Source organism: Cucumis melo, chromosome 8 (assembly GCF_025177605.1).
Source record: "Cucumis melo cultivar AY chromosome 8, USDA_Cmelo_AY_1.0, whole genome shotgun sequence".
NCBI lineage: Eukaryota > Viridiplantae > Streptophyta > Magnoliopsida > Cucurbitales > Cucurbitaceae > Cucumis > Cucumis melo.
Genome location: NC_066864.1, coordinates 19,429,123 through 19,501,211, shown reverse-complemented (window position 1 = coordinate 19,501,211; position 72,089 = coordinate 19,429,123). Strand labels below are relative to the sequence as shown.

At 33.2% G+C, this 72,089-nt stretch overlaps 1 protein-coding gene across 1 annotated transcript; it reads left to right on the top strand.

The window, feature by feature from the left end:
• The first annotated feature begins 49,417 nt into the window (after nucleotides 1-49,417).
• LOC103486139 (serine/threonine-protein kinase AGC1-7-like) lies at nucleotides 49,418-52,660 on the top strand. The gene is made up of 4 exons (XM_008444001.3): nucleotides 49,418-49,558; nucleotides 50,062-50,109; nucleotides 50,214-50,914; nucleotides 51,478-52,660. The coding sequence occupies exons 3-4, from the start codon at nucleotides 50,214-50,216 to the stop codon at nucleotides 52,418-52,420; spliced, it is 1,644 nt and encodes a 547-aa protein (XP_008442223.2). The 5' UTR covers nucleotides 49,418-49,558; nucleotides 50,062-50,109; the 3' UTR covers nucleotides 52,421-52,660.
• Nucleotides 52,661-72,089: the final 19,429 nt, after the last annotated feature.

Below are 72,089 nucleotides of genomic sequence, written 5' to 3'. Positions count from 1 at the left end.
CCCACAATGCCACAAACACTCAAAGGCTCATATTCCCCTGGCCGGCGCCGACCCACCACCACCAGTTCCATGATCTAAACTCTTCTTTTTATTTTTCCAGTCCCCATCCTCCTCCCCTTCTTATTCCTTTCATTTTCTCTAAATATCCCAAACATTTCTTCCATATTCAAAAGTTTGGGATAAAATAGTGGACCTTCGCAAAAACATTAAAATAGTAAAAAAAATTATAATAATACAATCCATATTACTACATTTTTTAAATTACCAAAATAATAAAATTAGAAGATATAACTCTTGATAGCCCTTTGATATTGTTGAATAAGAAATTTTGGAACCAATTACAAATTCCCACGTCATTTACTAAAATAATTCTATTTGGGATTAACTAAAAATTTACATGTATCCCAAATTAAATTTAAAGACAAGTTGGACAATTCTAATGATGTCACATGTCTTTATTATGACAATTGGATCAAATTAATTATGTTGGTTCAATTAAATATTATTTACTTGAGCTAAAAAAATAAGTTTAATTTAGCCCAAAATTAAATATAACCCAAATCCATGTGATTGACCCATGGTATACTAGGCGCAAGTCCATAAAAGCCCACCAGGGAACTCTATAAATAGAGAAGTTCTCTTCATTTGTGGGTTGGAAATTTTTGACTTTAGAACGTCTAGAGAGAATTCTCCCAATAGATAAAAGACTCCTCAACTTCTGAAGTCGACCACCCTCGAAGATTGAAACTCTTTTGAAGATACAAGCTTTCTTCCAAGACTCCAACTTCAAGAACACCCTCGAAGATTGAAGCTCCTTTGAAGATACAAGCTTTCTTCCAAGACTCCAACTTCAAGAACACTTTCGAAGATTGAAGCTCCTTTGAAGATACAAGCTTTCTTCCAAAACTTCAACTTCAAGAATATCACGTGCTTCGCTTCCTCAAATCAAGTATAGGCATCCAACCAAGAGAGAATCAGAGGATCAAATTCTAGAGATCGAACCACATCGCATCAAATCAACGTAAATACAACATCAACACAAGTTCAACTCCACGAACCAAATTTCTCTGGAAATCTCGTGTGAACAGATATATCTAATTACTTGTTATATTTGTCATGTTTACAATATATAAAAAAGAATAGATGCTATTGACTGTTTTTTTCTAACTTTTTTTATTATCTGATACAATTTTCCTAAAATATAATTATTTAAACAATTAAATTACTTTTGAACTACCACTCTCGTTTCAAAAATATCTCTTTAAAATCAAAATTTTATAAAAATACTCCTAGTCTTTTAAATTTTTTAAAAAATATTCATACCATCAGTAAACCACAAAAAATGTTTGATATGGATCAGAACAACGCAAATATTGATGGTCTAAGATGTAAGAAGTTAGGAAAATAATATATTTTGGTTTCAAATCACTTTTAGTTTTAAATTTAGGATTTGATTTCAATTTAATTCAAATATTTCAAAATGTTACAATTTTTCCTTTGAGATTTTAAGGATTGTTTCAATTTGGTTCTTTTGTATTTTATTATTTACATTTTTAACCTTACACTACAAGAAGAAAGGGGTCTGCCGACATAGAGATGCGTTGGCAGAAGTCAAGAATGCGTCGGGAGAGGCTACGCCGATGCAGAAACGGACATCAACAAGAACGTCATGGGAAAGGCATCGTGAGAGACGCTCCCAACGCGCTAACAAGCCGGCGTCGACAAAGGGTTACTGTCACGAGTGTTTCCCGCCATGGTCGACACGTCGACATTAGGTAACTGTCGATATCTGGTAGTGGTGCCATAAACAGGTTACTATCGACGTCGTCAAGTATGTCGGTGTACATGAACCACCGACACGGTGTCGTTAGAACGACCATTTGCGACGCATAATGTGCGTCGCGAAATTCTTATTATAATATTTTTTTAATTTTCTTTCTTTATTTATTTTTGTAAATTGAAATCGAATTCAATTTAAATTCATTCAAATACTAAAAACAATAAATGTAAATATAATGGAATACCAAATGAAATTTATATTAAAAATAAACCCTAAACCCTAAACCCTAAACGTCGGTGTCCCATGAAAGTTTCCCATGTCTTCGAACCTACAATGAAAAGAAATTAAGTTTAAATACATATCACCAATAATATGAAATTAAAGAACGTAAAAGTTGAAAATTATGTACCTCAATGAAATCAAGGTCCTCTTGAAGCCCGAGAGAGGTCTTCAATCATCTTCCTCATTTCTTCCATCTACCGAGCTTGTTTTTTCATATGGCGAGCTCGTGTGCTTCTATCAGGTGAGTACTTTCTTCATGCTTCCTATTACTCTCTTCTTCTACTACCTCAAGACGAGTTTTTTGCTCATCGTTAACCTTCCTGACGTGGGCCAGCTCTCGCTCGATAGATATAGATGAAGAATTGCCAGCAGCGTGTTAGGACTTTGGCTTGGGGTCTCAACCAAGATCTTTTGAGTAGCTTGGTCATCTACCTAAAATGGTCTTACATATCTCGTTCTCAGAGAGTGGTTGAGAACCCTCTGGGGTAGGTTGGGACTAGAGTTCCAACATTGGATTCTGCAAATAAAATTTTTGTTAATTAAGTAAAATGTGTAAATCAAATGTTGTGTGAAACAAGACAAATGACAGCTTATAAACTTACATGCGCATCAACAGCCGCCTACGAAACGAACTAGCTACCCCGAGTGTGTGTTTTCCTGAATAACTCCACATGGTCGATTGAATGACCCTACTGTTCAGCAAGCTCGTGTTGTCATTGTAGAAATGACTTGGTGCTGCTGCTGTGGTTGTAGGGCTGCTTCGCTCTAGCAGCCATGTTCATTGACGATTGCTTTTACATGAAAACAATCAAAATGTTACATAAAAAAATAAATAAAGTACCATATGAGAATATAAAAGTACTAAATCACCTGAAATTTTTGATTGAGGTAGTGATCGCAGAGGAAGTGTCAATCTTGCACCCGATTGCTCAATCTAAGGGTGGGTTGGCACAAGCCTGTTCAAGATCATGGAACTTTTTGAAATGGCAGTGGTTCTGTCCTCTGAACTCCTTCCACACGGTAAGCATTTGATGCTCAACAATTCGAGTAAGAGTTGGATTAGTGAAATCCAACACGAACCATTACTGTAAAAGAAAAGTACACACGGATTACGATTGAGTCTATGTATATTCGTATAAGTAACATATATCTACGGGTAATTTAAAAACTTACCTGTAAATCACCTTTAATGACCTCAATGTACTCCAGTGTCACATTAGCCCACCGAAGAAAGTGGACTGGAAAAGTGTCTCATGTTAACATGCTGATGGTATTGCTAAAGCGAACGGCGTGTGGTAAGATAGGCTTGTCCTAGCCTTGAGCGATAGATATAGGGATCTTCCCATTTTTGTGTAACATATCTCTCTAACTCCATGTTCCTAGAGTGTTGTCATCTCCTTAAAGTAGGAGCAGCAAGTTGGGAGGCATCTAAGAAAACAGAATCATTTCATAAACATAACAAAAAAACTTATGCATAAATAATTGTTTATGTAATGATGAGTAACTAGATGTGATAAGCCCCCAATATGCTTTAAGTTTACAAAGCTAAAGGTCCTTCTAGGATCCTTGTAAACGGACACAAATGAGTCTAACTTACCGAAGGGTTCCAACCAAGAGTTTAGTTAGAGGATGAATCACTCTTAGATCAAACTTAGAATCTATGATGGTATCTCCTAGATCCTAAGACGACTCACTCCAGAATTAGATTGATCAAAACTAATCCAATGAATCGATTGAACATCAAACCTAAGACAAGATTTGATAGAAAAGACAACACCAAAGGGGTTGAATAAGCAAAAGCTTTTTTAGTATTCATTATATATCATTTCATAAGCATTACAAGCCTTTTTATAGGCCAAATGGTCATGGATAGACCAAGGAACTCAAAAGTCATTCAAATACACTTAATTGCAAATTGTAGAAAATAAGACCTAGGAACTTAAAACTTGATTACACATCAAACGAGCAACCATTTCTCAAAATTAAAAGATAGAATTGTTTTGAAATTGTCTTAAATATGTGCTATGTAATCCGCCCCTCATAATGGTAATGTTTGACAACCTTGACATCACGGAATTCCAAGAGATGCAAGTTGGATAGCCACCTCTTCACAAATTCTGCACACTTTTTTCGTTCCCCGTGTCATCTTCCAAATTACACAACTTTTCCCGTGTCATCTTGACTCCATGCTCTTCTTGACTTGCTGAACTAACATTATACAAGAATTTGAGTTCAAAATTCTTGGTTTCTCGTTGTGCATTTGTCAGTTTTTGAACATGCAGTGTGAAAGCCTCTTGTATCTTCTTTGCCTTGCGCTTTGTGATTGGTCCTTCAGGTACATGCAATAAATTATTGAATGAATCCACATCAAGATGTGTACCCGATCGATGACGTGCCTAGAATGGTATTGAACTCCTCGACATTAAAATCCAGTAGACCATCGCTCTCATCGAAATCGACAGGGAATTGAGACATAGTACTTGTGGGCATATAAACCAAAATTAATTAAACATATGAGAGTACGTGAAACTGAATATGTAAACAATAAAAAGAAAAAACTATGAATACATGATTCGTCAGTTATTGTTCTTCGTCATCGCTTTATCCGGTTTAAATGGATAATTATTTATCATCATCATTTATAAAGTCGTCAACGACATGACGCACAATCGCTCTTTCCACTACTATAGGATTAACGTCGACTGTGCACAGGGTGTCGTCCTCAACATGATCATCTACACGATGACCGAAATAATTTCAGGTATATTTAGGTTTTGATCCTCAACATCATCCACTTCGAGTACGTCCTATATATGTTTATTTTGAACCACCTGAACAACTTTACAATTAGCACCATTTTTTGGATCGTCGATATAAAAAACTTGATGTGCTTAGATTGCAAGAATGACTGGTTCTTCAGAAAACCAAAAACGGAATGTGTTGATAGATTTGTACCCCAATTCATGTGTGTTCTATGCTTTTTATTCTTGTCCGTATCAAACCATTTACATTTCAATAGCTAAATACGGTGGCTCATTGGATATGCCACGGGAAAAACCTCTTCTAATACACCGTAAAAATTATTGTCATTGCTTCCACTCGCACTGCTATCACCAACTATCATGACTCCACTATTTTATGTTGTGCGTCGAGAATCGCAATTTATTGTGTGAAATCATACCCCACCCACGATGCATCTAGTGTAAGATTGAACGTCAAGTGAAAGTCTATTGGCAAGTGAGAAGAAATCATTCGAAAGGTTGTCCTTCTCACGTCTTTCTATGACCTGAAATTATTTTATGAACAATTATATACGTATGTGAAATAAGTCTAGAAAAATTCCAAATAGATTTATGTACTCCACATATATACCTGATCTCTAAACCAATCAGAAAATGCTCGTTGATGTCTTGTGAACAAGTGTTTCCAAAAGTTCATTGTTCTGAGTTTGTGACAATTATAACTTAAGAAAACATAAAGTGCTAGTGAAATATTTAGTGTTGGAAGTATGAACTTGTGGTACTTAGCAATTTTATCTACATTGTTCAAGATGTACCAATGGATCTGGTGCTTCTCTTCTTGTGATAGAGATCTTGAACTTGTCGCGCCTAATGGTCATACCTTCTGCATAAACACTTCAAACTCACCAACTATCTAGTCCTCCAGACTACTATCATCATTTCGTTCATCCCAAGAAAACCGAGTTTCAATCTCACTTAAATATCTCGAACAGAAGGTACTTGATTCATTCATGACATATGCTTCGGCGATGGATCCTTTGAGACGTGCTTTGTTCAGACTATTAATTCAGTGTTCGTAGGCTTCTCTCAATGAGATACATTCAACTATAATTAACCGAACCAGTGACCTTTGCTTGTATGGTAAGTGAACAGCAAGATGTACCATTACGCTGAAAAAAAGCAAGTGTAAATATTCTTTCTAGTTTGTAAAGTATGACAATGATATCTGCTTGCAACCAGTCCAAATCACTTACTCTTATCATCCTCGCGCACAAGTCATGAAAAAAACTTCAAAGCTCAATAACAGTAGTGCACACATTTTTCGATAAGTGTGTTCGAATACCAATAGGTAGAAGTCGATGAAGCAAAATGTGACAGTCGTGAGTCTTAAGACCTGATATTTTTCCATCTCTCTCATTCACACATCGTGAAATATTAGAAACAAACCCATCGGGAAACTTAACTGATAGGAAGTTACAAAACACAACTCGTTCGCTGCTAGTTAATGTGTAACTTGCATAGGGCTTCACCAATCTATTGCCGACTTCTAGCAGATGTAAATCTTTTCTTATAATCCTAAATGTCCAACTGAGCATTCGAAGTATCCTTTGTTTTCCCTTCAATGTTCAACAATGTACCTACCAAGTTATCACAAATGTTTTTTTTAATATGAATTACATCCAACTTATAACGTATTAGTAGACTTGGTCAGTAAGGAAAATTGAAGAAGATACTTCTTTTCATCCAGTTCAGAGGTCTCTTTCTTTTTTTATCTTTCAGTAATGGATGTTCACTCATCACTTGAAACTCAAGGAAATCTACTTGTTCTAAGATATCATGCCCATTCAGAACAACCGGAGGAGGCCTACGCTCTACACTTCCATCATGTAACTTACTTCTACGCCAAACATGATTATTAGGAAGATAATGCTGGTGTCCCATGAAAGCAATTTTTCCTATTATCCTGAACGTGCCTGATACCCTTTCGTACTCCATTCGGATAAGTCACTATACGTCGAAAAGTCATTAATAGTCTATAACAAAGCAACGTACAACTGAAAAATTGATCGGTAAGAGAATCGTACGTACGTACGGACACCATAACTGTTTTAGTTCCTTAATCAATGGTTGGAGGTAAACATCAATTTCCCTACTGGGAGATCTTGGACCAGATATTAGTAATGACATGAAGAAGTTGGACTCCTTCATGCGTATCCAAGGTGACAAATTGTAAGAAATTAACACTACAGACTACATACTGTAGGCGGTGCTATATGCCCAAAAGGATTGAACCCACCAAAAGCTAATCCTAAACTAATGTTCCGTGGATCCGAAGCGAACTCATGAAATTCATAATCAAAATGTTTCCATCCCTCTGCATCAGTTGGATGTCTTAACACGTCATCTGTTTTGACTTGTTTATCCTGATGTCATCTCATTTCAGACGAGTCCTTTTGCGATATAAATAATCTCTATAATTTCGGTATCAATGAAAAGTGTCATAATACTTTATGCAAGAATTTTTTTTCCTCTGATAGGACTAGTCTTGTATCGTGACTCACCACAAGTTGGACAATGTGCCAAATCGACGAACTCCTTCCAATACAACACATAATCATACTTACATGCATGAATATAGTATCGTATCCCAAGTCCAAGTCACGTAGCTTTTATTTCACTTCGTAGAAAGAACTAGAGATAATAGTATTACACATTGGAAATGCACATTTTAACAGTTGTAATAACATGTCGAATGACGTGTTACTATAGCCGTTAAGAACCTTGACATGCATCAATGTAACCAAAAAGTTGAGGGATGAAAATTTCGAACTGCTAGGGTATAACTCACGACGAGCTTGGTTTAATCTCTTGAAATATATTTTTTGTCTCTTCTTCTACTCCACTATTGAACGACATGTCATTCTCCAAACCTGCTTCCTCCGCTGTTTCTTCTTCGTGTTCGATCGAACCTTGTAAATCATGCAGCATTCTTAACATTTCATTATCTTAAAAAAAAAAAACAGCTTACTACTGGTTCCTTTAATATGGAAGAGGTTCATTGCTACTTTCTTCATGGAAAGGGTCCTTATTAGTTCCTTCATCAAATCTTTCTATACCTCTATACAAGTTTACTAGCTCTCCATGATACACCAATTCTGTGTATGAGGGACATATTCCAATCGTTAATAAATGTCTCTTCAAACCCCCTAATGAGTCCCAATTCGAGGTCATACATCTCTTGCATGGACACCTTATCCGTTAGTACTCCTCAACATGATACTTTGCAATGTCTAAGAATTTGAAAACTCCCTCTCCATACTCAACTGATAACTTATTTCTAATGTTCATCCAACTCTTGTTCATCGTTAAACCCCTAGAACATAAATACATGTAATTATCTTGCACTAAGGGCAACCATAATTCTAACTAAATAAATGCACTATTTACTTCTAACAAACAACTTGTGTTCACAAATAATAAACTACAAGCTATCATAACTGTAGGATAGTCACAACACATCAATCAAAAGTTTCAAATTCTTCAATTTCATCAATATCATAAATTTAAAAATTTCATCAATATCACAATTTCAATCGAGAAATTTGAATAAATATTATAGTTTTGAAAAATAATTATTGATATATTGTAGTTTTGAAAAATATTTAGAAGAATGTGGTAGTTCTATTCTCTCTCTCTAATGTCTTGGGTTGAACCCAAGACATTGCTAATTCTTTTTTTAATTTAAATTTATTGTTTAAATTTATTGTCTCCCTTTGAATTCATTTTAATAGTTTTGTCAAACAAATTTAAATTTTGTTATTGCTCTTCAATATTAAAATTTATATAAATATTTCTAAATAATTAAATAATTAGATGAATCATTTTTAATAATGACGCATAATTAAAAAATTAAATATAAATTAAAATAATTTATAATAACCAAGTTACATTTATTTGATTGATAAAAGAAAATCAATGTGTTCCACAACTTGGACTTCGTCGATTTTGAGCTGGTTGTCGACATTGACTCTGAACTCTATGTTGTTTTCGGTCCTCTTGGTTCTCTGGTTCTTGTTGGTACTCTTGTCGATCTGATACATCTGCAGGTGCTTCATGATACATATATTCGTTATGTTCCCCAAAGCCCGTCCATGTCCATGCATGTAAGAATTAGATGGACCGACATCCATGTATGAAGACAATGGACTGATCCCTGCATCATAATATCCTGTACCGACCTCAGAATCACAATATCCTGCTCCAAATGTTGGCATCATCGTCATCGGACTACCATAACCAGTTTGGCTCTGTGTTTGTGTCGTAGGAGGCACTTCTTCCACATTATGGTAAACTTCATCGAGTTCAGCTTCTTCCACTCGAACACGTCCCCTATGAAGTGGTGGAGGTACAATAGGTAGATCGTACATATTATGTATCTCCTCTATGTACTCTCATTATTATTACATATATCAAGAACTTGTTGTGGATCATCAGCTACATCCCGAAGTCTTGCGTTGTTTTTTATCTTTGTAAATTGTAAAAAAAATTAGAAATATTTAATTGAATAAATAATTTAAGTAATTATACAATATTTAAATATGTACCAGATGGTCCACGGCTGCTCCTAGTCGAGTGATGTAAAGCCTCGTAATATTATTATACCAATGGATGTATTCTTGAGTCACATCCATATCAAATTGCTGAATCGAAACTCCTATTGCCATAAATCTTCTACGAGATTGCCATCGCACTACTAAATGTGCAACCCTGTCGGACCAATCTGTAACTCTCAAGTCAATGTTATGTAGAAGTGGCTCAGTATTGCATACTGATAGGATATTTTGTTTAAGGCCGAACTGTCTAAGCACCCTATTAGGATGATGTCACTCACAAATATGGAAACATATAAGAGGACTGATGGTTCGCCATATATCTTGACTGTTCTTACAAAAATTTGGCAAATTATCAATCACATCTTTGTAAGGCTCCCATATAATCTGAAACATCACACATTACATTATAAATAAATAAATATATGTTTACTAATGAATAAAGAAATTAAAATTTCAGTATTGACATACCTGATCACGTTGAAGAAGGTCGAACATGTACCTATACTGACTAACTACATGAGTAGCCAATCTAGTTACACAAAATTGGTCTCTTTAACTGTATTAATAAAGTAAATTTTAGATTTTGATTTAGGGGTCTTTTTAAAAATATAAAAAGCGGAAAAGTATTTACACTGTATAGAACAATTCTAACCGTTTGGATTTGGCTAGAAGATCGTTTAGATTTGGCTACACGATCGTTTAGATTTTGCTAGAAGATCGTTTAGATTTGTCTACACGATCGTTTAGATTTGGGGTTCCAAATCTAAACGATTTTTTTTTCAAAATTTGGTATAGGATCGTTTAGATTTGGCTATACGATCGTTTAGATTTGGGGTTTCAAATCTAAACGATTTTTTTTTCAAAATTTGCTGTTTGTTTGACATTTATATAAGTTTTACGATCGTTTAGATTTGCTGTTTTCTTACATTTGTGTAAGTTTTCCTTTGATTTAATTATATCACTCATTTAGTATTAAAATATTGTTTGATATAAATTAAAATAAAATAACATACCGTGAACCAAGTGCTCGTCCAGGTAGTAGATGATTATTTGCATGTGTAAGTTGTGGAGCTATTGTGGGAAATCGTTCCCAAGCCCATATTTGAAGAAGTATCAAAGGACCATCAATGTCACGAACATCTCGCTTCGATGCTTTGCATAGTTGTTTATACAACCATGCCAAGCACACTCCACCCCACGAGTATCGACCCGCCTCATGTAAATCACCCAATAATGGCAGGAACATCAGATGCACAAAACTACCTGATTTATCAGAAAATAGACTTCCACCCATTAATTGTAAAATGTATGCTCTTGCATATCTGATCACGATTTCCTCTTCTGCATCGTCATCAAGTCTTGGAAATTGTGACGCCAACCATGTGAGATTTAATCTTGATCCCTTTATTTGATTAGCAGGTGGGACCACACCAAGTAACATCTGACATAAATTTATCCAGTCTTCATGCACCTGACTGATAATAGGTTCTCCATCGATAGGTATCCCTAACAATACTTCTACGTCCTGTAAGGTGATAGTGCACTCTCTAGTGGGCATATGAAACGTATGCATCTCTGATCACCATCTCTCAACAAGTGCAGTAATAAGGTGCCAATCTAACTGGATGAAACCCAATCTAGCCACCCCATAAAATCCAGATACTTGGAGCAGAGGCAATATGTTACGGTGAAGTGGGATATTGCGTTGGACTACTGTCTCTCTACGTATACAACCCAACTCACCTACCATTCTATCGTCGCACACAATTGAAGATCGATGAAAAGATTTATCATACAGAATATTAGAATCAATCGATCCTGGATTTAAAGTCATAATCTACACATAAAATATTAATTAGAAAGTAAACAAGTAGGTACAACAAAAAATGCTACATAATGGATTATATAAAATATGTTTATCGAACTAGTTGGTACACAAAAAAAAAATTAAGTACACAATTTCTTAATTATCAGGTGCTCGTCTCTGTAACAAAGGACATTTTCTTTGATTGTGACCTCATTGACCACAAAATCCACATTGTACTTGAGAACTCGGTTCCCTCCAATCCATCTCATTATGATATCATGAACTCTTCGGTCGACCGGGTTTTCTCAACAATGATGGGTCAGGATGTAAGACAGGCATAACATGTGTGATCCAGTAATCTTCATATGGTACTGGCTGAAACTGAGGAGAGTAACATGAAACATACGTTGAAAGTTTGTAGTAGTCCTCAATGAAATCTTCATAGTTCATGTTAAATAGCGAACAAACCGCCATAAAATGTGAACATGGTATGCCAAAAGCTTGTCATTTGTTACATGAACAGTATCGTTCTGAAGCATTCAACTTTAATATTTAATATTTTCTCCTTTCGCATTAAGGCTATGGCGTCCGGTTTTCAAATGAAACACGCCTTTATGTCGATCATATGATTGCACCTCATGTTTACTAGATCTTGCAGCCTATTTCAAGATTTTATCAAGTGCGTACCTGCAAAGTGACTTCACTTAGTACCGTAGACTTATTCAAAACTAATTGCATGTTATAAATTATTACCGGGTGTATTTATCTCGACGTTCCAATGAAACTCTGATTTCTTCTCTTCTTTTCTCAAAATAATTGACACATTTATAGAATGTTGCTTGAGCAAGAGCATTTATCGGCAACATTCGAGCTCCTTTTAGGACTCCATTCATGCACTCTGATAGATTTGTCATCATCCATCCATACCTAAGTCCGCCATCATGTGCTTGAGTCCATTGCTCAATATCAATGTCGACAAAAAAGCTCAAACAGTTGCTGTTAATTTGTCTGATGTCTTCAATTGCTTTATTAAATTTTTGAATTTGAAATTGACATCCAGCACGATATACATAATTTTTCAATGTATTAAACTTAAACTTTTTATTAAAGTTGCTGACAATATGACATAAACAGAACCTATGGTGACACAGAGGTTCTGTCCATCCGTTTGTTGGATAGTTTACAGCCGATATAATGCCAGCATGTCGATTTGAAACTAAACTTACCTCATCATGGAATACAACTTTTTTTAGGTGCTGCAAAAACCATCTCTAGGAATCTGCAGACTCCTCATCTACAATGGCAAAAACAAGTGGGAGAAGATGTCGGTTTGAGTCGATGGATGTGGCTATTAGCAACTTGCCTCGATATTTACTATGTAAGTGAGTGCCATCTATCTAAATAATTGGCCGACATCGACTGAAGGCTTCTATACAAGGACCAAATGCCCAAAATACAGAAGTGAGAACAACATGCCCTTCAATGTTTGTGTCACGCACTCTCCATTCCACGCATGTTCCTGGATTAGTGCGTTTAACCATATACATCCACTTAGGCAAAAGTTTATATGATTCGTCCCAGTTACCGAACACTTTTGCCACCGCTTTTCTTTTACCATCCCATGCTCTATGATAAGGAACATGATATCCAAATTTTGTTTTCATGTCAGACTGTAGTTGTGCGATGCTGATTGATGGTTTTTCTTTTATAGCATCACAAAACTTTCGGGCCATCATTGAAGAATCCAATTGTACATGACTCTGACTAAGTTCGGAATAAAAACACGTGTGTTGCTCAGGCAATTTAGTAATCTCGAACATACCATGTGCTTTTTGTTTTATGCACGAAGCCTCCACGTGCACCCTTCTGCCCACTTCTTACATCGAATTGCCCAGATAGTCGGTGTTGATTCGACTACTCATATGGTACATGATTCTTAGTGGCAAAATATTTTACCATATGTTGAAGTGTTTCTTTATCTTGACATATCATTCCCTTATACAGTTCTGAATTGTCAACAACCATAGGGGCTACAATCGGGTCGTGTTCACGAATACTATCTATTACATCCATATCTATCTGAGTGAGGGTATTTGATGGTAATTCATGTTCACGACCATCAAAGTCAAACTCTTCAAACTCATCAAACTCATCATCTATTTCTGTTCGAAAGTCTATATTATCATTATTAGCCATCATTTCTTCATCGTCATATACCAACGATGCAACTAGTTCAGAGTCAGGGACAATAACCTGAGTTCGATCTTCAAGCTGACAAAATGATTTTGAATTCAGGTTTATATCCAAACTCACTCTACTCACATTGACATATAGATGCACCATGTTCGAGATTGGCATTGCAATTGAAAACATAGTTTTCATTGCTTGTTCATTTGGTATAGGGAATGGCATAAACCTTATTAGTCCCGAGGGAGTTAGATCTGGATGTCTATATATAATTTCTATATCACTTATGCGTATATCTATACCAACTGATGATCCTACGATTTCAATAAATTGTTCAAAGACAATTCCACTGTTTACACTTATGGTAAAACCTCCACAAGCTGGTTGGTCATAATCGATTCCATCACTACCATCAATCATATTACCATTCACAAACAACATAAATCCCAAAATTTTGTCCGCCATTTTCTAAGAAAAGAAAAAAAAACGAACAATATATTATAAAAATATAAAACAACAAAATTGTCTTTGATTACTTAACAACAAAATCTATATGTTTTACAAAATTATGCTTAGTAATTAAATATAAATCTAAATCCCTTAAATTTAACGAAATCTAACAAAAATTAAAACAATTATAACAAAATTATCTTTAATTATTTAACCACAAAACTAACCAAATTTAATGTTTAACATAACTAATAAAATTTAACAAAGCTTAATTAATTAAATATAAACCTAAACCTTTTAAATTTAACAAAATCTAACAACAATTAAAATAATAATAACAAAATTATCTTTAATTATTTAACAACAAAATCTAACAAAATTATGTTTAATAAAACTAATAAAATTTAACCAAATTATGTTTAATTAATTAAACATAAATATATAACCATTCCTTTTAACAAAATCTAACAATAATTAAAATAATAACGATAATAAAATTAAAGATAAACATACTCTGTCACCAATGAGCGAGATCCTGTTCTTCGTTGGAAAGAAAAAGAAGAAAATAAGTAGTGGTTAATTCACCGGAAGAAAGAAAAGAAAATATGTGGGAAAGAAGAAGATTGGAAAGAGATGAGAAAATATGTGGGGAAGAAGAAAATTGGAAGGAGATTTAAAGAAAGAAAAATGATCACGGGTAGTATTTTTGATGGAATGGCCGTGAAAGACCATTCATGCAAGTAGAAGAAGGCAGAGGCGTGAGATTCAGATTCTTTTTTTTCAACGTAGGTCTGGTCTTTTTTTTTGTTTTGTTTTTTTAAATATGGGAAAAAATCATTTATACCAAATTTTGAAAAAAAAAATTAGATTTGGAACCTCAAATCGTCTTTCTTCTTTTCTTTTTTACGTAGATCGTGTATAAAGAATCTCGAAAAAAATTGGTTAGACATTAGAATAACCAAAATTAAAAGATTATAAAGAATATTGAAAAAAAAATCGTGTATACAAAATTTTGAAAAAAATTGGCCAAATCTAAACGATCGTGTAGGTAAATCTAAACGATCGTGTAGGTAAATCTAAACGATCGTGTAGGCAAATCTAAACGATCATGTAGCAAAATCTAAACAATCGTATACCAAATTTTAAAAAAAATAAATTTTAGATTTAAAACCCCAAATCTAAACGATCGTGTAGCCAAATGTGAACGATCGTGTAGCCAAATCTAAAAGATCGTATACCAAAAGTTTGAAAAAAAATGGTTTAGATTTGGGGTAGCCGCCAAATCTAAATGATCGTGTTGACAGATCTAAACGATCGTGTAAAAAATCTAAACTATCGTGTACCCAAGTTATTAAACGATCGTGTACCAAATCGCGTTACCAAATTACGCGCATTGTTAATGGGGCCTTTTTGATATTTTACACGATGTCCTTTCCAAGGTCTGGACCATACCTGTTTTCTTTTTTTCTTTTTTTTTTTTTTTAAATAAAGGTAGGTCTGATCTTCAAGACCAGAGCTTTGTTTGTTTGTTTTTCTTTTTAAATATAGGTGGGGTGTTGAAACACCCGACCTATTAAAAACTACAATATTATAATAAATATTTTCAAAACAACCATATATATCTAAATATTTTTCTTATTTACTATATTTAAATAAAAGGTCCATTTCAATCATTATATCACAATTTCAATAATAACCATTCCCTAATTACATATTACAATTGTTAAAATTTCATTCACACGTATAATTTGGTTCTTAAACAATTAAATTTATAATTTAAATTACAAAGATATTTACTTATTCAATCTACAAAATTTTATACATTCTACAATATGCATTATTCCTTAACATACACATACAATATTTATACAATATACATTATTATTCCCTAATGTACGCATATAAAATTTATACAATGTACAATTTATACATACAATTACAATATACAATTTATACATACAATCTAATACATATTTTTTAGAAACAAAAAAAGAATAAAATACACTATTTTTACAGATAGAGACGACGAACCAAATAGACGATGACACGAGGATGGTGGGCGGCAGTCGGCGACGACAATGGACACGAAAGCAACAAATGGCGGCAGACGACGACTAGCTCTGATCCTCTCCTCTCTTTTCTTTCTTTCTCTTCTCTCTTTTCTTCTTCGCATTCCTCTATTTTTTGTGAATGCATAACTAAATTGAGAGGGGATCTCCCGATGTAGCACGAAAGTGTCGAGAAAACCCCTAACGCGCGACGCCGTCACTTATGGCATCGTTGGTTGGTAAAGAACTACCAATACAGTCACTTATTGCATTGTGAGAATTCTGTTAAAAGCAGTCAAGACGTCACACATCACACGACATTACGTACCACATGTCGGTAGAGGTTAGACCTCAAACGTCGCCTGCAATCCGGCTTCGTGATATGGTTGTTAGAATTTTTTAAATGTTAAACCTTTTCCGTTGTAGTTAAAGCAACGTCAGCAAAAGGTTGAGCTCTCAAGACGCATTGCATGCCAACATCGGCAATTAAGGAGAAAACGGTGACACGTACATGCATGGCGTCGTGAAAAGCCAATATTATTATTTAAATTAAACGTTTTTGCAATGTCTCCTTGCTCGGCGTCGTGGAAGCCTCACCCGCTATTGACATTATTTGTGTGTCGTCGCCATACCTTCCTACTATTGATGCCTTCTTCACGGCATCGTGAAAAGGTTCTTCTTACAACGTCCCTTTTCTTGATGCCTCTTTTTGCGTCAACATACCTTCGATTTTTTGTATTGTTAACTTTTAAATAAATACTCTCTTCCCACTTAGTCCTTAATATTGTCTATTAATTGGTTGATTTGAAACTAAAGATTATAAGGGAGTATTTAGTGAACATTTAAGCCTAAAAATGTATTTTTCAAATTCAAAACTTAGAGAACCTAAATTGAGTTGTGAAACTTGAAATTAATATGTACACGGAATTAACAAATTGAAATCAAATTCAAAACTTTGTATTCGGTGGTATTTGGTGTGTGTGATTGTTAAGTTTAAAATTAAAGAGTTTGTGTTGAATTAAGGTATCTGGTTGAAATATTAAGTCAAGGTATTTGATGTCGTTCTTGTTTTTTTTTTTTTTTCAAATCAAAAGAAGCACGACATTTTTCTTCAATTATTTCTAACTTTTTTGTTTAACTCATCAAGTAGACATACATTTTTAATTTCAAAATTTTACCGCTCAATTGAGATCTTAATTTCGTACCTTCTTACATAATTTACAATTTGTTTACATGTTACCATTGTAATCAATATGATTAAAATATACATTCATGTTCATTGAATTTATGAGTGTTAATAAGAAACAAAAACAATAAAATAATAAAAAAAACAATAAAAAAAACAATAAAACCATAAAAAAAAAAATAAAGACAAATTTGTTAGTATAGCCATCTATTTTTGTCTAGCCTAATCTTATTACTTCGAGGCTATTTTTCAAATGATAGAACAAAGTAATAATATTATCGAAGAAAGCTTATATTAATCAACACTTAAATGAATGGGTTTTTTAATTTAAAACGGGTGAAATAAAATGTTCATGAAGGAAAAATAAATTTTAAATAGTGACTTTTTTTTTCATATCGTACGTCGATGTTGGCAATTTATTGTTTTCAGGCAGTATACTTTTCAACAGATTCAACAACTTTGTAAAGCTAGTACAACTCCACTTGAATTTTACTTTTAAGTGATACAATTTGACTAGTATGCCCGACTTGATCAAGTTTTCACAACCTGGAAATAAAGGTTTCTTAGCATCTGTAAGTAATTTTTAATTTTTTTTGGGATAAACATTGTTTCATTGTGCCGCTTCGATCATGTTAACCATATTGTCATCAAAATTATCATCTAAAAATTATTTCCTAGAATAGTAGTCTACATCAGGATCTAAATTTGTTGGAGAAATATTTAGTAAGGTTTTCTCCATGCCAAATCCAATTGTCATATCTTTGGTTAATACCATTGATTAATAAGTAGTTTCTGACTACATTAATGTTAAGTGTTTTGCTATATTTCCTCACCTAATACATGAACATGACATAAAAGCTAAGTTTTGCTAGTTGAATGTGTTGCATTTTTTACAAATATGTATCTAGATTCTTTTTATTCAAAGAGAGAAAAATATCTTTCTTATCTCTAAGGATTTTATTAATATATTTTTTCTTTTTAAAAGGATATTTTTTAAAAATAGATTCCTTGCTTCTTGGGAAAGATATTTAAATTGCTGCTAAAGCTCATCTTAAGCAACTGGAAAAGGTTTAATGAGTTTCCTTTTCCTTGTCCGTTTCTATCTTTCTCCTCATTGTAAAAGGAGAGGTTCTTTGCTCTTCTGAGGTATTCTTCGAAGTTGTCTCTAAACTCTAAGTTCGTGAAGAATCTTTACGAAGGTAAGTCATCAACTTTTTAGATGATACATCAAGACTGTTTGATGTCTTCATAGATGATTTAAAGTGTATCAATGATAAAAGATTTAAAGAAGATCAAGTAAATTAATATAAGATTATTTACTTCGGAGAGTGTTTATTTCTTGATTATATTTAAATACAATTAAGAGGAACTTTGATTATTTTTAGTTTATAGAAAATAACTAAAAATATACTACAAGAAACTCATTATAATTGTCACAAGTAATTTTTATTGGTAAAAGTTCGTTTATAGGGACGCAAAAAATATTGTCACAAAAAATTATTATTAACAACACGTTTTTAATTCGCATCTTGCTGAAGGTCCAATCCTTTTATAAAATGTGGATTTTAGTTTCCCTGGTGTATGCATCTCGTAGCCATTAGTTTCTTGGGTTGATTTTCTTTTCGATTCTTTATTATTCCCATTCTTGAAGAAAAGGCATCCTAATGCTTTACATTGTACAGTAACTATAAATTATCATGTTTTTTCTTTTTCTTTTCTGGAGTTTTATATAGTTCTATTATTTGTTATACTCAACTTGAAGTTGTCATATCATCCTATGTTACTTTAATCCTATTGAAGATGGACTCCCTTGATGGTTGCTTGTTCATGGCACCGACACTGGCTAGAGGAAATTCTTAGCAGAGAACCAGGAGCAGTAGCGACAAATCTTATCCCTTCACCATATCTGACTCTTCCCCTTCTGAGCATTGTTAAAATTGCTAGGTGAGTCATTCTTGGCAAATATATATATATAATATATATTAAAATTAAAATATCTACTGCAGTCATTCTATACCTGGTTGTTAATTTAATCTTCAGTGAAGTTTCGTTACCTTTAATAATCAACAATCTTCTTTTAAACTTCAGTGCCTTAGTTTATTCTTATTATTTCAAATTTCCGTAGCCTCATCTAATATTTTGCAAATATAGTTAAAAGAAGATGCCTTTGTCCTGTTCTACAGTTCTAGTTCTCGCTTAGTTTTCGATGTAGCTCATTTCAATGTATCCAATGCCCTACATTAAGCAATTTCTTAATGTATGTTATAGCTAATATTCTAAGATTAAAGTATTAGCTATTGAATCTCCATGTTTGGTTCAAAAATATTAAATTTTATGGGTTTTGGTGATTTGGGATTTTATATAAAAATATATAACTGGGTTCAGAACCAACATTCTTGGAAGCTGGAATTTATTAGTATGCTCTCAGCACATGGTTAAAGGTTAATCAATCTAATAGAGACTTTTTTGTAAGAGAAAGAACAAACTTACTAACTGTAGCAAACATTTTGTTATAAATGATTTCTGAACTTTGTCTTCTTTACATGGGTTTGAGTGAACATTATTGTCTTTTTTTATTTATTAAAATTGTTCTAAATGACGATATCTGAATCAATTCTGAAAATGAATCAAAGGCTTCATTTTCAGTGGATCGAGGAGTCGTGCTTCTGGTGACGAGGTTTGAGTATGCAAATCTTTTTCACACTATTACTGTAACTTTATTGATTTTTCTGTATTTCTCATGTCAAATATTACAGTATACATGTATACTTATACACAAAATTAAGGTAAAATAAGGAAAGAATAATAGTGTTAAATACAGCATAATCTCCTCCTTGATATTTGAGCATAATCTACTCCATGATATTTGAGCATAATCTACTCCATGATATTTGCTCTAATTTCATTAATACCCTCCCTCAAACTCAAGATGGGAGTGTCGAGACCACCTTGAGTTTGTGAATTAACTGAGTGAAACGAGGAGAATGGAGAGCTTTGGTGAATATATCCGCAGGTTGATCGGTGGTAGAGATGGGTTGGAGATGAAGTGTGTTGCTCTGTAGGTGGTGGCAAACAAAGTGACAGTCATTCTCAATATGCTTTGTTCGTTCATGGAATACATCATTGTGTGCAATCTGAATAGCACTGTGATTATCACAATGAAGAATAGTGGGTGATGTCTGTGGGGCTCCCATATCAGTAAGAAGCCAACGCAGCCAAATTAATTCTGTAGTAGCATCAACCAGTGCACGATATTCAGACTCTGTGCTGGAACGGGAAACAACAGATTGTTTCTTACTTCGCCAGGAGATAAGAGCGTCACCTAGATAGAAGCAATAGCCAGTGGTAGACCGTCTATCAGTTGGATCACCCGCCCAATCAGCATCAGAGAAACCAGAGAGAACCAGGGAGGATTGGGAGGAGAACTGTAGACCATGACCCAAAGTACCTTTGATGTAGCGAAGAATGCGAAGGACGACAGTGAAGTGAATTGTACGAGGGGCAGCCATGAACTGACTAACAATATGAATTGCATACGCAATATCTGGACGAGTCACAGTTAGGTAAATTAGGCTGCCAACTAGTTGCCTATACAAAGTGGGATCTTCAAGGGGAACACCATCAAAAGGAGTGAGACGCACATTCGGATCCAGAGGTGTTGAGAAGGTGGCAGAATCAGTAATACCAGATCGATTGACGAGGTCAGATGCATATTTTGCTTGAGATAAATAGTAGCCACTAGATGATGAGGAGATTTCAAGACCAAGAAAATAGTTGAGATTTCCTAAGTCCTTCATCTCAAAATGCTTACCCAGGTAACATTGCAAATCAGATATGGCTTGAGGGTCATCACCTGTAATAATCATGTCATCCACATATAAGAGAAGGAGAACAATACCATTAGGCGTCTGACGAGTAAATAAGGCGGAATCATGAGAACTGGAGGTGAACCCGAGTTGTGTAATGGTGGAACTAAATGTTGCAAACCAAGCTCGAGGAGCCTGTTTGAGGCCGTAGAGAGCACGGCGAAGAAGGCATACTTTCTGTGGTGGTGGAGTAGTGCCAGGTGGTGGTTTCATATAGACTTCTTCAGATAGGGTTCCATTCAGAAACGCATTTTTAACATCCATTTGAAGAAGGGGCCATTGTTTTGCAGCTGCAATGGCTAGAAGACTACGGACAGATGTCATTCGAGCTACTGGAGCAAACGTTTCTTCATAATCAATCCCATATTCCTGAGAATATCCTTTAACAACAAGACGTGCTTTGTATCGTTCAATAGAGCCATCAGAGTGCGTTTTTATTTTAAAAATCCACTTACAGCCAATAGGTTTCTTACCAGGAGGTAGGTCAACATAATCCCAGGTGTGAGTTTTGGTTAAGGCTTGAAGTTCATTATCCATTGCTTGCTTCCACAAAGGGTTAGTACTGGCTTCTTTATACGAGGAAGGTTCCACTAAAGACATGATAGTAGAAAAACAATGGTACTCTTTGAGATGAGAAGGAGTTTCTCTTACCCGGGTGGACCGTCGGATAGGTGCATGTTCAGGTTCCTCACAGGGGACAGATGGGAGGTCCGGGAGTGCGGAGGTAGTGTGTGATTCAGTGAGCTAAGATGTGAGTGGGGGACAAGATGTAGTGTTGGATGGTGAATCAGGAGTGGGAAATAGAGGGGTAGAAGGATCAGTAAAGAATGAGTGCGGACTAGATAGAGAGGCATGAAATGAAGAAAGACTAGAAAACATACGATGTTCCCAAAAGGTGACATGGCGAGAAATACGTAATCGTTGAGAGATAGGATCCCAAAAACGAAAACCTTTATGTTCGGTGCCATAACCAAAGAAACAACAGAGACGAGCACGAGGTTCCAGTTTGGTATGTTCATGGGAATGTAATAACACAAAGCATGCACACCCAAAGACTTTGAGATGAGAGTAAGTAGGAGGAGTACCGTATAGTCGTTCAAATGGGGAAATATTGTGTATGACCTGAGATGGAAGGCGATTGATGACATAAATAGAGGTGAGGGCAGCCTCTCCCCAAAATTTTTCAGGACAGGATCCAGAAAGGAGTTGGGCAAGAACAGAGTCTAAAATGTGGCGGTGTTTGCGTTCCGCTCGTCCATTTTGCTGGGAAGTGTGAGGACATGAGCGTTGAATCAAAGTGCCTTGTTGTGCAAGGAAGGAAAGAAAACGAGAGTCCTTATATTCCATTGCATTATCTGTGCGAAGAATTTTGATTTTGCTAGAAAATTGTGTTTGAATCATATTTGCAAAATCAACATATATTTGATATAAGGAGGAACGATTTTTGAGAAAGTAAATCCAAGTAAAACGAGAATAATCATCAATAAATAACACAAAATATCGATAACCATTAACTGTAGGACATGGAGCTGGTCCCCAAATATCAGAGTGAATTAGGCCAAAAGGTTTATCACATAAAGAAGCAGATTTAGGGAAGGACAAAGCAGGTTGTTTCGCCATTTTGCAATGTAAACAATCAAAAGTATTAAACTGAGAAACATTGTTTAAAAGACCAGTAGAAGTTAAACTACGAAGTTTATTAGAGGATGCATGACCTAAACGAAGATGCCACTGAAATAGAGTGTTATCAGTGACGGGAGCAGAGATGGCTGGAAACGCAGAAGAATGTTGGAGGGATGTGAGCTCAAATAATCGACCCACCTTCCGTCCCGTACCAATCACTTGTCCCGTCTGAGAATCGTGAACCTGACAACCATGAGAAGAAAAAATAATAGTAAGTCCGAGATCACATAATTGACCAACAGAAGCTAGGTTGAATGTGAGATTTGAGACATGATAGGTGTTGGAAAGTTTGATGGTGGGTGTATTAACGGTGCCAATGTGGGAAATAGACATGGAATTACCATCCACAGAGTGGATCGGGGGAAGTGATTAAACAGGAATATGAGATGATAATAAGGAAATGTCAGAAGTCATGTGATTACAACAGCAGAGTCAAGGAGCCAAGAGGTACCTGGGGTGACAGCAAGAGCAGTAGATTGGGAAGAGATCACCTGTTTCAGTAAATCATGAAGATCAGTCAACTGAAGACTCGAAGGTTCAGTGATGTCAAATGATGTAGCAGCAGCAACAACAGATGAAGAACCGGCTTTATGGGAAAATTTGGGTTTGTGTGAATGACCAGGAGGGCGGGGTGGGCGTGTTGGACAAGTATCCAAAATATGACCTCGTTTGTGACAATACCTGCACTCAATAGTAGGACAGTTAGCAAACTTATGACCATGAAGTTTGCAATTCTTACAGAAGATGGTCTCATTAGCTTGTCGGAGATGAGTAGTTGCAAGGGCGACATCAGAGTGCAGGGAGGAGACAATGCCAAGTCTTTTCTCCTCAAATAAGATTTCTTGAACAGCAGCATCAAGAGATGGCAGAGGATTACGATGTAACAGAGCAGCACGAACGGATTCATATTCTGGTCGGAGACCCATTAATACTTTGATGAGACGAATATGGTCAGGGCTAATTTTTGCCTGATCCAACTGAGTTCAAATAGGCTGAAGAGTGGCGAGATATTCATTCACAGATTGTCCCACTTCCTGATTGAGACTAACAAGTGTAGAGTGCAGCTGATAATAATGAGCCAGTCCTATAGACTGAAAACGTGTGTATAGAAAATCCCAGAGTTCTTTTGCACTATCAAAGGCATCAAACTGAGTGTGGATGGCTGGAATAGAAGTATTACCTAACCAAGTGATAATTTGGTGATTTTTGCTGTCCCAATCCTCAAGTCTTTCAATGTACTGAATATCCTCTACACTGGTTTCATAGACAATAGGTTTGACAGGTTTGGTAATATCTCCCGTGACGATACGCCATAATTTTCGACCTATTAGAAAACTCCTCATTTGGTGGGCCCAGGTAATATAGTTTATGCCATCAAGGATGGTGCTAATGGGGTGAGCTACGTCATTTTTCTCCATCTCTAAGGATTAAAGTGGCAAAATTCAATCCTTGAACTTAATCTCACGAATTAGTTAGCACAGATCACAAAAATGATTCTGCAGACGATTAGCTAATACAGATCTGAAGTATCTGAAGTACGAGAGACTCGGTAGTTTCACGATTTGCACGTGGTCAATCTGTAGATCTCACGACGAATTTCCTCACCGTCGGACAGAGGGGGCGGAATTAATCTCACGGCGAACTTCCTTACTGAGAACTTCCTCACGGTACGGACAAGAAGGCTGGCGGAATGGATCTGCAGGTGGTCGGGCGGCAAACCTCACGGCTGATTGGACGGAGAGGTATACAGGAACGCAGATTTCAAGTGGGCTAGTGGAGATCTCAAGTGGGCTAGTGGGCTAGTGGGGGTGATGTTTTATATGGTTTATATAGTGGGCTAGGAAGGCAGAAGTGGGCTAGTGGGCTAGTGGGCTAGTGGGGGTGATGTTTTATATGGTTTATATAGTGGGCTAGGAAGGCAGAAGGAGGTGGCGGAGTGAGGCAGTGGAATAGATCGATGCTTGGCGGCAGAGTCCAAACCAATAGAGGTGGTGGACGAATGACGCGAAGGGCGTCGATAGTGGCTCAGCAGTCGTGGAGAGGTGGCGTGTTGGTCGGCCGACGGATGAAGAGACAAAGAGTGAAGGTTGAGTGAAGGTTAGGAGGACTCGGAGGCGGAGACAGAAACAGGGAGGCCGCGGGAGGACTCGGAGGCGGAAGCTTCGACTGGATCTGCAGGGATGGGCGGATGTGGAAGCGAAAATCAGTTGTGACGGAACTTGATCTTGTGGACAGAAATCGACCGACAGATGGAAATCGGACGAGGACGGAAACTGATGGCTGATGTGCAGAAACTGATTCGCGGATGAGGACGGCGGCGGCGGCGGCTAGGTTAGAAACTTGGCTCTGATACCATGTAACTTTATTGATTTTTCTATATTTCTCATGTCAAATATTACAGTATACATGTATACTTATACACAAAATTAAGGTAAAATAAGGAAAAAATAATAGTGTTAAATACAGCATAATCTCCTCCTTGATATTTGAGCATAATCTACTCCATGATATTTGAGCATAATCTACTCTATGATATTTGCTCTAATTTCATTAATAATTACAGATTAGTATAGTGCTTATGTGGCTTCGAGAGTTGTTGGGTTGTCTAATCGACCTCATTTGATTTTCATTGATGGGCATTGTAAGGTACGTATCTGAATCACTTAGCCTTCTTTCCCTTCTTTTAGAATTGAGGCTGTTGTTTATGTTTTGTTTGTTGAGGAGAATATCTTTGGGAAGAAGTGGGAATCTCAAGTTATTACAAAGCAGTGAATGGAGTTGAAAGAGCTAGAGATATGGAATTGGCTATATCTATTGATATCAACGGTTGAAATTTATCTGTTTTTCTTGGAAAAATATGTTTAAATTGGTTGTTTGTTTCCTTTCTTAATTTCAATCTTGTGTGTATCTGTTTGGATCAGTAGAATAAGAAATGCTAATTACTTGTCCTTCGACTCTCCAGTATTATCTTCTACCTTCTTGTTTCTTTCACAGTAAGTTCTACTGTGATTCCCTTGCTTTGTTTTCTTCTGCTCGAATTCTGATGTTTTAATTTGTAGTTACAAACTCTGTAATCGCTGAGGGATTGGTTGAATATTGTTTTTGTTAAAATTGTTGGTGTATGTCAAGGAAGTAGCGAGTCTTGGTCTTTTCGTTTAACAATTTTGTTAGAAATGTTGCAGTCTTGGTATTATTTCGGTTATTTTCTCTTGTCCATTCCTATGACCTGTATTTTTTTTTTATGCTCACATCATCTCTATTTCTTTCTGCCTATGGCTGCATTTATGTTCTTTGCAATTATTGATTGTTCGAAGATAGACCAATTTGAGTATGTCATATGTAAGGTGTGTTTTTTGCTTACATGTTTTACTTATTTATTCTGTTATGTTGCATTTTATGTTTGATGCACAGATGGTATTCTATACAAGATTTTGATGTTGACGTCGGATGAATATGAAAAGAGCTTTTGGTTCGTGTCTTATAATTTTGTTAGGAACGATTATTTCATGATTCCAAGACTTGTAGGACTTTTTTGTTATGCACAGTATTTTTGGTCCAATGTTGCCACTTCATAGCTATAACTTTGGAACTAACTTTAGACATCCATTTACTTGATGTAGCTTCATATTTATAACTTAGGTTGACATTGTTTGAATTATTTATGAAATTATTGAAGTTTCTTGGCATATATTTCTTCTGATAAAGTTGGTGGTATTAGATGTTGCTTAGTGATAGTTCTTAAAATTATGATATTTGACATTTTATAACAAGCTTATATAATCAATTGGATATTAATTTTTTTATGCAATAAAATACTTTTACTGACGCTTTCAATAACATTTCAAAAGCATTGCTTTTTTTAAAAATAAAAACTGTAGGCATTTTTAGTGGCGCATTTCAATACGTCACAAAAGATGTTTGTAAGGATCACAAATTAACCTTTAGCAACAACATTATTTGTTACTAAAACATCACATTTAGTGGGTAGTTCAGTATGTCACTATAAAAAATAAATAGTGACATAACATATGTTACAAAAAGTAAGCATTTAGTAACACAAAAACGTCGATAAAAATCTTTTGCGGCGCGTAATTGTTTCGTCGTTAAAACTGTAACCTATGCGGAAACAACGACAGTCCTAGCGACGAATGACTCTTCGTTGCTAATACTTTTAACAACATTTTTTTTTACGTTTTAGTGACGTTTTTTGTGCTCCACTAAAAAACACAATTTCTTGTAGGTTCTAAGGGGAGTTACTTGTAGATTGATGAAAGTGTTATACTTGTTTGGATATTAATAAAATCTGCTTATTTGAGCTAAAAGATCTCCTGATATAGGTGGGTTCACCAAACTGGGTTAACAAAGTTTCTATATTATTTCTATTATTGTTCCCGAAGCTATTCTTCTAGTCGTTAACTAGAGTAACAGCTAAAGGAAATATATTACTATTTTACTTTTTCATAATGTTTTTGTACAAACTCAATGAAACTAACAACACCATTCTCATATTCCTTAGATAATCTATCTTTTATCATCTACGATCCATTGAGTTATAGCCTAGTTAAATGAAGGTAATGAGACAAATAACATTGACAAAATCATATAACAAAGTATTAAGTGACTACCATAACTACAAGAATAGTCATTTCATCACTAAGGTTCTAAATTTAAATTAGAGTATTAGCAAAATTACATTAAACCAAACTTATAACAGAGTACCTAAGTGTTTACCACGACTGTAGGATAGTCATTCAATCACTAAAGTAACCATCATTATTGTCCCCCGCTCCAAATGCCACTTTATGTGACCAAGTGGAGGCATGCCGCCTAAACACTCAATAACATAACTCCATGAGATAATATGTTGAGCGCTTAGTAAGTGGAAATAGATGTAGGCACCATTAACGCAAAATTTGAACTTGCATGAAACAAAGAAATTTTACTGATGACCAAATCGTAAGAGTGCATTTGATTCTCTTTGTACACAAGCCTTTCAAAAGGGACTAAGTGAAGGCTTGAACACAACGACTCAACTCTTCTCGATTAGCTTTTACATGTTATGCAAGGTAACAGTGGGCACTATCAAAATGATGTGACTATCAGGCACAGCAGGCAATCAAGGCTAGAAGTTCAACGTAGAATGTCATTTGCTACCTTGGGGGGAGGGTAAAACAAAACATTGAAATTTTAGACAAAAACGCCTAGTGTATGGGATCTTTTCCCCAACGCCTTTAATTTATTTTGTCGAATTGGGCGGTATAAATAATATTATACAGTACTATCTATAAGACATTTTTTAAATCAAATCAATTTCTCTGCAATTCTTTTGCCATATTTGATATCATATCGTATGTGTCCTGCATACCACATAATCTCCTCGCAGAGTCATTCTGTATGAATTACATCTTTGTAGCCTTTCCTTAGCTCAAGCTTTTTTACCACACTCTTTTGTCAAGTTGCAGTTATGTGGAGTTATCTCGATGCATTTAGCAATGTTCCATAAATTCCTCTATGCATAATGTGTCTTCTAATGCCATATTACACAACAAGCAATGGGCATCCCATACCAGATCACACAACATGAATAGGGCATTCTATTCCAGAACACACATCAACGATAGAGCATCTTATCCCAGATCACACAACAAGAATAAAACATCTCATACCAGATCACACAATAAGTATAAGACATTCTTATCGCATAGGGTACAAAAGATCACTTCCTTGCAAACTTATCAAATTTCATGCATTCTTCATTATTTCTTCATATCGTTCCAATTCATAATAATTTCAATTCATTTTTTAAATCATAAACATTTTGAGAGTTGGAAAGCATAAGATAAATCACATAGTTCATGGTCTAAAAGAAATATATACGTACAAATTTAAACACTTCTTAGAAATCCTTTTGATTCTGAAAACAATTGTAAGAGGAACCACTCACACTTAATTAACCAGCTAGCTTCTTCACCCAGCTCCCAAGCCCAAAACTTCCTTGTAACTTCTTGCCAATATTCAAGTTTCCAAGAATTTTGGAAAGTTTGGAGATTTCCTCAATTCGATTTCCTCAATTCTTTCTTAATTCAACTTGAGGTAAAAGCAATTTCAAAATGGTTGAGCTTCGTCTTTCTATAGGCTCCTTCGGTGATGTTTACCATGTAGAAATGATAATTTCTACCATCGGTGAGGGTTCAATTACAATACACCACGTGTCTATGCTAAATCTTTGTTTTAGATTTGGATTGGGTGACAAGGTCAAATTAATCACCGACCTATTGACACCAGGGCTATATTGGAATTTGGTGTCCTAAAACTTGTAGTTTGTAGTTTAAAATTATATTCTACGCAATAAAGTGATTATTAAGAAATTATTAGTAAAAATAAAATACTATAATCTTGAATCCAATAAACTAAGGTCCCGAGGCTATCTAGTGTAGACTTGAACTTCATGTAGAGACATAAAAGTCGATCAAGTTCGAGTATTTTTGGTGCCTAAAAGGTTCATAGTGTATGAATAAGGTTGGGTGCCTTATTTTGAGGACACTGTGGATGTGACCCGCTTTATAGTTAGTACAAACGATGTGATCCTAAATTGTTGATGTAGAGACATGGAAGTGGGGGCATCCTATGTAAAGAATACTGGAACCATGAAATAGTCACTTTTAAGTTGTAACACCATTGACTTATAAAACTGACCATTTCGATTATGATGACCTAGGTAACTTAATCTTAATCTTAAGCTAACTATGAACTTCTATTCACACGAAATTATCTTTAGATCAACATAGGTGAGGGCAGTTCAATGACATTGGTCCAATAAGCCTCCTATTTCAAGAGTAAGACCAGGTGGATGGCTAGGAACATATGGTGCAAGACGGAATTTACTCATACCTTCTTTAGGGTGAGTAGATAGGTTGTTCCCTTAATGACTGAATCTAAGTCTTGAACAAGAGGTCCCACCCTCTCATTGGCCCGAGAGAAATTCAGTTTATAGGTTGGAACTTAAACCAATTGTTCAATAGTGGATTAGTGGGACTTAAAGAACAAGATGTAATCTTAGGAGTAAAATGGTATTTTGACACAACCAAGATTACAAAAAACCTGTGAAGAATTAACTTACTGATCATGGTTATATCAAATGGACAGAAATATATCTGTAGTGAGAGGAATGCAACTACGAGACTTTAGTGGAATGACTCGTTAGTTAACGAATGTTGATTAGCTCGATCATAAAGGATTTAGCTAGTTAATCTCGAATCATTGGAGCCCATGATCTATAGGTTCATTAGGTTCTCCTGCTAGCTTATATGGAATTAGTTTAGAACAATATGTTAGAATAATTCAAATTGTTCAAATTAGGCAAAGAGAAAGAAACCGACAAATATATTTGATATAGTCGTCGGTTATAAGTTTGAGATAGAGCTTTATGTTAAAAATGTGACTTAAATATTAAAAATATAAATAAGGATTCATATTCGAAACCTCGGAATTGATGGAAATGGTTAAAGTTGTAAAAAGTCAAAATGTTGACTTTTGACTTTGAAAAGTTAAATTTTGACGGACTTTATATTCCAATGTGAATTGAATTTTGGAAAAATGAATGCAAATTCATGTTTGGAAGGTCGAAATTAGCCAAGATTGACAAAATGGTAAAAATTCAAAATGTTGACTTTTGACTTGAAAAAGTCAAAGTTTGACTTTGATTTTAAAGTTTAAATGACGATACTGCCCTTGGACTAAGTTAGTGGAAAAATATAACATTTTGTTTGATAATCCCACTAACACTTAGTGACATAAGTGTCTAAGTGGCTACATGAGATGTAGACACCTAACACACTAAGTTCCACTAATAGTTGGTGGAATGTTAGGTGTTGAGATATTATGAACTATTTACATGCATTTTTGCATGTAATTAAGTTATAAATAGGTCCATTTTTTCTTTTAGGTAAAACTTTTGCTATTTTTGTATAAATTAGTTTTTTAGAAAAATCTCAACCTTAATTTTTCAATCACAAAATTCCATCTCTCTCTCATTTTCCTTCACTTAACCGGCTCTCACAATCAGGTTCTAAGTCTTTAAGATAGTGGGTCAACACTAATGATGGTCCCCGATTTGAGTTCACGAGGAGATATTGAGGATTTCAGAAAGCTTCAAAGATACGTTTTCGATTAACGCTAATTTCGTTTAATTAGGATAGCATAAACATGTTAATCTCTAATAAATTAGATGCAACTAGAGTAAAGTTTCAATCTTAATTTCCATCAAGCTGCACTGCTACTACCTAGAGATGTCGGTTGAAAACAGACATTAAAGGCCTTCAAGTCGGTTTTAAACTGACATTAAACAGACCTTTAATGTCGTTTTTAAACGGACATTAAAGCCCAACGGACATTAAAAGCCTTTAATAACACTAGCAAAGATGTCGGTTGTCAACTGACATTAAAGAATTTTAATATCGTTTTTAAACCAACATTAAAGGCCAGATTTCTTCTAGTGAGAGTATTAGCAAACTTTGATACAATTAATATCAACATAATGTAGAGTATTATAAGAGTTTCAAATGAATACAGTTAGAAAGTTGAATTAATATAATAAAAAATAGGGAAATTGTATTGGGTGGAACAATAAAAATCTAATTTAGCAATATTAGCACTAACCTTTTCAATTTTGCAAATATAACAACTTTTTAATTTTGGTTAATATTTCTTATTTTATTTTTTTCATTATTCCAAAATTGCCCTTCTCTGCTGTTTTCTCTTCTTTCATTTTTCTTTATTGTTTTCCTTCATTTTTTGTTTTTTTCTTCTCTTCTCTGTCGTTCTCCTTCACCATTTCTCCTATTCACCTACTTCTCTTCTCCTCGTCTTCTTCTGCCTCTTTTCCACCGTACCATCCTTCTCTTTTCTCTTCAGTTTTGTGCTTTTAGATTCCTCCCTCTTCGTAAGCTTTTTTTTATCCTCTCCTCCTGGTCTTCTTCTCCTATTCTCCTCATTTTTTCTTTAGAGAAAACAAGAATTATGTATGTATTTCTTCCCCTTTTTTGAAGCCCTAATATTATTTTTGTGAATTGCTCATATATTATTTATTAAAATTCGGGCTACGATTTGTTCTTCCTCCTCATTTTATTTAGTTACGTTTGATTCTGTCTTTTTTAATTTGTATCAGTTTTTTATATCAACGGTATGATATACTTATATTATATGTATTAGTTGACTGATATACTTACTACGTGTTTTTTATTTTCCCAAAATTGTTGCAGTTCATTTTAGTTATGGTTAAATTGACAATAATTGTTTTTCAAAGTGGTCAATGGGATGAGCAACATTACTACGTGGATTACAAAACAAATTGTGTGTATCAACGATATATAACATGTATCAACGATATATAAACCGTATCATTCTTAGTACGTCAAAGTGTATTTAATTGATTGAGTATATCAATAGTTGAGCAACTGTATCAACAACATATCAAGTGTATCAAACTAATAATATGTATTAATGAAGCTTAGCAAGTGATTAAGTGTATTAAATATATAGAGTCTATCAACAATATATAAAGTGTATCATTCTTAGTGCTTCAAGTGTATTTAATTGATTGAGTGTATCAACAACATATCAAGTGTTTTAAACTAATAATATGTATCAGTGAAGTATTAGAGAGTAAAAAAAATATATATGAGGAGGGCATCAGTAAAACAAATAAGGTGTATCAACGGTATATATTAGTGTATCAACGGTATATATTAGTGTATCAACGGTATATATTGGTGTATCAACCGTATATATTAGTATCAGTAATGACTGAAGGGTAGCTTCGTAATTTCGTATTTTTAAAATGCGGGCTGAGCTTCAATTTTGATATCTTTGCAAATATAAAAGTGATGTGCTATGTGCCTAATTTATGATATTATAATTGTCATATTTACAAAAGCCCCTAAAAAATATATAAAAAGAATAAATTTAAGAGATCAAAAGGTTTTTTTTTTTTTTTTTTTGGTCATTTCTTATTCTTTTCGAGGTTTAAACTTCATCTTTTATGTACCATATTGCAATAAATAACTTACAAAGTATATGGAGGTGGTTTTGTGAATAGCTCTTTTCTTTGGAGGTCTAAGCCTTGATCAATGATGCATTTTGTCGATAACTATTTTAGGTTTTATGCTTTTTATCAATGGCTTTGAGAAAGAAATTAAAAAGGGTAGAGATTAAGGCCAACATTCATTCGTGATAAGAAACAGAACAGATTATTAGCCTCCCTTAATGCCAACATGAATGCCAATCACACTCCCATCCTAGTTAGTCACATGGATCCTGCGTTAATCTACTTACCTTTCCCATTGCTTATCTCCTAATTCCCTTACATAGCAATTCCAAAAATTTCCATTATTATCGAACTTTCTTGAATCTTATCTAAAGAGGTTCATCTGTTAATTTATGATTAGATAATGTTCCATTCAAACTTTTCTATTTACAATTATACAAATATAGCTATTTCTTTGTTGAAGCTTCCAGCAACCAAGAACAAACGATGAAACAAAGGGGCAAATGAGATAGAATAGAAAGCATTTATAGTTAGGCAGGATCCTTTGACACTCACAAATCCTGGATTTGGTTGTTCACGACGTCGAGATTCGAAATTTAACGGCGTTAATAAATCCACGACGTCAAGAATTTAGCTTTGACGGTCGACCAAATCTATTTGATGGGGAGAGGTTCAACGACGACAATGGCAGCAAGAAACCCACGACGATTACCAACCCACAACAACAATAAACCCACGACGGCATGCAAGGGAGAAAACTTATATTGAAAGTAGGACAGACCTTCAACGATGTTTTAATGGCAGACGGTGACGATGACGAACTTCTCTTCGATTGAGAGTAGGAGAAATTATTTATGAGAAACCATATTTAATTAGTTTTGGTAAATAACAATCCCATGTCATTTATTTAAAAAAAAGCAATCACACAATTATTTAATAAAAGATCAATTACATAATCAATTACATATTTAGTTTTATTTTTTTCTCTTTTAAATATAATTTCTTATTTTAAATATGATAGATTTCAGACAACCATAACAAAAACCAGATCAAGATTCTACCCCTAAATGCACTTAATTAACATGAAACCCTAAATCGTAAATTAATTTGAAATTAGGGTTTTTTAAGAAAACTTACATTCCAAGCTCCGATTGTTGCTTGAACCACCATTAGATCTAATATCTTATGGACTTTTAAACCGAGTTGTGAGACTCGTTGGATGAAGAAAAAGAAACAAAGAAAGAGATGGAAATATAGAATTGGGCTTGGAATAGTTCGTTTTCTTTTCTTTTCTTTTCTTTTTTTTTTAAGTGAAGAAGAAAAAACGGAGGGCATTGGATGGAATAGCAAAATTTTGGTCCCCGATTGAAAATTTAGCAAAAAAACGTATTTAATAAGTTTTATAGCAAATACACTGACGCACACATTTTTCAATTTTTGGAAATTTCTTCTTTGCCCTTGATTTTGTGGTATTTTATGGATTTCACGCGTAAAGTGTATTTAAATGTATTGGACATTAGTAAGATCATGGGATTTGCAATGTATTTTGCCAAACTCGTATTGTGTTAGATCCTAACCGAATCTGAGATTTTTTTGCGATAGAATATTGAACCAAATCTTTTCTATATATATCAATGGAATCTCTTTTTATAATAATGATGGAAAAAACACTAGAGGCATGTTGTATTGGAAGATATAGATCATGTTTTACTCTATATGCCTAACATGCCCATGCTATGCGATGGTCCTAAGCGAGAAGCCAAAAAAGGGTAAACGAAGAACTTACCTTTTATAGTTCTGGGCTTCTTCTTTGAGTTCTTTTCCTTCTCTTCCTGAAAATCACGAACAAGGACAACCACCAAGCTGACCTACTATGCTTCGGACCAAGAACGGAGTTGTGGGACTCGGTTTTGTGAAGTGAAATATGAAGAGAGATGGGGGCGTATCGTTTAGATGTTTTTCCAGAAGAACATCTACTCTCCTCATTCTGTAATGAGAAATGTTTTATATGAAACCTTCATGCAAATTATTTCATATATGTCCAACACCTCATTAATCTTATTAATTCTTTATGGAATTAGTGGCTTCAAATTCACAATAATTTGCCACATTTTCCATTAACCGTTAATTAATAGAATAAGGCGCCGAACATTATTCATACACTATAAACTATTTTGGCTATTAACTTGAACTTAATCCATGTTTATGTTTCAACATAAAGTTCAAGTGTATTTGACAAATTCAATAAAATAGCCTCGGGACCTAAATTTATTGGGTTTAAGATTATAACATTCAATAATAAATTTTATTGAACCAAATAACAAAGTACAAGTTTTAGGACTCAAATTCCAACAAATAACTCCGATTAGTTATATTCTAACTTAACCTTTGTATCCAATAAATGTTTATATATTTATTTACTAAAATTATATCCTATACCTTTATCTCTAATAAGGATTTATATATTTATTTTCTAAAATTTTGAAAATATATATTTAACTAATCCATAACATCTATTTTTACTAAGATTTCGAGAATATATAGGTTTAATAAAATTTCTAAAATATCTTGTTTCTTTTTATTATTTTAAACTTGTATTAAACTAATTATATTTGTCCTTAATAAATTTTATTTAATTATTTTTTTAAAATATCAAAATATTTCATTTATCAATGTTATAAACGGTCATTATTATTAATTTAGTTTTTTAAACCCATTTTATTAGACTGAGTTTCATTTATCTAAAATATTAAAAGAATTTTTTCCATTCATCTAAACATTTTGAGTAGTTTGGAAATCAACATATTTCTTAATTAAAGTTCAAACTAGCGGAGTTTTTAATTTTTCCCACTTTTACAATCGAAGATTATGTCTACTTTTTCAATTTTTTTTGCTTTTTATGGCTCTACAACAAATAAGGATTTTTTTTTTAACAGTAAATGGAATGGAAGTTCACAATATCACATTATCATTTCGTTGAGGTTTACATCTCATCCGATTTTTCATTCCAACCACTACAAGAAAAGGTATATACTGTGACAGTTCATTTCATCCAAAACTAAAAGGAGGGAAGAAAAAACTGTCATAAAAGGTCAAAATGCGCGTTTTTGGCGGGAAAAGGCGGAATTTTTCGATTTTAAATAATTTATGACAGTTAAAAATGTTCATAAATCTATGACAAATTTTAACTGTCATTGAATATAAATGATAAAATAATTTATTAATTATATATTTTCTTATCTCCTTTCTTATTATTAAAACAACCCTAACTTTTAATTTAACTTTTTTCCCCCAAATTTCTCCTTCTCCCCCAATCTTCCGTCTGCCGCATGGTAATCTGACGACATCATCATCTTCTTCTTCTTCCCTTTCGACCAGCCTTCTCCGTCGCACGTAAATCCCAGTCGTACGTTGCCGCATCCCTCCTCCATGTTTAGTAAAAGATTCATTATTTTTTTTTATCTTACAAGGAATGAGCTGGATGAGAAAACCCCTCTGACGGGCTTGCCTTGTTTCACATTTTCCCTTTCAATTCATGTTAGGCACGAAATCTCCTCCCCTCCACACGTTTTTCCCCACTTCATCAACAACACATGAACTAAAATTGGAATTTTGCTTACATTTCTTATTTGATTGACTCATCAACAAACACATAAACACAAGGAAAACTTTGCCGAGTACTTCTTATGATCTAAAATGTAGCCTCTTTAGTTTGTATAATCTTTACTTTGCTCCTAATCTTCTGCCAGTAGTTGTGCATTTGGGATTAGGCATTCCAAGGTTGCTACTTGCAACTTAATGACTGTAAAATTAATATATTTGAAGTGCAGAACAAATGTGGAATGATGAATTAGTGGCATAAGAAAAGAGATATGTATATGAATGATATAGTTCATGAAGATAGTTGATGAAACATAGCCCAACCTTTTTGTGGCATTAGAAACAACCTTTGACCAATTTCAGCTAGAAGTAAGGTGGACCTTATCTTATTGCTTAGGCTATTTTTCTTAAAATAAATTCAATGAGTGCATGATGACAGAAGATGGTTCATATTGATTTGATATGTTATGAGTAAATATATTGATGATTTCAGAAAAAATTACAATTCAGTACCTTAAAAGAGTGACTTGAAGAAAGATGATTTGTACTCTGGCTTGAAGTTTTCAATGCTCTTTTCAGTTTTAAGACTTCAGACCTCTTGGTAGCCAAGAGGATGAGGATATAACATACACACTCCGAGGCTATGAAACTTTTCCTAGAGTGTAATATTCATAGTCTCGTATCAATGGGGACTGAAGTCTTTTCTAGGAACTTCTTGATTTGGGCATTTCATATCAATGTTAAATTATTGTATGTTATAATGATTATGGCAGGGAGTAGGAAGAAATTTTTCATCCTTTTGTATGAGCCATCTCGATCCAACTTCGGTATTTCTTCTCATACCTAATTTGTTAGTCTCAATGTATATGAGAACTTCACATAACAAGCAGACATAGGTATGCTGCAAAACCCGTGTTCTCACTTTGTGTTCCACTTAATTATATCTAGTGTTTTTTCCTACAAAATGTGGTCAATTTTTGGATGTTGTAATGCTTCATTCAATGTTAATTATGTTACTCATGTTTGAATGGTTTTTTTGTTTTGTGGTTCTTTTTTCAGTGGATTATCATTGACTACTTGATTTGGGCTGAGGAAATGAGTGCTTTTGTCTTACTTAAAAGAGGTATGAAGGTTGCTGGGACATTGCTAATCGAAATTACTAGGCTGTAAGTATTGTTAACATAATTTTGTTTTACTATTTATGATTGGCATATTTTTTCTAGAATTCTGCTATTCAATACAATTTCTTGTAATTAGTTTTTGATGTATGCTAGCAAGATATATCATTTGGAGTGGTTAGAAAATCTTTGGAGCGTTGTAATACAGTGTGCATTGAAATACAACGTATAACATTGTCCTAAATTTATGAAAACATGATATAGTGAAACATATGAAAACATGATATAGTGAAGCCCATCTAAGAAATTTATTCCTGTGAACATTATGAAATTTCTCAAGCTTTTTAATATATTTAGTTGTTGATTCTTGATATTAATAGGATTCTTGATATTAATACAACTTTGTTGATTTTCTTAAGTTTATAGCTTGCTGGTTTTTCAAGTTTGTAGCTTAGTTTAGGTTGAATTGGCCTTCACATTTATGAAAAGATATGATCACTTGTTTGAAGATAAGTTCTTTTGCTTTGAGTATTTTTGTATTTTGGTGCAACACAATCATCCTAAATTCTTTTGTAATTATATAATCATAATATGCTTATTTACACAATTGAAAGACTTTCATATAACTGTTTTGGTGGGGAGGGGTAACCTCTACCCTTGCCCTTTGGGTTGCACTATAGCATCTGAGTGTGTGTTGCTACTTGCTGTTACGTTTTAACAATCAAATAATAAGTTAATGGATTAACAATTATTTTCCACTAATAAAGAATAAATCTTATTGGACATATCAATGTTACTTACACTACCATTATGTACACCAATGAATAAAAAGTTTATAGAAAAAGGAAACTAAGATTCCATTACATTTTCGACTCTGATATACAAATATAACAAATAATTGTGTGGAAAGCCAAAATCTAAACCATGTTTGCTTCTTGGGTTTTACCCAACTAATTCCGATGTCAAAATGACCATTTCTTTGCGCGTTGTTCTCGAAGGAACTTTACGTCCTCGAATTAGAAGAGATCAAGGTCGAAATATTTGGCTGCAGCGTCAGACTTTTCCTGCAAAATCGATCCAGAAACCATGAATAAATCTTGAGGTAGAAAGTTATGCTTCTTGTTGACTTGAAGATCAATGAAGTTTTTTTCTTTTTTCTTTTTTTTTTTTTCTTTTTGGGAAAGAAGCAAGAACTTAAATAGAAAAATTAAACAAGACTATGGCCAGGTTTTTTATGAGTTATGTTGTGGATAACTAGTGAGTTAGAGTTAGAACTACAGTGAAGGTTATTTAAGTTTACAAGTAGGGGGAGTTTAAGAATTAGAGAAAGATACATCATATGCTATTACCTTTATTCACGTGTATAGTGCATATTCATTCCATGGTGCTAATGTAATAACCTTACTTGTAGGTTTAGTATCCTTTTTTATGAAAGATTTTGCACGATCGAACTAGCTATACTATAAGTTTATGATATATTTTAGAATTTTAGCAGTGTAGTTTGCTTGTGTATATAGATCCTTTCACTTTGATTTTTTGATATGTGTTATGGGAGTTTTAGGAGGATCATATTCATCAATAACACAGTAGCTTGCGTGGAACATGTAATTAAGTACGTTCTCTTAGTTATTGAATCTATCTTTATATTCTTCACTCTTGGTATATATTATATTTAAAGACTGTTTTTAATGATTTAGTCTTGCAAACCTTTGCATGTTGGTTGTAAAAGACAATATTGGCAAGTTCCTTGTTTATATATATTTATATAAATAAATAAATAAATAAATAAATAAATATATATATATATATATATATATATATATATTTCTTCAAGTTTATAAACTTATGCGTCATAATAATGCTCTTTAAGCACGTCAAGATTGTTCATTTCCTTCTAAGAGTATGGAACTTGTCAATTTTTCTAGGTTTAGTCTTGCTACAACAATGGGGGATTTCTAGAGGGTCAAAGTTGAACATTGAAACTATCGAAACACCCTTTTTGGTTTTTTTTAATACTTAAATTTTTAGTCCAATATCTTTTCTTTTTGTTTTTGCTAGGTTGACAAAGGTCTTAACAAGACAAAAGGGAAGCTTATGGCATTCTATAAGGTATGTACTTAATCATGTTATGGTTGAATAGGCAAATGATTTTATTTTTACCCATAAGTTGTTTCATTTCATGTTTTGGTTTTTAGGCACAGTATAATATTGATCAAGCATTGCAAAAAGATACTTCCTTTAGAAGATGGGTGGGTTATGAGATCATGTTATTTTTAGTTGTTTTTAGTATGCACATTTGATCATGAAGTGTTGTTGAAGTGTATATGTAATTTAGCTTAATTTGTGGGCTGAATTTAGATAAGTTTAGAAGTTATTATTCTTAAAGTGTGTATGTGTTCTATGTTGTTGAAGTGTGTTGTTCATCATGAAGTGAATGTGATGTGTTTATGTGGGTGAATGTGTTGTCTTGTTGAATCATTTTTTCCTTTTCTTTTCTTATTAGGTTTTGCCACAATCCATTGGAGCAATGAAACCATATTTACGCCAATTAGTTGATGTATAGGCTTTTTTGTAGGCTTGGTAGGAATTTTTTTTGTTTAAATGTAGTTATTTAAATAGTTTATTCATACCAAAACACATTTGTACCAACAATTAAAGCAATATTACAAAGTGTGTTTCTTTCTATTAAAGCGTTCATCATTTTTCTATATATGATTGTATTGGTCTGTAATGACAGGGCGACAAGAAATACAGAATTCAATAAGAAAGGGTTGTTGAAAACAGTGACTGAAAAACACAACTATGACATTTAAATTGGAAAATAAAACTGTCATAAAAAAGTTTTATTGACAGTTAATTAAAGCTATGGTAAGAAAAATGATGACAGTTAAAAAGTGTCATAAATGATAAATAATGACATTTAATATCAGTCATAGAATATTAACAATGACAGTTATCCTCTGTCATAAAATGTAAACTATGACAGTTATAAGCTGTCATAAAATATAAACAATGACAGTTATGAACTGTCATCGAAAATAAATAATGACAGTTATACTCTGTCATAAAACATAAACTGTGATAGTTATTAACTGTCATTGTAACTAAATAGTGACAGTTATAATCTGTCATAAAATATTTCATTCGTGACAGTTATTATATTTCATGGAAACCACATTTTGTGACAGTTTTATATAACTGTCATAAAATACTTTCCATGACTACCGCATCAATGACTGCAAAAAACTGTCACGAAAACCTTTAATGACAGCATTTAACTATCATTGTAGGCCCTTTTTCTACTAGTGAACAATTTGTTGATTGTATTCAAGGTAAGCTTTTTCTCTCTTCCAATCTTGTTGTGTCTTGTTTGACGGTTTACTAGCTCGGCTGCAATAGTTCTAATCTTATTTGGATTATTGAAGATAAGGATGTCTCATGGCTTATGTTGGTTTTATCAAATTTCCATCAAAATCATTCATGTGTTGTTGTTGGCTCGGTGATGTCTAACACTTCGAAAAATACATTGTATTTGAATTCCATCACTCTTCTCTTGACCTTTCACTCATTCTTCCTTCACTCTTTTTTTTTTTTTTTTAAATTTATTAGATTGATAATCCTTTATAAATATTGATTAATTCTATTATAGATTCTTCGTCCTATAAAGTGGGAGAAACTCGGTTAATATTCCTTAACCTATTTTAAATGAATATTTATTTATAAATTGTATTTCGTCTATAATAATATTGTAATATCTTTCATTTTTAACAAGAATATATAATTAGAAAAAACTTCAAAAAAAGACTATCTAATTTTAAATCTGCATTGCATTGTGAAAAATAGATTTATATAAGTATTGTTTTTTCTTACGTGTGAGTAAGTTGCGAGAATGGATAAAATTACTGGGGTGTGTTGTCACCTAAACATGTCTCAATCGGCAAGAATTAGAGAATTGTTTGTGCTATTTTGCAAAAATTAGCGAAAAAAAAGACATTACATTTTAGACGGAAGAGTAAAGAAGGATTCCAAACCGTGACTTTCAATTTGCATAAAACGGCGAATGATAGAGAGACAGAGTATTGCCATGTTTCTCGATGGTCTATAATCGGCGTCTCGACCATTGGTCTTTCAATGATTCCGGCTCTGTAGATGTATGTTCTTGAGTTGATGGAACACTAGTAGAAAAAGGGCCTACGATGACAGTTAAATGCTGTCATAAAAAGATTTCGTGACAATTATTTACAGTCATTGATGCGACAGTCATGGAAAGTATTTTATGATAGTTGTACAAAACTGTCACGAAATGTGTTTTTCATGACAAAGAATAAATATCACGAAGTCTTTATTTTATGACAGATTATAAATGTCATTATTTAGATTTTTTGACAAACAATAACTGTCATTGTTTATATTTTATGACAGATAATAACTGTCATTGTTTATATTTTATGACAGAGAATAAGTGTCATTGTTTTTATTTTATGACAAATAATAAGTGTCATTATTAATCTTGTTTGATAGATATTAAATGTCATTATTTGTCATTTATGACTTTTATTAACTGTCGTCATTTCACCTACCATTCTTGCCCTATTTTTAATTGAATCCCTGTTTTTTTTGTTGCCCTGCCATTACATATACCAATACAATCACAAAGTGCTATAGAACACACTCATATGGAAAGAAATAGTGAACACTTTAATATATATACTTTAATACATGTACAATTGTTCATAAAGTGTTTGTACAATGAAGTAATGAACAAGCTATTTAAATAAGTACATTTGAACCAAATTTTGGCTATCAAACCTACAAAAAGGCCTATAAATCAATCAATTGTCGCAATTTTTCTTCACTACTCCAATGGATTCTTGCAAAACCTAGTAAGAAAAGAAAATTATGATTGTAGCTCAGAATAAAACTTGTTATAAAGATAAGAAATAGCGCAAACACCCACAACGAACAAAGCAACAACCAAACATTTCTAATTCAAAAACCAATAACAACCAGAGCTTAGTATAAAGATAAAGGAAATGGTACAAATATTCACAAAGCAACAGTCATTAGTCCTAATTAATCATAAACCAATATTCAGCGCAGGCGATTCCAATTAAGATCCATCTTCTCTACATGAACCTTCACTTTAGTGTAGCCTAAAAAATTAATCTCAAAATCCGAAAACAAATAAAAAGGGTTCCCTCAACCCTATGTGTGAAAGAACATAATTAAATAAGTTTTTTCTTTCAAGAGTTGATCCTGGGATGACTGAAATTCGGATTTCTGAACTCGGACATATACTATATGTCTCAAGCAGTTAAGTTATGCTCAAGTTTTGGCAATGTGTTTATTTTCTTTAATTGATGAAATTTTCATCAGCAGGAATTGAACGAGAAGGTAACCACAGATGCACGCATGAAACACGAAGCCAAAATTGATGGAAAAAATAGCTAAACAATAGATCTATACACCATACATCACAACAGAAATGAATGTTCCAACAAAACTCCACAATTTTCTAATTATCAAATAGAAGCAATGTGAAAGAACCTAGAAAGGCATAAAGTGAAGCTGAGAATGAACTTAACTACATAAAATATATACCAACAATCAGCAAAAAGAGGTCTTCCACCAGAATCAAGAAAGTGAAAGTCTGAATTTATGTTAACGTCGTTTGGATTTTATATATAAGCCGAGTGATAGATGGAAGTGCAAATACAATACTGATTTAATGTATACCTCTTTGTCCTTTTGATACTTTGTGATACTCAGTGGATTTTGTGAACACTGCAAAAAGTAAAATCAAAATACTAGATTCGAACCAAAAATTTATTAACATTAAAGTGAACATACATCCATGATGGCTGCTTGAACTCGGGATTGGCCATAATTTTGGAAATAACTTCTTCAGCTGTAAGCCCAATTTGATCTGTCAATGTACAAAAATAAATAGCAAGCATAAATTATTTTTAATATTAATATAAATGAATAATTAATTGAGAAAACATCACAAAAAACATGGGGGGAAAACAGTTTTTGTTCCTAATTACATAAAAATTGTTTTAAAATCTCATTTCTAAAAAGTACCAACTCACGAAAACATGTTGATATATCAAATGAAATCATTAATATTAAGACATATGAATCGTAATTTTAAACAAACAACATCAGAAAACAAAACTGAATAAAAGTTAAACAAAAACTTCCGAGCTCATCAATTATTGACAAAAAAAACAACCAAATGTTGGTCAGATTTTTTAAGAGTCGAAGAATATATGATTGCAATGTAGCAATAACAGAAAATCACAAATATGATCATCTCAGCTATATATGAAATATCTGACGTCATAACAAATGCCAACAGAATAGTATTCAAGCCATTTAACAGGTCAAGCCACACAATTTAGAGATAAAAGGACACAGGTCAATGCTAAGTTATAAGATAAATTTAAGTCATAGGAGTTTGAGAACAGATAGAATTCTTGGATATCCATTAGGAAAAATATGATAAATGAATCTAAAATTAACTAGAGCATTGATAGGATAGTTGAAAATATCAATTCAAAAAAAAAAAAAATCCAGCTGGTAGATACATACAGAGGATATAACTTTAAATTTGTAGTCATAAATTCCAGCTAGTAGATACATACAACTTCTGGATAGTTGACAGCAAAATCAATAGCAACAAGAACACCAAGGCTTGGTCCAACAATTACCATTGGCCTTTTAATGTAAGATTTCCAAAACTATAGTCAGCATAAAGGGAAAACTTAATTAGCTTCAACATAACTGGACAAGATATAATTGTGATCAACAATAAAGACTTATTCAAAAAATAAAAAAAAAAAGACTTAAAAAGAACAAGGTAATAATGAATGATGAAAAAGCTTACATCAATGATAAAAAAATAAAACAAGCCTATAAGTTATAGCAATAAAGCAAGTGTTAGCATATTATGATCATACAAGAAGGGAACATAATTGGAATTGAGAGAAATTTGTCCCAAATACATAGTAGAAAAATGCAACTACAAAAGTTAAAAAGAAAAAATGGTTTATCGATCAATGAATAGAGGAACAAAATGCAATTAGACAAACCTAAATCAGAGAAGCCTCTGCCAAGAACGTCAACAACCCAAGTTTCTAAACCAGCTTCCTCAAGCAATGGATATGTGTATCTCCATTCTAAACAGAAGCTGAATAATAAAATGTGATGAACAAGGAAAAGATAAACTAATAATAAAGACAAGTGATCATTTGGCAAAATCGCGCATCCTTGTTAAACTTTGAATTCTAACAATATCCAAATCAACCCCCGAATGCTCCGAATTATGAAAACTCAATTGTTCATCAGAATTTTTCGAAATGGGTAGAATTCAAATGGGTTTCGTTTGAATTTTGGTATTTGTATACTAATATACTGTTTGGTTATGTCTGGTTTGGTTTGTTGTTTAGTTGAGGTTGAATTTATCATTCTGTTATCTTCATGGCACAGCGATGGAACTTCTTTTGTGAAATGTGTGAATTGTGAAGTAAATTTTGGCGAAGTTTTTGTTATGGATTGCTGTGTTTTCAGTCTTTTCCCTGAATTTTATTTCCATTTTGTTCTCTTCTCATGATCAGTCATTTTATCTTACATATTGAAATCATTTTTTAGATACTATAAAGAAGAAGGCTTTGGGAAGCTAATAAATGAAGCACATATGAACTATTGGTTTGTCCTTGAAGGCTTGTATTTGGCGGTGAGTGGATGGAACGATACTTAAAAATTGTGGGAGAATATAGCAGTAGAGAGAAGAAATTTTACTTTAACTTACTTATAAGGATATACAATAAATAATAAAACTTACTTCATGGCCACTTCCAATGGGGGATTTCTTCAAACTGATTCATCTACTCCACCACCATCTCTTCCTCCTTGGCTTTCCAACTCCAACGGTGTTGTAGTTACCATGAAAGCTGTAAAAGCAAATTAAAGGTAACGTTTAAGACCTGCAAGCCATCGAAATACAATAATTACTACATATGTATGCGTCGAACCGTGAGCGGAGGTGGAATTGTCGGCGGAAGTCGTACCCAGGCAGAAGTCGAACGTGGGCCGAACTCAAACCTGGGCAGAAGTCGAACGGTGGCCAGACATCGAAGACTCGCATGACGCCGAATACTCGTCGGACGAAGAAGAAGACGGAGGGGGTTACGAATCGCAGCGGGCGTGAGACATTTGGGAATTTTGAGAAATTAGGGATTTTCAGAGGACGCAGATGGGAGAAATTTTTGGGGATTTTCTATTTTAATAAATTTGGGTATTTTTATTTTAATAAATTATTTTAATAAACCCAAACTCTTTTATGACACCAAATAACTGTCACGAAAAATAATTTTCGAAAATTCTTTTCTCTGCAAAAAACGCATCTTGACATATTATGACAATTGTTTCTTCTCTTCTCTCAATTTTTCTTATATTGAAGTGTCATAAAAGGCCACTTTTCTTGTAATGGAAGGTTGACATTGATCCTCAATGGAGATGAAGAAGATGAAACGATACCAGTTACTAGTTTTGATTTGATATTTGTTTTGGGATGCGTGATTTAATTATGTTGTATTTTCTATTTTCACAATGATTGTATTTTAGAAGGTGTGAATATTTTTAGTAGAGTAAGGGTGTTTAAGTCCTTTTTGTAACAATTCTTTATTCAAATTTTCCATTTTTCTCATTTATTATTATTATAATTTTTTGCTATTTATCCCAAGTAAACAATATTGTTTTTTGCTATTCTTCAAGTGGTTCCAATAATTAATTTAATTTGTTGGGTCTAAAAAGTTCTTCAATCCAACCCAACCTAACCTACAATACTCGTAATGTTCTCCAATCAAAGAGGATAGAAATAAGGACAAATTCTTTTGTTAAAAAGAAAACCAAGGAACTTGTGATAAATTTAAGTTTTATTTAAAGCACAACAACTAATTTTTTGTATTTAAACCTAAGGACTGAAATAGTACCAAAATGAAAATCAAAATCTAAGGCACTAATATAATATTTCAACCAAGCCTAAAAAGGGAAAGGGACAAGAAGAAAAACTAGAGGTTTATCATAAATGCCTAATTCATTTTATCTTAAAATCATTGATTTGACAAAATAGCTTTTTGCTTATACAAAAAGCAAACATGACAACTCATTTCGTTTTGGTGTAACAAAATCAAAGAGGAATTATGAGTCATCATCATGCTCACGCTACCAACCACAAATATTGCTTACAAATCAATATAAGATATGTATCATTTCAACCTCTTTGTGCAATGTTAACCTCTGAATTTGAAGCCCTACAAGCAATCATATGAATTGCCTTTTCCATATAGAGTTCGTTCAATTATTATTCCATTGAATGAAGCATCAACTATTGCACGAAGATCAATACCTACTCTCTCATTGGTAGTTGAAATGACATAAATCAAATTGTAATTAGTTAGAAGAAAGAGCAAGTTAAAATTAGTCCGTTTGATAACATTCTTGTTTCATGTTTCTCATCTTTTAAAAAACAGATATATTTGATAACTATTCTTGTTTCTCTTGTTCCCAAATTTTAAGAAACGTTTCTCAAAATTTTACAAAAATTGAGAACTATGGGAAATTGTTTCTCCAAGTTATTTTATTATTTTATTTGATTCAATTTCTAATATTTACTAAAATCTCTAGTTGGTTCATTAGTTTAGCATAATTAGTGCGTTGTAATACCTTACACATACACACCCTGATATTGCCTACATTGTCAATCATCTCAATCAATTTCTTCAACGGCCTACTAATATCCATTGGCAAGCTGTAAAACAGGTATTACACTATTTGAGTGGAACACGGTCATTTGGTTTATTGTTCTAGCGCAACCTTGATCTTTCCATTTCTTCCTATTCTGATGCCAATAATTGGGCGTCCAGCATTGATGACCCGAAATCTGTTGCTGGTTATTGTGTATTTATAGGCCCACATTTTGTTTCTTAGTCGTCCTCCAAGAAGTAAACTAGTGTGGCTCGATCTAGCATAGAATTGAAGTATCGCGCTCTGCCCTTGCCACCTCTGAAGTCATTTGGCTGTAAAAGCTTTTGTCGAAGTTCCATATTACCTCATCCATGAAACTGGTACAATGGTGCAATAAGCTCAGCGTAAGGGTTCTCCAACTACAAATCCCATATTTCATGCCTGATCTAAACATATTCAGATTAACGTTCATTTCATTTGGGATTAAGTGCTTTACGATGCTCGATATGTTCTCTCCTTGAATCAGTTAGCAAATTGCCTAACCAAGTCTTTCACTTACTCACAATTTCATATTCTACGATCCAAACTCGGAGTACCTAAAGCTACCCTCTCGTTTGAGGGGATGTTAGAGAAGACCACATAACTAACGTGGAAGCCAAGTCAGCAGAGTGTGCCAAGCTGGAAACAAGTTATCAAGACCCAATCATCTTCTAGAAACTCTCGGATGGACTGAATGGTCTGTTAGGGAGGAAATCTACCTTGCCTATCGCACAATGACACCTGTCTATATGTACTATTATATCATATTGATGTATTTTTTAATTAATTATTTATTATTTCCAATCCTCAAATTATGGGATTAATGGTTGTATAAATTAATGAATAGTCACCATCAATGCACAGTGAATAATGGAGAAAAAGGAAATTTCCTAAAATCTCTAAAATTTCCAAAACCCTATTCTTGCCCCATTTGACGAATGTTTCCCCTTTCCTTATTTATAAAGCTTTTTCCTGCTGTGTCTCTGAGTTTTCCTCTCCTTGATAGATCTCTTAATTTTGCTGGAATTAGTTCATTAGGAGACCTTTTACAGGTCGGCCTTGGCTATATTTTGGACAATGAGCCACAATTGTATCTTCTTCTATTATGCCTTATCTTGCCCTGGTCCTTAGTGTTAATTTGTCTTATCACACGTTTCTTAGCTTGGCTCTTTACAACTTTGCCTCTTAACCTAACATTATATGCACAACACAATAAAAAGCTTGCAAGGAATAGGAAATAGAAAGAATTATAATGGAAAATCAATCGGAATGAATAGGAAATAGAAAGTATTATAATAGGTAATCAATCGGAATGAATAGGAAATACAAAGAATTATAATGGGAAATCAATCCGAATGAATAGGAAATAGAAAGAATTATTAATGGGAAATCAATCCGAATGAAAAATATTATTCCTCTCACGTATTGTATATACTAGAAATAATAATTTTCTGCATTGAAATACTAATTAGACATGTTATTATATACCGTATACTCATTTTATTCGTCTTACCTATTATAATGCATTACTAAACATATATTACTATAATTTCTAAAATACCAAATTTATACTTTTTACTAATTCGGGCACTATTAATAATATATCTTATATTTCCCCGATGTACTTCTTTTTTCCCTCCCTTTTTGTTTATTTTATGTGATCAATATCTTATACAATCATCGTATCAAAACAAAAGAGAAAAATAAAAAAAAAAAAAAACTGAAAGAATTTAGAAAATTCTCATACTGTCAAATTTAAAAATGCATTAAGATAATTTTCATTAGACATTTTTACATGTTCATGAGTTGGGTATTAGTTAACTCCAGAAGAAATATTCAACATTTCTATCATACAATAATGAAATTAGTGGAATACAATATGGTATAGAGAATTATCCTCATCTTAATTAGTAAAAGAAAGAAAAAAGAACATATCTGCAGCATAGATAAATCAATATTAGACATGTTCTATTTTGATAGACGATATTTCGTTATAGGTTTTTTTCTATTGGGTCAAATCATTTCTTATGCTTTCTTAATTGAGACTTAGTTTTGATGCGAGTGGTGGTGGTCTTGTCAAAGATTTTGTAGTCTAAATTATAAGAAACTAGAGGTGGCAAATGCAAGCTAAACCATCCACCAACATTTTTACTATTTTTGTAAACCACACAATTTCTTGTTACTAATAAGGAAAAGTAAAACAAACAAACTTCTTTGTGTTTTCTCCTCTCTTCCCTTTTGATTTTTTCTCTTTTTCTCCCTCACTTCTCAATCTCATCAACAAAAAGAAAGACCCATGGAATTTGTATAAAAAACAACACTCTATTTTCTCATTCCTTTTCAATTCCAATCAAGAAACTCTGGTTTGTTTCCCTTCTTTATGCAATACTATTTTGTTCGTTAATTTACTTTCATTATCATGTGAATTAACAAATGTAAGATTAAATATCTTCTACTATTCAACTTAAACCTTTGAACCTTTCCAATCAAGTTGATTTCATATATATACAATGTTTGTATTTGAATTTGTGATTGAACTCCTATCATGAACTAATTCCAGCAAAATCTCAAATTATTTCTAAACTATTGTTATTGGGATTAGTTTGGATTAGCTTGTGAAACGAATATAAAAATTTAAGATGATTTTTAAAATTTAAAAGAAAAGAAAAGAAAAGGAACGTGTTGGCCATTAACAATAATCCTTGGTCGTGGGCTCCAACAACTTAGAAAAATCCTTTTTTTTTTTTTTTCTTAATCCTCTTTTTTCTTTGATATGCTTCGTCATTAATCTGTTTGTATTGAATCAAAAACGATGTTGAGTTATATTCATCGTCGGAATCTGATCGGAGATCGCGATTCGATGCAGCCATTATTATTGTTGTCAAAATCCGATAGTAAACACGACGGATCTGAGGTAATGTTCATTAATTTTATTTTTTAATCTCAATTTAGGGCTTGAGCATGAGCAAAATCATATAAATTCAACCATGAAATTGACTCTATAATAATAAATTTCAGATGTTTAGCAACACATCAAAAGGAGAAAACGATTCTCACGGTGGAGGAATGAACATAAACACACACAGCTTGGTAAAAAACCCACCGGATTCGCTAAGAAGAATCGATCAAATATCGAAAAACGGCGTGAGTTCTCAAACGAACAACTCGGAGACGATTACGCCGATTCCGAATATGACAACAAACATGAAGAACAACAACCAAAACAATGGCAGCAACAATAACAGTAATAGTAGTTTCATGGGGGGAAAGGGGCCGGGAGGAAATAATAATTACCGTTGCGACAGCATGGAGACGTCAGGGGTGGTGATAAAGCCGCACACGGGGGGAGACGTGCGGTGGGATGCGATAAACATGGTGTCGAAAGGAGGGGCGTTGAATTTAAGTCATTTTCAGTTGTTGAAGAGGCTTGGATATGGCGACATTGGTAGTGTATATTTGGTGGAATTGAGAGGGACAGATACGTTTTTTGCGATGAAAGTGATGGATAAAGCTTCATTGGCGAGTAGGAATAAGTTACTGAGGGCACAAACAGAAAGGGAAATATTAGGGTTATTGGATCATCCATTTTTGCCAACACTTTATTCTTATTTTGAAACTGATAAGTTTTATTGTTTGGTTATGGAGTTTTGTAGTGGTGGTAATCTTCATTCTCTTCGTCAAAAGCAACCTAATAAATATTTTACCGAAGAAGCTGCAAGGTAATTACAACTTTACTAACTCCCCCTCCTAATTTTTTTTATTATTATGATTATTATTATTTCCCTTTTTCCTTCAATCAATTTCTCTTTTTCTTCAACCACTTTTTTCATCATTTTATTTATCTTTTATTTTTTAAAAACTAAGCGGTTTCTAGCCATTTTTAAAATTAAGCCTTCTAACCCAAAAAATCTGATCCCAAAATTTCAAATTTCATTTGAATTCGGTTGAAATAAATGAAACTTTTATGGATTTTATTGATTCATGGATTAATTAAAGTAACTCAATCAAATAAAGTTAAAAAAAAAAAAAAAAAAAACTGTTTTAAAATTAAACCAGAATATTAATAAATCAGAATATCACCGAAAGAGGTAAATTTTATTTTGCTATAAAAACTTCTAGCCAAATTGGAATGGGCATATTCGAAACTCTCAAACTTTACTAACAGGAAATTTTTTATTTTAGCATGTCAATTTGTAATTTATGTTTATTATTGGATTACTTGGATTGTATATATATATATATATATATATATATATAATTTTTAATGTGATATAATAAACAGGTTCTATGCATCAGAGGTTCTATTAGCACTAGAATACCTTCACATGTTAGGCATAGTCTATAGGGATTTGAAACCCGAAAATCTCTTAATCCGAGACGAAGGTCACATCATGCTCTCCGATTTCGACCTCTCTCTCCGCTGCTCCGTCAGTCCCACTCTCGTTAAATCCTCCTCCGTCAACGTAAACACCACCTCCACCACCGCCAACAACACCACCAACGCTGGACCATCCGGCGCCGGCATACTCGACGACGAATTCGTCGTCCACGGCTGTATGCAACCTTCCAATTTCCTCCCTCGCATCCTCCCTTCCAAGAAGAATCGAAAATCCAAATCAGATTTCGGCCTCTTCGTCGGCGGATCCCTTCCCGAACTCATGGCCGAACCTACTAACGTCAGATCCATGTCCTTCGTCGGCACACACGAGTATCTCGCTCCGGAGATCATCCAAGGCGAAGGTCACGGGAGCGCCGTCGATTGGTGGACCTTCGGGATCTTCCTCTACGAGCTTCTTCACGGAACTACTCCCTTCAAAGGATCTGGAAACAGAGCTACTCTGTTCAATGTCGTCGAACAACCGCTTAGATTCCCTGAGGCGCCGCAAGTTAGTCTAGCTGCTCGGGATCTGATCAGAGGACTTCTTGTTAAGGAGCCGCAAAAGAGAATTGCGTACCGGAGAGGTGCGACGGAGATTAAACAGCATCCGTTCTTCGATGGAGTGAATTGGGCGTTGGTTAGAAGTGCTATGCCGCCGCATGTCCCGGAACCGGTGGATTTCACGCAGTTTGCTAGGAAGAGGAACGCGAGCGGAGCGATAGAAGATAAGAGAGCGGTGGAAGTAGCAGCGGCAGCGGCAGCGGCAACGTCAGCGGTTGCGGCGGCGGAGAATTGTTCGGGTTCTACCGGGAGTGATCCTAATTACGTGGATTTTGAGTACTTCTAGGGCACAAAAGCGAGGGAAGGGAAAATTAAATTGATTTATTTTATAATCTTTTTCATCAGATATATATTCTTTTTTAATTAAATAGTTATAATATATTCTTTTCTTTTCTTTTCTTTTTTTTTTTTCACTTTTGTTCAGAGTTTAATTAAGAGAGGTTTCTGTGTGTATGTTTACCTAATCCATTCTTTGTGTAATTATTTTCACAAATTATATATAATATATATTAAAATGACAACATTTTGAAATCTTATTTCCTTTTACCATTATGTTCTTATATCTCTTTTCTTTTTTGATGTGGCTTGTACTTTGTGTGCTCTAATTTTAAATTAACTACTTCAATATTATTTTTTTTTATTGAAATTACTAAATCTCAATAATATTTTTCATCCACACAAAACAAAATATGTGCATATGTTTTATAAATGTATAGTAAAAATGTTATAGATAATTAAAATTATTTATTGAACAAGAAAGTAAAATTTTCATTGATATAATAAAACTGTAAACTATTTACGGTCCGTATAACAAGCCCATTAAGATAAATTATTTTTTTAGAACTCCTTATTTGTCTTTACTCTTTTATAATGATCTTTCAAATCTAATAGTTTTTCTTCCTGATTTTTTCACAATTGTTGTTTTCAAGTTATTCATCTCGTCTTTTATATATATTTCATTTTGATCGTTCTTTGCATTTTTCATAATTTTCGACAACATTCGCTCTCATATCCATCATCTTTGATAACATCGTTTCTCTTTTTGTCATCTTGGACAATCAAGATCATCTATATTGCTTTGTTAATATTGTCTCAGTGATTTTGGTTTCGATGAGTATTCTAAATATTGTTTTTTGTTTGAACAATTTAGTTGATTATAAAATTTCGTTCAAAATTATATATTTCAGCGTCAAGATAGAATGTTTAGAATATGTAGGTATTACTGTAAGACATCATGTCTTATGAACATCGTTGAAGATTTTGATAATTGTTTACGTCGAACTAAGAATTTATATTTTGGTATGAATGTCGTTGTTTGTAAGAATTTAAAGTTTTTTTTTTCGTTTAGAACTTTTAAAAATCACTGTAAAAATTGTATATTTTATTATGAAGATCGGTAGTATGAAGTTTTTCAGGATAATTTTCATTGAATTACTTGATTGTTTACCTCTACCAACATCATCGTTTATCAATATAGAGACGATCATTTTGCTATATAAACACGATCGTTCATCTTTATGAACACGAAAATCTTCAATATTTTGTATAATCAGCGTCTTTAAACGATCGTGTATCTAAGTCAATACGATGGTTTAAACAATTGGCGTCTTTAAGCGATCGTTTAGTTTATTCTATACGATGGTTTAATTTATTTTATACGATTGTCTATTGTTGCTAAATGATTGTTTAATATTTATATCTTTTTTTGCACAATCATTTATTTATTTTTTGCATTGTGTTTATTTTTATTGTTTAGTGCATTTTATTCTCTTCTTCTATGATAAATATCTATCTAATTCTTTCTTTCACCATTAAATACTTAATTATATTTTATTTTATTTTTTCCAGATTAGAATGTCTATTCCTATTGTTGTTTTTTATGGAGGTCAATGGAATGGCTGCAATGTTTATAAGAATTACTCAATGTCCGAAATTTTGGTAGATATGCGAGTCAGCTTTAATCCTTTGGTTGCTTTGATATGTGAACAAATTGAATTGGATGAATCAGTAGAATTATCTGTTTTACTTGATTTTGGTAAAACCAATGTTCAAATTGTGGTGCCAATAATGAAAGACAATGATGTTGCTTGGTATTTAGCTTTTGCTAAAGATGCAACTAGTAGACATCCATTAGTTGTCATGTAAGTGTTAATTGTTTGGAAATGTCTTCTTCATCTAGTAGTGTATAGAAGAATGTTGATATGTCACTGAATATAGGTTCTTCTTCTTCTATTTCAAATGATGAAGTTATAAGAGACATCTCTTATTATTCTGACTTGAAGGAAAAATGTTTATTTGAAAGTAAAGAAGTGCTTTCAAAGTGTTTTTGCATTATAGCAATGAAGACCAACTTTTAATTTAGGACTACAATATCAAATTTAAGGTATTTTAGATGTCTTCAAGAAGGCTGTAAATGGTATGTAAGGGCATCTCGTTATAAGAAGTGTGATTTGTGAATGCTACGAAAATGCACTTCTAACCATGAATGTTCATTGAGTACTGCCCAAAGTTTCAACGTGCAAGCTTCTTCAATAGTAATTGGCAATTGTTTGATAAATGATTTTAGATTCATGTCTACTGATCGTTCCATTCCTAAAGAGATTGTGCATAAGGCTCGTATAAATCTTGGAGTTAATATAAGTTACCAAAAAACTTGAAAGACGAAAGAAAATATGGTAAAAATATTACACAATGACGCAATTGAATCGTATGCATTGATTCCAAGATTCTTTAATAAATTAGTTGAATCTAACCCAGGTATGATCAATTTTGTATATAAAATTTAAATTCATTTACAGATAGATGTGGATAGACTAATATCACAATCTATCTAGATAGACCAATATTAGCATCTATCACATTCTTTTTGTTCTTTTTTGTTTGTGCTGATAGAAATGTGTTTGTAATTATTATAGGTATATACATTGCTTTAGAAATGGATGATAGTGGTCGTTTCAAGTTTTTCTTTCTGGCTTTTGGTGCAACAATTGAGGGGTAGAAATATTGTAAACTTATTATTTCTATTGATGGGACATTTTTGAAGTGTAAGTTTGGTGGCATCCTATTAAAAACCTCATCACAAGACGGTAACAATCAAATCTTTCCTCTTGCTTTTGCCATTGTAGATTCTAAAAATGATGTATCATGGACACAGTTTTTTGAGAAGATACGAGGTAGTTTTTCACAGCGGGCTAATTTAGTCATTGATTTTTATAGGCATCTTAACATCCCTAAAGGAGTTTTAATAGTGTTTCCTAATGTTGAGTATTGTGTGTGCACAAAATATCTTTTAAGTAACTAGAAACTTCATTTTAAGGATCTACTACTTGATATATATTTCTTTAGCTATGCTTATGCTTACACCATTGATGAATTTGTGTACCACATGAGATGCATGGAGTTCGTTTGTCTAAATATCAGAGATTATCTTAGTAGTGTTGGTTTTGAAAAGTGGTCTCAAGCATATTCACGTAGACGAAGGTATAGAATGATGACATCAAATTCTGCAGAAAGTGTAAATTCAGTGATTAAAGATCTTAGAGAACTACCTGTGGCTATGATGCTTAGTTCTATTAGAGATGTATTGCAAACGTGATTTTATGAACGAAGTAGAGCTACTTCTACAATGAAGAGTCGTTTGACTTCTTGGGCTGAGAATGTTCTGCATTTAGAACATGAAAAGTCGAGAAAATTATTGGTAAGGTTTTTTTTATCTCAGACAGTTAGAGATAGATTGTTATCTTTGTTTATTCGATAGATAAAGATAGCAATTTTTCTGTTCCTGTCTGAGATAAACACAGATAGATTGCTATCTATATATATCTAATGTATACAGAGATTGAAATCTATTTGATTTCCTTATTTTTCTTATGTATTAGGTTGATCCAATTAGTACGATTAAATACCAAGTAACAAATGGAAATCTACAGTTTATTGTGAAGTTAAACAAGAGATGTTGTAGTTGTCGAGTATGAGATGTTGAAGAAATTGCTTGTGCACATGCTCTTGTTGTTCTAGAATGCTTAATTTAGATATCTATTCTTATGTATCTGAGTTTTATTATACATAAACACTATCAACAATATACAGTGGTTGTATTCAACTTGTTGGATCTTATTTCGATTAGAGAGTTGTAGATTCTGTCATGAAGATATTACCTTCAATCTTTAAACGGTAAGCTAGAAGACCAAGAAAACAAAGAATTCCATCCGTTGGTGAATTTAGTAGTTCAACAAGATGTTCTAATTGTAATCGTAAAGGACATAATAATAGGACTTGTAAGCAAGGTTTGAACAATAAATGAAAATGTGTAATCTCTTTATTTCATTATTATGTATAAACGTTTGATATTAAAGTTGATGAAGATTTAATATCATTTAGACATTAGTGTGGTATATATAAATGATCGCTTAATATTGTTTACACCTATTAAGAAGATTGTTTAGTCTTTACTAAATGATCGTGTGATTTGCATCGCCTGATCGTTTATGCTTGATAATTGTACGTTTCCATATAGTTTAGGAAATTGGTTTGACTTAAGTGCGTGGTGATCTATGATGTCTTACATGATCGTTTAGATTAATCGAAAAATTCGTGATCGTTTAGACATTAGTGTGGTATTTATAAACGATCGCTTAAAGCTATATGCACGATCTTTTACATTTCTTTACATGAATGTTTTTATATCTTTATACAATTGTTTTCTGATATCTATCTAAAAAAATACAAACATTCAGTCAAAAGTTGATTAAAATTAAAAAGTAAAAACTGTACACGTACATCAACCAAAACAACATTTTATTTAGCAATAGAATTTATTTGCCCAAAATTCTACAACATACTGTTGTCTAAATAGTTTCATGTTATCCATAACTAGACAATCATAGTTGCATTTGTTACAAGGCATTCAATAAATTTGGCACAAAAAATCCCGCAATCTAATGAAGCGCCTTTTTGTAATGTTTTATTTGATCTTACTACTGGCCAATGGCCATACGTGAAACGTTTTCTATGCGCATGTATTCCAGTAGCAATTGCCAGTGAGAGGATGCATCATGCAGGTATTGCAAGAGCTGCATCAACAAGTTTTTTTTTCAACATATTTTGGCATTGAGTCAAACACGTAGATCTTGCATTTCTTTATATCAGCTGCAACAACCAACCAGTGTTCTTTTATGTTAATGTAGCCAATCACGTAGTTGACATCTCCCCACCCTACTTTATCTTTAATTTTACCAACAACTGAACTAAAATAGTAATTTAAATCTAGTTCTGACCATAGTGCTATGTCTGTTGTTGTGTCTGTCAATTTAACTTCCTTATTGTCTACTGTCAGCACATGATTATCAAAAAGCCTTGCCCAATTATACAGTGTTCTTTGTTGATTCCAGTCTTGAAGAACAAATAAAAAAATTTAGTCAAAATATAATTATACAGTTTAACTTCTATACAAAAAAAAAAATTAAAGAATAATAACTTACATAAATGATGAATCTAGTATTGTAAAAGTATATTTGCAAAGATGCTTCATATGCAACATTTTATTCTGCATGTGGTACAATAACAAATCCATGGTCTACAAAAAAGTCAAACAATCGTTTAGTGAATAGAAGCGATAGTTTATCAAAATTCAAGCCACATTTAGCATATACAAGTGATCGTTTACAACATTCTTTTCTATACTAAGCGACCGTGTACAATGTTTTTTGTTCACTTATACAATCAAACGATCATGTATTATATATAAATGATCGTTTGGTTAGATAAAGAATATTGTACTTGATCGCATAGTTTTATATATAAAATCAAATTTGAAAAGAATATTTACGTATCCTAGTATCCATGTGTTTTCTTCAAGCTTTTTGAAAAATTCGTTCTTTCTTTTTGTGAACACTATTGTCCTCTCTTCATTAGTTGTTTTTTTAGATCTCTTCCAAGATAAGTATGCCTTCAACAATTTTGGATCCACTGGCCACACGGGATCATAATTATCTACATCTCGTAATTTGACATCTGGGACAAGTATAGTAGGTTTTAATATGACCTTAGTAGATGTTGTGGGTGGATTAACTTGTTGATTAGACACTTTTTTATCTCTCATTTTACATAGCTTCCTTCTTTTTATTTGTCTTTGTTGTTCCTTCATTTTCTATAATGCACAATGTTAAATAACAAAAAAATAATAATAATTGATGCAAAGTATTTTAGAGTTCTTATATATACATACCAATAGAGATTCAAAATCAATTGTAGAACTTTGTTTCTCAGTTACTGGTTCATTTTTTTTCTTGTATCTCAACCAAAGTAACTGCTTGATCATTTTTTGTATTTCCTAGAATGCATAATATTAGATAATAAACAAACTCTTAATTCAAAAGACTAAACAGTTGTTGTGTATACATACCAATTGAGATTCTATTTTTTCATTTGAAGTAGATTACTACACAATGTTAATTGTTAAACTTTATTCCTCAGTTACTGGATCATTTTCTTTTTGTATCTCAACCAAAGTAACTTCTTGATCATTTTTTTGTATTTCATACAATGCATAATATTAGATAAGAAACAAACTCTTAATTCAAAGGACTACACAATTGTTGTGTATACATACCAGTTGACATTCTTCATTTATAATTGAAATTGATGGTGGCACTTTGTGAATTTTTAAAATTTGTTCCAATGGAGCTAATGCAAGATCTTTAAGAGTACTTGATGGTAGTGTCTCACAAAGTGGAAGTGGTTGGTTCATAAGTAAAAGAGTAGTAATCATTTTTGGCAAGTCTTTTTCTTTCTGACTTTGAGCATTCATATTATCTAATATATTGCCTATAGTTAATCGCAAGTCTGCATCCCTGCCGCCTATGCTAATAGCACTACCTGATTCCTCTTGATGTTCAGGTGATGTTGTTTTTTGTTCCCTAAACAAAATGAGAAAAAGAAAAAAATATAATTGTTACTTATTTAAAACATAAGCAATTTTCATCAATATAAAGCAGTAAATAATGAATGAAATGTTAACCTTTGAGTTTCCACGGTAAGTTCTTGAGTATGTTGTTCTTCAACATATGGTTGCTTATTGTTTATCATATCTTCTCTATTCTAATGATCATTATTTTTGTCCATATTGTCATGATTTAAATCATCATGAAGATCATCTTAGAAGTGATGAGTATCATCATTCCCTTGATTCTAATTCTGATTCTAATAAATAAATAAAAATGAAAATTAAATTAAAAAAATCAATTGCTAAACAATCGTGTATACAAAAGCAAACGATGATGTATTCTATCTAAATGGTCAAGTAACTGTAATAAGCGATCGTTGAAAGGTGATCAGATATTTCAGTTAAACGATCGTTTATTTAAACAACTGATAAACGAAATACTTTATGAAACCAAAATTTACCTGGACCAATCTCTTCAGCATGTGCTTTATTTTAGATAGTTCCAATGAATGCTTCCTAATTGCGTCATCAATCCTACAGACTATAGAACTTAATATGGATAAATCCTTACAAACTTCGTTGATGTCATTTTTAGTCTTTTGTAGGATTTCGAATGACTTCGTTCTGGTTTGTCATTGGATGTGGAACATTTTTTTTTTGTTATTGGATGCGTTTCAGACTGGTCAACCACCGTTATCTTTCTTTTCTTTGTGGTGACGGTTGCACAGCAGAATTAAGCTCACCAACATTTTCATTGTACTGAAACAATGGAGATGAGTTTGATCACAAGTTATTCAAGTTATTGTGATCCGATGATTGATTGTTCATAGTATCAGCAGGGAGTATTGGTATCACTGCTGTTAACATCTGGCATAGATTCAACGTCCTCAATTTCCATGTTATCATCCCCTCTAATTCGATTCTTCACGAAAGCTTTCTCTTGGGTTGATAGCTTTAGTTTAGGTTGAACAATAGCCTGCAATGTTATAATAAAAGAATTGTTAATACGTTGTATATCAAACTAAGCTAGTAAACTATCATTTATAAAATCATATGATACTTGATATGGTATTCAATGTAAACGATATTACATTAAGTTAAACGATCGTCTATAAAATGATACAAGATTGATCACGTTTCAAATGTAAATGTAACGGCCCGAAAATTTAGATAATTTTTGGAAGATATTTATCTTAGTTTTGGTTAATGAGCTTCAAAATAATGGACGTTATTTTAAAGATTTATTTGTTTTTAAATAGAAATTGGAGTTTAATTAAATAATTTTGGGTGCGTATTTAATTAAATTGGAGAAGTGGGTTTTTAGAGAATTTGGAAATTTTATGTATGTATGGATTTATATACATATAACAATTATGGTTGAAAAGGATAATTATATTGGTTGAAATATAATTATTTTAGGAATTATATTGTATGGTTGAAAGAAGATAAAGAGATTTATTTGAAGAGTGATATTTTGGAGAAAGACATTAGGGAAAAAGGAATCTAAAATAATAATTATATAATAGAAAATATAATTATTATTTAGTAAAAGATAATGTGATATTTTATTTGGAGAAAGGGTGAGGTGATTGGTGGAATTTTTGAGTAAAAGGGGGAATTTAGTGGGTTTTAAATGAAGAGAGAGAAATATGATTGTTTTGGAATATTTAAGAAATAGGAAAAAGGGGAAAATAGTGATAATTGTATTATTATTATTTTGGGTTTAAATAGGGTCAACTATTCATCATCTTCCCTAAAATAAACCCTAATCCCAAAACTTCCCAAACCCTAAAAAAACCCTAAAGAGGGAAGCCGCCGCCGCCCTCCTTCCACCCGTCGGTCGTCGTAACCCGCAGCCTAGTCGTCGTGCAGCTCTGTCGCGCCACATCCTTCCCCACACCATCGAGGTTCCATCAGCATCCGTCGTCTCCCGTCGTCGAACCAACCCGAGTCGACCCTTGTCGTGGCTGTCATCCACCCGAGCACTCGGTCAGCTGTCGTTGAGAGTTCAGCCGCGTCGTCCAGCCGCTCGCACAGCCACACCATCGCACATCGAGCACCGTCTATCGAAGCCAAGCCGCGCCTGTCTACGCAACTCGAGTCGCACACGCACCCAACTCGAACAGTCGCGTCCGTCTCTGCAACCCGAGTCACACGCGCAAGTCTGCGCCGAGCCGCGCCCGTATCCATCAGTCGAGCCGTCTGCGTACGCAAGTTCGCGCTGAGCCGCGCCCGCGCCTGCTCCTTGTCGAGCAATGCTTGCCTCCAGCCGCGAGCCGCGTCTACCATCAGCCGAGCCATCAAGCTTTTTTTTTAGCCACCAGCCTATTTTGGTTTTTTCACCTGTTTTGGTAAGCTGATTGGGTTTTGGAATACCCAATTAAGATTAAATTTTTGGATCTTAAATAATTAAATTTTAGGTTAAATTAAATTATTTTTCTTAAAGGATAATTTAGACCAAGTGACCTTGGACCGTAGGATTTCTCCAGTTAAGGGTTATTCGTTACAACATCGACCTCGGGTAAGTTATTTCAACTGAATTCTTGGGTCCTTGGTCGTTTGATGAATAAGTTATGAAAATTGTTGTTTCCTAACCATTTAGGACTTTCGCTGTTTAGGAAGCGTGTTTATACTGCTAGAATTCGTTTGAGCAAATCTCCAGGTAAGAGATTCTACTACTAGACCTTTGACTAAATTTAAGAGACCGTATGTATTTACGATTATGCATTTATGTAGCTAAGATGCATAGGGGATGCGGTAGACGACGATTGATATTGTGTTTGTGATGACAATTGACGTTATGGTTGATGATCGTTATGTTATGTTTCATTTTGATGCATGTTATTTTAATCACGTGAATAAGGACGTTAAGATTAATACTCAGGTCATGTTATGATGCTTATGACGATAGTACATGTTTTGGATTGTGGTGTGTTTGCTAACTTTATATGATGAGTTTCTTACCCCACCTGTATCGTGGTCCTATTTATGGGGTCACTGCACGACTAGGGGTGTTCCTGCGGGATCACTCGCACGATTTAGGGGTGTACCTACAGATCACATAGACGGTTAAGGGGTAGTTATTTTGTGTATACGGGGTCACTCGCACGACTAGGGGTGTTTCGACGAAACCACTTGCACGATTAGGGGTGTACCCTCATATCACAGATATGTTTATGGAGTGTGTACCTGCAATCGCTCGTACGACTAAAGGTGTTTCCATGGGATCACTCGCACGATTTAGGGGTGTTCGTATGGTCTCACTCACTCAGGTGTGCTCCATTGGACACACGATACTACATGTATGTTTCTAATGAAAAGTTAACAGACTACTCAGTGGGACTAGTAGTGGGTCCCTTACTGAGTATATTTATATACTCACTCTTTCTTATGTTTAACATTTCAGGCTGAGGCAAAGAACTTAAGAAGCTGGCGAGCGGCAGCGAGGAATCCGTGGCAGGCCATATGGGGACACAGTTCAGCTTCGCACTCGTTTATATGTCTTTCAGTATTTTTTTTTAATTTTAACCATTTTACTTAAAGATTTTATCCTATTTATTTGTTTGTAGTTCTTCAAAATTGTTAAAACCCGCGGGTCACATTTTAAAATTATTTTTTGTAAATTTTGAAAATCTTATGTTTTTTCGTGAACGTTTTGATATTAATTTACAAAGATCTTAGTTATTCTCTCTTCAAAAAAGTGTCTTTTGATGTTTATCTTTTTAGTAATGACCTTAACTTAGTTTAAAAGTTTGGGTCGTCAGTAAACGATTGTGCAATTTTTTTAAATGATCGCTAGCAACTTTTACTTACATTTTTGTTGTCGAATATGTTCTTCTGCAACATTTTGTACGATGGAGCTTGTGTACAATTCCATCTTAATATTCTAGGGATTGATCTCTTACCGTTTTTTCTAGCCACGTGCTGAATTGTAGTTGATAGTGTTTCATAAGCCCACACCTAAAACAGTCAAACAAATATGTTAATCTTTGATGTTTAGTTTGTATTTAACTAAATTATATAAACAAATAAAAATCACCTCAAAAGCAAGTATGTAGCCTTTGATGTTGTAGTATGCCACTGCTTTCAAACCTTCTTTAACTCGTATGCTTCTTTTTTCTTTTGTAGAATTGTTTTCAATCTGTTGAGCAAACGAGAGTGTAGAAGAAAGTTGATCTATGAAAGTTCTTAAAAATTTCTTCATCATCTATTATTCCTAAAACATCCATATCAAACTGCATTTTTTTATCCTTCCTGACCATGACAGTTTCAATAAAAAGGGCTAATACAATTTTCACAGCATCAACATCATTTGTAAAGTCAAAATTTTTGAAAATTTCCTAAACTTCCAAGCACGTTATTATCTTCTTATTTTGTGATCCGAATAGAAGACTCTATAGGCGCTTATTGTCATAATTTTTATCCAATGTTACATTGGTTGGCCATAATCCGGTTACGATGTTGAATTCATTTTGGGTGAAACAGACAATTTCCTCCAAAACAAAAAAATAGATTTCCATTTGCGTTGACTTCTTCAAGTATCTGTCTCAGCAAGAAATGATGGATCAATTAGCCATTTAAGACCATGTTGACATTTAGTAATGGAGCAAACATTATTTTGTGGAACATCTGCAGCTGTTCCTTGGTCAGTTTATCCTTTAATAAGAAAGCCAATCTTGTGCACTTGGCATGAGACAGTGGCAGGAAAGTATTTGTCGCCAAGTACAGTCTTCCTAAAAATAATGATCATAATATATTTTCGCTATGTACACAATCGTTTATAAAACCCTAAACCCTAAATCCTAAAATTAATATGTAGCTCTAAACATCGTTTAGACTATATACTGTATCGTTTAGTCCAATATACACGATCCTCTAGTGTAGGTTAAAGTATCATTTACTTGATGTAACAGATCGTTCGATCCAAACAGAAAGACATTCGTAATACAATTAATCGGTAAGTAATGATAAATTAAAACGTTTAACAATCTTGAGAATAAAAGTTTAAACGAATCGAAAATGCTCGAGAGTAAGAATTTAACAACAAAACAATCGTGTTCAAGACAGAAGTGGAAATGTTTGAAATATAAAGAAGACGAAACATAACATTATAGTATGACAAGTTCAGCAACAAAAATTTAGAGTTATACTGAAACATACCTTTTGACGTTGAAGAGAAAAATGGACGTTTGAGAGAAAAGGAGTAAGGGAATAGGAAATCTTTCAGACGAAAAGCTAAGTGATCAGTGTGTTTGTATATTGATGGTTTTCACCAAAGGGGCAATATTGTAAATTTGCATGCTTTTTTTAAAATATCGAATCACATTCAACATGTCAATGTGTATTTTTAAACGATATATGTAAACATTTATTGTTTAATATATATAAATGATCGTGTAATTATGTCCAAACGATCTTTTAAAAGATATAATTAATTACATGATAGGTGTAAACAATAGGTGTAAGATCATGCAATAATCTAGACGGTTCTGTAACCAAAATGATATCTGATTGAAATACAAACGATCGTTATGTTAAACATACACGATCGTGCTATTTTATCTAAATGATCTAGTTTTATGATTTACATGATGGTTCTATACAAGTTACGCAATCGTGAAGGATATTATTTAATCGACTATGTAGTATAAAATATAAAGAGTGAAATGGAATACGTTTTACAGGATAGTTTAAGATATAAATAGTGAAATGGAATACGTTTTATAGGATAATTTAGGATATAAAGAGTGAAATGGAATACGTTTTACAGGATAGTTTTAATATAAAGAGTGAAATGGATTACAAATTACTCTAGTATAAAAATATTGAAAAAAGTTTAGATCAAAAGATGGAACGGAATCAATGTATTCTTGAGTTGATATTCTTTTTTCATTTTTCTTGTTGTTTTCTTCTTGTGTTGAGATTGGTTGTCTCCATATCATTTTTGAAACTTTTGTCTTTTTTTGCTCACCACCATTATTTTCCTTTTGCTAATCTTTAATTTTTCTTTTTTTTTTTGTTTCCAGTTCTTGTGTTGCATGTTGTTAACTGCTATTAGTGTCAATTTCTTCTTCAGTTTTCTTATTATCAACATCATCATCTTCAATCAACTTTTGTTTCCTTTTTGCTGTATCTTTTTTTATTTTCTTTTCCTTGTTTGTCATCTTATTTTTCTATTTTTTCTTCAACGATTAAAATATTTCTCAATTGAATCTGGCTTCGTTTTGTTTTGTCTTCCTGCCTCTTATTTTCAGCTTGTTCTTCGTTTTCTCCATCTTCAACTTCAATTGTCTGAATTTAAAAAGTGAATGTGCTGTCAAAATGATTGTGCAAGAAAATGTAGACAACTGTGCAGTATAAAGATTGTTTAAATATGTATACACGATTGTCTAAAATATATAAATGATTATATAATATAAATACACGATCATGAAACCAGTTGAATAGAAAAGAAATTAAAGTGTGTGTAAACTAAACGAATAGTCGTGTGAAATATATAAACGACCCCATTAAAAATATACAAATGATCCTGTAAAATATATATAAATGATCGTTTAACATAATTAAACGATCGTGAAACCAATTGTATATTAAACAAATTAAAACATGTGTGAACACTTGTGTTTTTGATGTTTTTAAATTTATGATTTTGTTGTTCTCTTCTTCTTCTTCATCTATCTACAAGCACGTAAAGTAAGAATGTTCAGAGACATCTTGAAGAAAACACATCCAGACAGAGTTAGACTTCTATCTTTGTCTATACGATATAAATTATATTTATTTTTTGGAAAATAATTAAACCTGCGGCATTATTTGGGTTTTGTGTGTTTCTAAATCTGTAGTTGCTATTATTTTCAAACTACTTTGTGTTTCTAAAACGACAGTTTCCTATAAAGAAAAAGAAACAACATAATCGAGTTTTATTTGAAAATTAAGCAATATTAAACAAAACAAAGGAGTACATATTGAATAAGGCACTACCGTATAGCAATGTGTTGTTACATACTTCACTATTGTATTAACTTCTTCATCTTCATCAAGAAGATCAAGACTACAAGTAAGTGGTCTATTTTTCTCCACGACTTTTGTATATGCAATTTCTTTCTCATTCTGTTGTTGTTGAAGTTTGGTTGATGGTGGTGGAATATTCAAACTTCTTGTAACCATTGTCAACATGCCTTTTATTTCTTTTATTCCTTGTCTTAATAATATTTGTTTTATTTCTATTTTTCTGATTTCTCTTATTTCATTTCAGATTTTGTTTGTTTCTACGTTTTTTTTTCCATTTCTTTCTCTTATTTTTGTTGTTGCTCTGCCTAGATATTTTCAAAGTCAAAAGAAACACCGGTTGTTCCACAAACTCTATCATCAATCTTCTCTTCAAAAGTTTCAAAGAAATCTGTCACATCCAAATTAGTCATATTGGATGGATTGAATATATCATTATCTTGATAGACACAATTTACTTTTACGTTTTCCCTTTTTTCTTCTCTAGGGAAGCCTGATATAGATCAACTAAGTGTTTTTATGTACGACAAACACATGACCAATGTCCAATCATACCACATTGGTAGCATACTTCTTCATCAGTAGCATATTTCTTCATCACTTTTTGATTTCTTATTTTGTGGAGCTTTCCCTTTATGATCATTGTTTCCTATAGTTCTTTTGAAATTTGGATTATTAGAATGACCGCCACAAAAATAATAATTATTTCTTCCTCTTCCACGGTTTCTACCTCGACCACGACCACGACCACGACCTCGACCTTGTCCACAATTAAAATTCACAACATTTTCTTTAGGAAATGGTGTTGTTCCAGTTGGTCGACATTCGTGATTTTTCATCAACTCGTTATTTTGTTTGGCAACAAGAAGACATGAGATGAGTTCATAATATTTTGTAAAACCTTTCTCTTGATATTGTTACTGCAGGAGCATATTCGAGATATGAAAAGTAGAAAATGTCTTTTCCAACATGTCCGTATCAGTAATTTTTTCTTCGCTTAACAAAAGTTTTAAACTAATTCCGAATAATTCAGAATTGTAATCATTTACCGATTTAAATTTAAAATCTAATAGCCTTAAATGTATCCAATCACAACGAGCTTGAGGAAGTTTGAGTAACTTTAAATGATCATACTTTTCTTTCAATTTATTCCATAACATATGAAGATCTTTATTGTTAAATATTTTGACTTCAAAGTCTCATGAATGTGATGACAAAGGAAAATCATGGCTTTCTCTTTTTATTGATTGGTCATTGCATTTTCTTCTTTAATTGTATTTTTGAGATTCATGACTTCGAGATTCATTTTAGCATCAAGAACCCATGACAAAGAGTAAATATATGAGAGATGACGAAGATCGTTTACCAAGTGGGAGTTTGAAGAAGTGAAAAAAGGAAGAAAAAAATATGAGAGATGACGAAGAAGGAAGAAACTCTAGAAGAGGAAATAAAGAAATCACAAACAAGAACAAATGTGAATATGAAGAAGAAGAAGTAATAGTATAAAGAAGTTAATATGAACAGGAGATAAATAAATCGCAAAGAAGAAGAAGAAAAATAAGTGAAAGATCATGCGTAATATTCAAGGGCAAACTTGGAATTTATGAAAACATCATGGGCTTTTTGATTTTGTTACACGAGTCATGAATATTTTGGTATTTTATTATATTTATGTAAATTAATCTATTAGGAAAATTCTCAAAATAAAAGTCCAATATCTCCCACTCATTTGGAAAATCCTCCAATATGAGTGTGTTTTTTGAAATCCATTAAATGTCACTATTTATAAGTAATTTGGCAAGTGTAAGTTGAAGTACATGGTCATTAAGGATGGACATCTTTTAGACACATGACATGAGTGCTGGATTATTGGGTGGGTGACACATAGTGGACACTAAACTTAATAATGGATATTTATATTAAAATTTCTAATACTTTCTAAAATTTGTTTTTATCGTATTTTATTGGTACTTCTTCATCAATTCTTTAAAAAAATCACACATTCCACTGATTTTGTAGGTTTAATTTTATATTATTTCACTTTATATAATTTGGATGTCGTTGGTCGTATCCTTGATGTAACTAATAAACGTATATTTCCTACATTTACACTATATATATTCTACTTGATTTTGACTTTTTCAAGGTATATTATCTTGTAGATCATATCATGCATGTAGCTGCCAGAAACAAGACAAACCATCAAGATGGTTCGATTAATTATTGAAATGTCCAGAAATCGTTGATAGATGGAAGGCTAGCCATATTGGATTCCAACCTCTTTTTTAAAGTCAATCCATAATTTTTTTGGTACAAAAACAAGGAAGAACCACGAACAGCAAAAGCTTGTTACATAAGAGATCACCAATTACTGAATAAAAAAGAAATGTTGAAATGAGAGAAGGGATGCTTAGTTATACATGAAAAAAAGAAAAAGCAGGCGACAGAACAAGATTCATAAAACGATTAAAAGAAGAAAAGGAGTCACTGAAAAGCCATATGTTCCTTTCAATTACTTCATCCATATTATAAAAACCACCTTTGTTACTAAATGGAAAAACCCCACAAAAAACCACTCAATATTATGTAGGCCAAAAACATTACCATGGAATTGTTCTGTCGCATTGGTGATGGTAAACACATCAATTGATCAAAGCAACAAGTGGAGCAAAACCATTTTCCAGAAAACTTAAAAACCCAATAAGTCTATTCCTTTTGAAGCTGCAAGCTTGCTTATATATCACTATCCAATTTGAAATATGTTCAAGAAAGAAAATTGAAAGATCCGGTAAGGCAAATGACCAAACAACCGTGATTTTTGTATATATTGCCCTCATGGAGAGTTATTAAGCCAATAGACAATTATACTAAATATCAATTTACAATTCTGTAAATGAAAGTCAATTTAGTCACGAAATTCAGGCAGAAAGAAAATGATAACTACAGAGGAAACTGAAATAGAATAATATGCCACAATTGTAGGTTGATATGGCCAGTATTTAAAAGATGAAGGAAGAAGAAAAATGCGCTCAGAGATTATAGAGCAATGGCCCAACAAAAGGGCTAACTTTGAAGGTGCTGGGCTTTTGAAGAGTGGGAAGAAATGAGAGTAAGGCCAAGCAAATCACTAGTTTCTTCCATTTCAAGTATTTTAGACTGAATTTTAGAACGACGATCAAGAAAAATAGCTTCAGCTTCCTCATGAAATTTGATATTTGGTGAACAATATTATACCAATTCTTAGCCAGTTTCAGAGCAACCGCTCTCCTTAAACTTGGGTCACAGAACAATTAAATATGCCAAGTCTGTAGTCAACAATTAAAAACATACATGAAACTGACATGTAATGGTTATACATTAAGATGAAAGAAGACATACCCACAAATTCCGCCAGTACTCATATCAAATCCACCATCTAGATGTTCACCGTCATCACCATAGAGTGGCTTTGCCATTTTTTCAAGTTGGTTGTAAGGAATAAAATAAGCTGCAGACATGACAATCAGACCAATCAGTGTTTTCAGGTGAAATTTAAATGAAAAATTAGCATCCGAACCAATATATAGATAACCTAAATAAGCAACTCAAGTTACACAAAGTAAACAACATAAACCACACTGCGCTCATAGGCTTAATGAATTGTGATTAGAGCAAAAATGACGAAGTTTCTGGATATGCTCAGAACGGTGCTAGTTATACGGTTATACCTCTAACAAATCTTAAGAAAAAAGCTAGAAAACCTAACCAAGAATTTACAAACCAAAAACAAAGTCTGAACTTACTGCATGAAACATGAACAATCTAAATAATTCTCCATCTTCCAATTTTCAAGTCATCTCATATTGCTCTGAAGAAATCACAAAAAATCTCTCTCGATCTTACATTCCTACATTTCTAGTCCACATTTGTTGATTCGAAGAACATGCATTTGGGAATTTTACAATTGGTATCTAACCTTCACTAAAAACAGAGCTATAAAGTATTTAATATAAATAAGTCATCTTTGGATATGAATAACCATGCAAGTGCTGTACATTTTTATGTCACCGTCTTATCGAATATATATCACCGTTGACAAAATGCGATCCATCTTAATACATAATTTAAAATCAATATCTCAAAAGATTTCGATGAGATCCTTTTAGATATGGAGTGTAAGATACCATGACAATAACTCTAAATAAGTATATATATTGCTTTTCTCCAAGCTTTTAGACTATACCTTTCGCTACCAACATTCCACTTCTTACTAAGCAGAGGATAAACCTAAAACACTAGACAAGCAGTAGAGTACCTCGAAGGATAATCCCACAAACTCAACTAAATTAATTATAGAACTTCACACAAAGTCCAAAACCAACAACCAATACCAAAACTCAAAGCTAAAACACCTACAAGCATATCAATGGCTAAAAGCAAAAAAATTGATTAAACGATGCAGTAGCACAAAGTACAAAAGGAGAGAAAAACAACCTTTTGAATGAAAATGGATTCTGAAGTGTTGTGATTTGAAGTAGAAGGCTGAGAAGAACTTTTAACGCCTGGCAAGTAAAACAGAGTGTCTCATCTCAGCAAATAATGTAATATAAAGGCAGAAAACCAAAAGAAAGAAATGGAAATAAAGAAAATCTAAGAGTCACATAGTAAGGACGGACAGGAGGGGTAATAAAAGTATGATGTTAAAGCAAGAAACAGAAAAGTAAAAAAGGAATAATAAAAGTATGATGTTGGCAAAAGTGAAAGGGGTCGTTTGTTCAATCTTTTAATTTGCTCTAACTATTGTACATATTTCATGAGATCTAACAAACCAAGAATGTTATGTAGCTGTGTTGAACTCCAACAAAAAATGTTGTCATTTCATGAGGTGGTTACAAAAAGGCTATCTTATTAATCAATACTAAGATGAATGGTGAAAGAAAAAAAAAACATCAGCAAAATAAAGTTGGTTACAAAAAAGCTATCTTATTAATCATGAGGTGGTTACAAATAAAATTTTAACCTTCGTTAGAGACATATCCTCGGGGACAATATGTGGAGATGGGTAATCAATCACCTAAGGCAAGAAGCATAGCCTTGAGAATAGGTAAAGAGATGAGGAGAAAATGAGGCCATCCTTGATATACTCACAGGAAAGCCGATATGTTTGTTGCTCTGCAAAATACTAACAACATCAGCAACCTTAATAACACGAGAGAAAGAGACAACCCTACACATATACTTTATAGAAAACTTTATTTTTCCTTTTCTTAATGTACTTTTTTTTCTTTTTCGCATGGGCTCCAATGGAACATAAGCCTTGATAATACTCTGTACACTCAAAATACTACAAAAGAAGTTTAAGGAATAAGCAAGATCACTTTTTTTCCACATGCCTCCTTTGCTGTAATTTTCTGCATTTTGTACTTTGGTCATCATTCCAGTAATGGAATACCCTTCAATTCAGCTTGCTCTTCATACAGGCCTTCATTAAAGGCATCACCGACAGTCTGAAGTGATTATATACTTTACCCACTCTCACGTGGAAATAAACTTGCTGAACGGTTAAATTTTCAATTTTCAATTTATTAACCTACCTTGGACATGAGAAGTACAAACATGATGAGAGGTAAAAAATTCAACCATGATGACCCACATACCCATTTGAAATTTTGGCAAATAAACAAACCATTCCTCATCCTAAACAATCAAAAACTAAAATTATGCCTCAAACCCATTTGTATCATTAAGCAAATTCAATTTGAAAGTACATGTCAATCAACTACATTTCGCTTAATCCATCCTAAAAAAAGAATCAAAAACTATAATTATCACGACCACATTTCAGATAATCAAACACGTCAAATTTGAAAGTAAATATCAACAACTACATTTTACTCAATCTTGAAAGTTCAACAGTAAAATCCTCGAACACGAGCAAACATACATAATTCACTAGCTTGTAGTACTTTCGACATCGTGAACAGAAATCCTATAGTTTCTTTGTATCTTCGATTCTTCGACATTA

Bases quoted from the DNA above. Each gene is read 5' to 3' on its own strand.
- LOC103486139 (XM_008444001.3), top strand. From the start codon at position 50,214: ATGTTTAGCAACACATCAAAAGGAGAAAACGATTCTCACGGTGGAGGA. The intron at 50,915-51,477 runs GTAATTACAACT...TATAATAAACAG, and splicing joins TTTACCGAAGAAGCTGCAAG to GTTCTATGCATCAGAGGTTC.